This window comes from Lactuca serriola, chromosome 2, assembly GCF_051521515.1.
Source record: "Lactuca serriola cultivar US96UC23 chromosome 2, Lser_US96UC23_V15, whole genome shotgun sequence".
In the NCBI taxonomy this organism is placed as follows: Eukaryota; Viridiplantae; Streptophyta; class Magnoliopsida; order Asterales; family Asteraceae; genus Lactuca; species Lactuca serriola.
This window is the reverse complement of record NC_136409.1, coordinates 225456542-225528630: the sequence shown is the minus strand read 5'-3', so window position 1 is coordinate 225528630 and position 72089 is coordinate 225456542. Positions and strand designations below refer to the sequence as shown.

Genomic DNA, 72089 nt, shown 5'->3' with positions numbered 1-72089 from the left:
TGACATCCATTTGCCAAATCTCATAATCATGAAATGCGGCAATAGCTAGCATCACTCTAATAGATTTAATCTTCGCAACTGGTGAGAAGGTCTCATCATAGTCAACTCCAGGAGTTTGAGTAAAGCCCTTCGCAACCAATCGCGCTTTATATGTGTGCACGTTTCCATCCACGTCGGTCTTCTTCTTGAAGATCCATTTGCACCCAACGGTCTTACGTCCGGGCACATAATCAACCAAATTCCAAACTTGGTTATCATACATGGATTGGATCTCGCTATCCATTGCCTCTTTCCATTTCGCAGACTCCGGGCCTGCCATGGCTTCCTTATAGCTATTAGGTTCATCAAGATTTATTAGTGTACCATCACTAATATACGTGTCCCCTTCGGTAGTAATATGAAAACCATAAAACTGGGGTAGAACTCTAACTCTATCGGAACGTCTAAGAGGTAAGGATTCGTCAATCGATTCAACCGGAGTTTCCTCCTCGGGTTGAGTGCCAGCGGTAGAGGTTCCTTCATCTATCGACTCTTGAATCTCTTCAAGCTCGATTTGCCTCCCACTGTCTCCTTGGCTTATGAGTTCTCGCTCTCGGAAAACTCCTATCCTCGCAACGAAGACCACATTGTCCTTCGGTCTATAGAAGAGATATCCAAAGGATGTCTGCGGGTAGCCGATGAAAATACATCGCTCACTTCGAGGTTCAAGCTTGTCGTGAGTATCTCGTCTTACGAAAGCCTCGCAACCCCAAACCTTGATATGTGCCAACAAGGGAGCTTTCCCTGTCCACATCTCGTGAGGTGTTTTGGCAACCTTCTTGGTAGGGACTCGGTTAAGGATATGGGCGACAGTCTCTAAGGCATACCCCCAAAAAGAGATAGGTAGTGAAGCACGACTCATCATAGAGCGAACCATATCCAATAAGGTTCGATTACGCCTTTCTGCCACACCATTCAACTGCGGTGTCCTAGGAGGCGTTAATTGCGAAACTATTCCACACTCCTTGAGATAATCATGGAATTCAAGACTTAGGTACTCTCCTCCTCGATCGGATCGAAGCATCTTGATTTTCCTGCCCAATTGATTCTCCACTTCATTCTTGAACTCTTTGAACATTTAAAAGGTTTCTGATTTTTTCTTGATTAAGTAGATATACCCATATCTACTATAGTCATCGGTAAAAGTCACGTAGAAGCGGTTCCCATCCTTCGTGGTTTATCTAAACGGTCCACATACATCGGTATGTATTAGGTCCAATAGACCTTCGCCCCTTTCACATGTACTCGTGAAGGGTGATTTAGTCATCTTCCCAAGTAAATAAGACTCGCATGTGTCATCTTCCCTAAGGTCGAATGATTCCAACACTCCATCCTTTTGGAGTTGGGCTATGCGTTTCTTGTTGACATGTCCAAGACGACAATGCCACAAGGATGCTTTATCCATACTAGTGGAAGAATCAATATTTAAAACATCATTTCCTAAGTTATCAACAATCATAACAGTTTCATATATTCCATTACATGGTATAGCTTCAAAGTAAAAGACACCATTTAGATAAGCCAAAATAGAACCATTCTCATTATTAAAAGAAAATCTAAATCCTTGTCTGTATAAACCATGAAATGAAATGATGTTTCTTGCCATTTCTGGCGAATAGCAACAATTGTTCAAATCTAAAACCAAACTATTCCTAAGCACTAAAGAATACACTCCAATATTGGTTACAGGCGACGATCTTCTGTTCCCCATGATTAGATTGATCCTTCCTTGCTCCACATCCCTACTTCTTCTTAGTCCCTGCACATTAGAACAAATGTGATAACCACAACCGGTATCAAGGACCCAAGAAATAGCATGATTAGAATCGTTAGATTTAATTGCGTATATACCTGCGAAAGATGGCTTGATCTTTCCTTCTTTGATTGCTTGCAGGTACTCTGGGCAGCTTCTCTTCCAATGTCCTATCTTGTGGCAGTGGTGGCACTCTGCCTCCTTCGGGTTAGGACAGGGCTTAGCGGGATCAACTTTGGTCCCACTAGAAGAGGCACCATCTCGGGCCTTCACCTTGCGATGGTTCTTCGATGAAGCTTTCCTCTTCTTTCCCTTTCCTTGACCAATAGCTAAGACAGGAGCAGCGGGCAGATTGGGAGTAGGTGCAACAGACTTGTCCTTGAAGTTGCTCTCAGCGACTCTCAAGAGACCTTGGAGTTTGCTTAGGGTGACCTCCTCTTTGTTCATGTGGTAGGTCATCCTGAACTGGTTGTACATCGGAGGCAAAGAGTGAAGCACCATGTCGATCGCCAAGTCTTCCCCGAAGTCAACATTTAACTTGCGAAGGCGTTCGACATACCTTTGCATCTTTTGCAAGTGCACGGTAAGAGATTCTCCATGACCCATCTTCGCGGAAATCATGTTAGTGAAAATCTCATACCGCTCTTGTCTCGCGTTTTGGTGGTACCTCTCCAATAAGTCTTGGTGCATCTCGTACGGGTACATGTCCTCGTAGGACTTTTGGAATTCGGAGTTCATGGTAGCAATCATGATGCAATGTACCTTCGTTGCATCTCGCTCATGAGTTTCAAAGGCGGTGATTTCGGCTGGAGTAGCGATTTCGGTGTTGATTTTCTCGAGCTTCTCATCAAGGACATACTCCTTGTCCTCATAGCGAGCAATGCTGCGAATGTATCTTATCCATTCGCTAAAGTTCGTTCCATCGAAAGTGACCTTTTGGCAAAGGCTCATCAACGTGAAAGAACTAGCAGCAGCGTTGTTTGCGTTCGACATCTATAAGGACAAAGATAGATTAGAATATGAATCTCTAATTATCACCCAATAAGAAAAATTAGGGCTAGGATCCAACAATGACATTTACATATTAGAAAAGGGATGCCGTAATCTAACATGCAAATAAATTGAAGGTAAGTGAATGACGATTCACTAATTCTCCATCACAAAAACCTAAACTATTAGCCCTAAGTGTTTTTGAGAATTCCTAGGTTCGGATGAGATTCATTGAAACTATTCAATGGCATGTTTAAATCTCGATATGCCCCTCTTGTTTGTGACTGGGATACCGAGGATCACAAAGCGGGTGTGAATAACCATGCAAATTCACATGGTGCCTTCATTGTAACGATCACCTATTCGATGTGCCGGTAAACCACACACGCTCCATCGAACTATGATATACAATGAATCACCCTTTGCCACCTTCGCTTAGAACCAATTAGTGTGCCGGTAAACCACACACGCTCCACTAACTTCTTAGCAAGGTGCAAAGTGTAATTTCATGGGATTGCATCAATTCACTTTTCCTAAAGTAACTAAGATTGGGAAATTTTAAAATATGTGTAGTTACTTTATATTTCTTATTATACTTTTAATGAGAGGATGAGGTTTCCCTATCCTACCCGTTCGGCTAACGACCCTCCACCAATCAAGCAAGCGGTGGGTGTGAGTGTACACCCATTAAGCGCCATTTTATAGGCCGCAACCTTATACCCACCTTATAGATCGGCTTCGTGAATGAGGCCTACTAACGGTAAGACTAGCATTTAGTTATACATATATATATTATACTAGTAATATCATATTAGTATAGGGTTTTATTTTAAACCTTTTAAAATCTAGGGTTTTGAAATTTAAGTTGTCTAAATTAAAACTTTTAATCATAAATATAAATTTCAAAACTTGAGGGCAAGTTTTAAACATTTAAAACATGGAGGATCAAATAACAAATAATTCCAATTAACAATTAATATCCTAATTATCTATATTTGATTTATTCAAGATTTCTTTTAAGATAATTATCAAAATAATAATTAATTAATTATCATATAAGGAAATCAAATATTTTATTATATGATAAATATCTTTAATTAGATCAAGATTGCAGTTATATTTATCAGAAAAACGAATTAACATTGATCTAATTAGTTTATGGAAAGTTTAGATAAGATAATTACAAAGAAATCCCGAATCTGGCCATTCCTGACGCCTGGACTCGCCGAGTGCACAAGGGGACTCGCCGAGTCAGGCCTACTCGGCGAGTCCACTTTGGAACTCGCCGAGTCCATGACTCAGAAACCTAAAATCGAATTTTGCAGGTTTGTTTCAGTTAATCAAGCAACAATTTACAGAAAACCAAACTAGGCTCTGATACCACTGATGGGTTTTAGCCATAAGAACTTTCCTATGTGCGCATGCAAAACCCTAATGCTCGGATCTAGGCTTTCTAATTAAACATGCTTTGAATCCAAGACTTCTAATAACTATTTAGGCTAAATAACAACATTGAAACAGATCTAGAATCATACCTTTGAATTCCTTGTTGACCTTGTTGTCTTGGAGCTTCTAGAGTCACAAATGTCACTCCTCTAATGGCTTACAAACACCAATAGCAAGGAAAATGATTTAGGAGAGAGGAGAGGGAAGGAATTTCGACCAGAGGTTCCTTACTTTAGTTTAAGTGTCGAATTCCATCAGCCATAGGGTCTATTTATACTTGTAGACTCCTTAAGGATTACAGATAAGTCCCTATCAGATAATCTTCTCTTAAGGCTATCCAAATCCATTCCTAAGATAAGCCTTTGGACGATTTTAGCTATCCTATATCTTATAGAATTCATCCATAGCATATCCAAATGGATTTACAGTCTAAAGTTTAACTATCAAACAATTGACAGTTTATACCCCTTTATTTAATTAATCTCTTTAAGTCACCAAATTAATTCTAATTAATTCTATGACTTATATTAATCAAATAACAATATATTATTCATTATATTATTCCCATAATATATTAATAATATTTACTCTCTCTTATTAAATCATCCTATCAAGTTGCTATGGTGAAGGCAACCCAAAAGGACTATGCACAACCGGATCAAATACTTGACTAATATAGTTACAGCCTTAGACACTATTCCAACAAACATCCCACGCTAAACATTATGGTGTGTGCAATGCAGTCATCCTGAGCTCTTCCCTTTGCTACCGGAAGTACCTGAAACCAAAATTGAGAACTGTATGCACGAAGCTTAGTGAATTTTCCCCAAACTACCACATAACATAGACATAATCATGCTACTAGGAGATACGGGCCCCGCCCACACTCAATGAGTTACGGGACCCGCCCATACTCGGCTAACTAAGAGATATGGACCTCGCCCACACTCCGCTAACTATGAGATACGACCTTGCCCACACTCAACTAATTATGAGATACGAGCCTCGCACACACTCAACTATCTACGAGATACGAGCCTCACCCACACTAAACTATCTATAAGATACGGGCTTCACCCACACTTATTTATCTAGGAGATACGGTCCTCGCCCACACTCAGCTACTAAGCACACATACAAGTATCACACAGACAAAAAGTATAACCACATCTATCAATCAATTCCATATCCATACTCAAATAATTCAAACCAGGAGGAAACTCACCTCGAATGACGGATGATAGCAGAAACGTCTATGCCCGGAATCATCTCTACTCACTCCCTGAACCAAAACAACCCCTTATATATCATTCCATACTCATAAACCTTAAGGGTCAACTCTGGTCAAGTCAAAGTCAAGGTCAAAGTCAATGCTCCGAGTTGATTCAACTCGTCGAGTTTACCCTTTCAACTCGCTGAGTTCCCATGGATCAAAGTATCGTGAAATTGCGATCCAACTCGTTGAGTTTTCCTCCAACTCACCGAGTTCCTTCTTCTCAACAGAAACGGGACTTTTCCACTACAATTCGTCGAGTTCCCTTGTGGACTCATCGAGTTCCTTCAACAGAATCGGGAACATTCCAAACCAACTTGCTGAGTTCCCATATTGACTCGTCGAGTTTATCATTCTGTCAACCCTTCTTATTACATTAAGCCCTTATTCATCATATCTACACCCTAAACTCCGGATCCAAACTGGAAATACGCCTAGAAGGGTAAAGTTTCCAACTATACCCATTAAGGTCCTCTCCCAACACATAAAACTCAAACCCTAACCCAAAATGGCTTAGATCTAACTCCAAAAGCCATCAAAACTTCAAGATAGACCATGAGGTCATAGATCTGGACTCAAGGGATAAAATGATCACGTAAAGTCTTAAACTTTATCCACATGCATGGCCATAGAAGCTTCAAAAGACCAAAATGATGGACTAAAGGTTGCATGGGGCTTCCATGGCCATAAAGTTGGCACCTTTATGCCATGAAAACCCCTCAAGACCCTAGATCTAAAGTATTCCCCACTTGGGACATCCAAATCCCAAGAATCGTGTCATTTAGACCAAAACTAGCAAAATAACCCCAAAAGGATATCTAAGCAACTACAAGGAAAGGTTTAAGCTTTATACCAGCAAAATATCGTGGATGAGGTAAGGATTCTGGATCTATATGCCCCTTCTTGTGTCTCTAAGCTCTTCCTTCTTCTAATAGCTTCAAATACACACCAAAACACTCAAAAACAGCTCACAAACACTCATATGGCTTTAGGGTTTTCTAGATTTAGGGTTTAGGACTTGGAGGCTGGAAATGAGGCCAACATGGAAGGTTTAAGACATTTAAATATGGTGCAAACCCAAAAATTAGGGTTTTATCCCTGTCGGCCTACTCATCGAGTTGAGGCCTCCCAACTCGTCGAGTAGGTTACTTAAATCACGCGGTCCTGCTAATCTCTACTCAACAAGTTTGGGGCTTCCTACTCGACGAGTTGATCTGTAAGCACGAATAAATTATAAATTAAATGCATACCAGGAACCAGGCGTTACAATTCTCCCCTCTTGTCTCAGACTTCGTCCTCGAAGTCTGCTTCTTGAATGACTCTGGATAATGCTCTCTCATTTCCTCATCGGGCTCCTAAGTCCATTCTGACCCCTTGCTGTGCATCCATTGTACCTTTACTAACTGTACAACCTTGTTCCTCAAGGTTTTCATCTTCCGATATAGAATCGCAATGTAGTTCAGGCGGTCGTCCACCTGGATATCCTCCAAAGGCACAACTGCAGAATCGTCCACTAAGCACTTCCGCAGCTGAGAGACTTGAAAGGTACTATGAATCTGACTAAGCTCGGCTGGTAGATCCAATCAATTAGCAACTCGGTCCACCCGAGCCAAAATCCTAAACGAACCAATGTACTTGGGGCCCAACTTGCCCTGTTTCCTGAACCGAATGACACATTTGAAGGGATTTATACAAACAATCCTATGTGTGCATGCAATCCTAGAGTTAGATCTATGTTATCACTATTAGTTATACAACTTTATGAACACAAAAAGAAACTTGACATGCTAGTACTATTTTCGAAATCCACATAGAAGAATAGAATACATACCTTTTGTTGTTATATAGTAATAACTGATGGGTTTAAGTCATAAGACATCCTATGTGCTCATACAAACCCTAAAGCTTGGATCTAGGTTTCTCTATTGTACATACTTTGAATCCAAGACTATGAACCCTAATTCTAGCATATGGAAATCAGAATTCACATGTAATTAGGTTTAAGAACATACCCTGATTGTTATATAGCAATAACAATCCAATTCCTCCTTGAATTGACCTTGGAATGCTTAGAGTCACAAGTGTCACTCCTCTAATGGCTTACAAACACCATAAGCAAATGGAGAAGGTATAAAGAGAGAGGAGGGAGGTTAGAATTCGTCCTTAGATGCTCTAGGGATCAAGTACACGAATTCCAATGCCTTAGGGGTCTTTATATAGGGTTGGGATTAGGTTTTCAGTCCTTATCCTTATCTAGTTGCTTGTCCACCAAGCAACCATAAGATAACTCTTAGAAACCCTTATCCTAGTCAAATTCTAAGTGATTATCACCTCAAATTCGTTCACCATATATATAAGATAATCCTTACCTTATTTTGTAACTATCACATAATTACAATTCAGCCCCTCTAGTTTAATTAATTACACTTGATCACAAAATTAATTCTTAATTAATTATTGACCAATATTAATTAAACAAATATGATTTCTCCTTTAATATATTATTCTTATAACATATTAATAAATCATAATAACCTCTCTCTCTTTATTTATTTCTCCAATCAAGTTGCTTTGGTGAAGGCAACCCAAAAGGACCATGCACCATCGGGTCAAGTACATACCAAAATAGTTATGGACTTAGACACTAATCCAACAGTCTCCCACTTGGATAAGTCTAACAACTAGTCTGCGTATGACTTTGGATCCTGATCTGCAATCGTAGCTTTCCAAAGTCGCTGTCAACTCTGATCATATCAAATACGCGTGTCCTTAGATAAGGGATCATATATTCCTCTATTCTAGATATCATATGAGATATGATTTCAAATCATTCTCTTTGTACTATATCTCGATTCCCGATTTATGACGACTGACTAATTGAACAAATCAAATTAGCCCTAGCCCGGCCGAGCATTTACGTTTGTCATCACTAAACCATTGAGGGGCCCAAAGATATCGCTTTTATCCTATTTTGAATAAAAGGAATGGATAAACTTTGATACAATGCTCGCTTGCACTCACGCACCGAATCACACACAACAATATGTTTTATAACACCAAGTTACTGGTGCGTTTACATATTATCAATGTGCAACCGATTCGCAAGATACAACTCACACATCTTGGTTTCAAGAATATAAGATGTTATCGTCTCACCAATCACTCGTGATACAATCCATGGAGTGATCCAAGTGAGCGTGGGTCTAATCCAATGCTCAAATCACATTCATAAGCACTCATGAACGTTGCAGCAAACACTTGCTTATGTCTAATACTCTTTTAGACAATCCACACACCAATTCACGACAGTCTTCATTCATATCTACTTCCAACATATGAACGACTGTGGTCCGTTTGAATAATTCGATTATTCTTAATAAACTCAATTATTCTGAAAGTCAAAACATGCAAATGTGAAACACAAGAATAATACTAATCCCATATGGCCTCAACCCTTTGAGCATAAATAAAACACCTTTTATTTATCACCATATTGATTACTCATTATTTGTCGTTTCGGGTAATCAACTTCTTACTTGAATTCCAACACTTGTCCCATGCTCCTAGCATGCACACAATGTTTACCTATGGTTCTTACTTTGTGAATTAGATCACATTGAACACATTTCCAATCTTTCTCATTTCACAACTCCAAATCCTTTTCATAAGTGAAAGAATATCAAATTCTTGCTACTTATAGAATATGCTGGATTCTAACATTCTATGCAACTTATTCTTTCGTAATGTCATTGCACCAAAGTCACAAAGACTATTGCCAATGATATTACAAAGTCTTCTATCGGAGATTGTTACAAGACAATTCCATAGATGTGATGTCTCTCACTCAAAGTACTTTCTTTGAACATCCTTTTGCATAGAAGTTTCTAATCTAGTCATAGATTTCTCAATATTCAATTCCCAATATGGACACACTTCCATATGTTCCATATGACAACTCATTCTTAATAGAATCTTATCTATTCATAATGATGTCGATATGGTCCATCCAATATGGAAACATTTCCATATTTTCCAATACTATACTTCCAACTACTCACAAGCGACCAATCCTCGTCGAACTTTGGATTGTCCTTTGATAGTTGTTTAATTGTTTTAGTCAAAACCAATTCTTGTCCTTTTTCCCTCTAAATGCGCTAGACATTTGGAAAGTTTTAGAATGGTCAAACATTAAAGCATTTGCAATCGATCCTATACCCGAAGCGTATGGGACACGACGCATAATGTTTTATTTGCTATGTTCTCAAAATTCGAATTGTGAAGAGGGATGCCGTAATCATAATCGAAACTTTAAGAACACACTTTAGAATGGTCAAACATTAAAGCATTTGCAATCGATCCTATACCCGAAGCGTATGGGACACGACGCATAATTTTTATTTGCTATGTTCTCAAAATTCGAATTGTGAAGAGGGATGCCGTAATCATAATCGAAACTTTAAGAACACACTTTGTACCTTTGACTAAATTTTATTAACATTTCTCAACCTAAACCATTAGATTTGAAATGAAGCATAATATTCTCTCCCTTAATTATAGCAAAACAACTCTTCAACTATTGCGACTTTGCAAAGTATGACTCTTGTTTTCTATAATTAATATTGCTAACCTTGCAATACTTTCCTTAATAATCATGCAATCATAACTTTTATGCTCCCACTATCTTGATGATTATTATAAAACATAACACTTATGCTCCCACTAGCTTCGACATATATTCATAAACATCTTAACTTTCAGAAAAACAATGCTTATTGAATTTCTTAAGTTCATGTTTCTAATACTTAGTGCTTTGATAATCTTTTATCAAGGTATCTTGAACTTATACACATTTGCCTTCGATAGTTCATATGTGTGTCTAAACAATTAAGACTAATTGCCAAACCTCACAATTCAAATTATGGAAAGGGATGCCGTAACCATAATTGAATTCGAGAATGCAATTTTACAATCACTATCTTCTTAAAATCTGTCTTAGTGAAAGCATTTCCTCACAATCATTTTCATGAAGGAGGAAATCTTATGACACTTAGATTTAAACAGTGTATTTGTTCCTATCCATGTGAATTTGTCAAAACCAAGGTTTACGACAAATTCAAACTCTTATGGATCGAACTTTCTTGATCTCGATTTCTTGCCTTTATGGTAGCACAGCTGCCCACCATGTCTTCCAAGTAGTTAAGCAGCTCACCTTTTCCTATCAATGTACTTTCCATTGATCAAGGTCCTTGCCTTTTATGCATTCAAATGAGAACTCATAGGACTCACATGCATAATTAACTCGATTGGATTGGCACAGAATCAAAACAATGTCAACACGATAGGTTGTAAACCTCAACTCGTGTGCTAGTGATGATCGATAAGGTTTATTTGATTTGTTCTTGAAACCTTTCAAGACTATTAAGACTCCCACTGACTCCTTGACATATACAATTCTCTTGTCAAAACATTTCTTGACAAATATTCAAGAGTTAGTGTAGCTTTTATCAAAACTCTTCATAAATTGGTCCTAGTTGGTCTTTGTCTTATCCAAGACATCACAACTTTCCACATTTGATGAATGTTACAAACCTTCTTAATACTTTTCACTCAATGTCACAATCTTAACTTTAAGACTTGTTATTGGAACGAAGTATGATTGACTTATTGATTTAACCATTTCTTCAATTCTTGATTCCTCTTCTTAGACATACAATTGTACTAAGACTCAAGTGAGATATGGTTCTTAATCATTAAGACCTATCATAAAGCATAAAAGGTACTTTCCCATCTTCTTAGAATGGAGAAACTTTTATCTTTCTGCCTACTTGATTCTTCTTATTCGTTCTGCTATTGATCTAAACCCTTTAATCAATTTAGAATTACACTTAATCATGTAAGTATAATCATATTTACTAAACCTTTAGTAAATCATGACGAATATCATTGTTACTCTTATGGTGGACTTGATCAACACGTAACTTTGTGTATTCGATCTCCAAGTCCTTCACTTGACACTTTGTCAATGAATTAGTCTAATTTCCAAATATGAAATTTCTCATTCATCGTGCAACCAAGTTGCATGATTCCAAATTTCTGTCCAATTGAAACTTGGGCGATGAGAAACTCTCCCTATTTGGTAAATTCTCGACTTTTCCATAAACACTATAAATGAGAATCATATCCATTTGTTGTAGAAATATGCAAACACCAATTTTCATAACGATTTTATTGCAAGGAAATAAACAAATAAATAAGTCAAACGAAAAAAAATTTATTTATAAAAGCATCGGAAAACATTTGTCCTTACAATGCAAAATCCATTGAAAACTATGTATTTCAAAAGAAAATTTCTAACAACTCTATCATAACTATCTAAAATCAAAATCTAATCTTCAAGTCCATGCGATCAAGATCCATTCCTTGTGATTAGATTCATCTTGCTCTTTCACCAAGCTTCCTTTCTTTTCACCGATCCTGTAAAACATTCAAATGCAATCTTATTACATTATGTATTAAGAATTAATGAATAGGAACTTAATGGAGTTAGATAGTGGATTTTACCTGAAGTGCAGCCATACTCTTTGACTCTCCCATCTTCTGGACTCTTCAGGCTCTTTGGGCAGACTTGTATCCAACACCCTCTCTTTTGGCAGCAAACGCAGGTCGGTTCTCCTAGAACGTCCTCGGAAGCATGGTTGGTTGACTTTTCCAACAAATACGCTCCATTGCTTCGCCAAATCATTTCTGATTCAGCAGCAATGAGCATGTAAGTTAGGTCAATGAGGTTGTCGTCATGATTCATCATATAATACTTTCTTTTGAACTCATTATATGATTCAGGAAGTGACTGCAAAACCCAATTCACAGCCAACTCATCTGGGAATGACACACCCAACATTTTCAACCTATCAATGTGTGATTTCATTCCTAGAACGTAGGCACACACGAGTTTACCATCTTCATGTTTCATTTCCAATAGGGCTTTAGTGATATTGAACCTTTCAATTCTTCGATCTTGTGGGTTGGGGAGAACAATAGAAGGAGGAGGAGGAAGTGAAGCATGATTTCTTGTTCCTCGATTGAATCGTGGAATACCATCTTCATGTGGAAAGCTTGTTCCACGGGATTTGGGAAAACCATAGTTGTCGAACTTTGACATCTACAATACGGGAGAAAACGAATTCAAGTTAGTTGATAGATTGAGTCCTTAGTAAATCACCCAAATGAGATACTAAGGCTAGGACCCAACACAATATTCTACAACTCGGGAGAGGGATGCCGTAACCCTAATTGCAGAATATTTGAAGGTAAGTGAATGACGATTCACTAATTTCCACCACGAAAAACGAAAAAGAATTTAAGTTTTAAATCTATGAAAACTCCTAGATGCTTTGAGATTCATTGAACTTTCAATGGCATGTTTAAATCTCGATATGCCCCTCTTGTTTGTGACTGGGATGCCGAGGATCACAAAGCGGGTGTGAATAACCATGCAAACTTACATGGTGCCCTCACATGTTACGGTCGCCTATTTGATGTGCCGGTAAACCACACACGCTCCACCGAACTATGACAAACATTGAGTCACCCTTTGCTACCTTTGCTTAGACCCATTTAGTGTGCCGGTTAACCACACACGCTCCACTAACGTCTTCGCAAGGGCACAAAGTGTAATTTCATGGAATTGCATCAATTCACTTTTGCCTAAGTAACTAAGATTGGGAATTTTGAAAAACATTTAGTTACTTTTATAATTCATTATACTTATAATGGAAGGTTTCGTCCTATCCTACCCGTTCGGCTAACGACCCTCCACTAGTCAAGAGTACGGTGGGTAAGAGTGGATACCCATTCAATCGCCATTTTATAGGCAATTTCCTTAAACACCCCTTATAGACTAGCTTCGTGAATGAGGCCTACTAACGGTAAGACTGACTTTTACTTATACATATATATAATGTTAGACTTTTAATGTTATATATAGTATAGGGTGTATTTTATGCTTTTAAAATACTAGGTGGTCTAATTTAACAATTATGCTTTTAATTCAATTAAATTGTAAACCTAAACTTTTATGGATTTATTAAACCTCTTTTAATTATACACCTTAATTAATTAATAAAACCATAAGGGTGTGATTTGAACTTTTTCAAAACTATACTAGAGTTTTAGAATTTAACATTCCTAATTAAACTTTTAATCAACTTTTAAATTCCAAAACTTGAGGGCAAGTTTTGAAACATTTCAACACATTAGGTTTTCGAATTTAAATATACATCAAAATTAAACTATTTAATCAAAATTTAAATTCCAAAACTTGAGGGCAAGTTTTGAAACCTTTTTCAAAACATTAGTGTTTTAACTATTTAAATTTCAAAACTACAAAACTTTTGGGTTCAAATTTAAACTATAAAACCTAAAGGGCAAAATATGAAACTTTTCACAACAACAAGGATCAAATAACAAATAATTCAAATTAACATTTAATCACATAATTATCCATATTTGATGATTTCTTGCAAAATAATTTATCAATTTACTTAAAATAATTAATAAATTATCTTATAAGGAAACAATTATCCTATTAATTGATAAATATCTTCAATTAGATTAAAATTATAGTCAAATATATCATATAATCGGATTAATATTAATCTAACATGATAAGGTAATTATCCCAATGCAAAAACAGCAAGAAATCCCGAGATAAGCACTGTCTGACGCACCGACTCGCCGAGTCACCCTCTGGAACTCGCCGAGTAGGGCTGACTCGCCGAGTCCAAGAGTGACTCGCCGAGTCAGGTTGAACAGTGAGGCCAAAACACGATTTTCAGTTACATCAAGCATCAATACAATAGAAACCAATCATGGCTCTGATACCACTGATGGGTTTAAGTCATAAGACATCCTATGTGCTCATACAAACCCTAAAGCTTGGATCTAGGTTTCTCTATTGTACATACTTTGAATCCAAGACTATGAACCCTAATTCTAGCATATGGAAATCAGAATTCACATGTAATTAGGTTTAAGAACATACCCTGATTGTTATATAGCAATAACAATCCAATTCCTCCTTGAATTGACCTTGGAATGCTTAGAGTCACAAGTGTCACTCCTCTAATGGCTTACAAACACCATAAGCAAATGGAGAAGGTATAAAGAGAGAGGAGGGAGGTTAGAATTCGTCCTTAGATGCTCTAGGGATCAAGTACACGAATTCCAATGCCTTAGGGGTCTTTATATAGGGTTGGGATTAGGTTTTCAGTCCTTATCCTTATCTAGTTGCTTGTCCACCAAGCAACCATAAGATAACTCTTAGAAACCCTTATCCTAGTCAAATTCTAAGTGATTATCACCTCAAATTCGTTCACCATATATATAAGATAATCCTTACCTTATTTTGTAACTATCACATAATTACAATTCAGCCCCTCTAGTTTAATTAATTACACTTGATCACAAAATTAATTCTTAATTAATTATTGACCAATATTAATTAAACAAATATGATTTCTCCTTTAATATATTATTCTTATAACATATTAATAAATCATAATAACCTCTCTCTCTTTATTTATTTCTCCAATCAAGTTGCTTTGGTGAAGGCAACCCAAAAGGACCATGCACCATCGGGTCAAGTACATACCAAAATAGTTATGGACTTAGACACTAATCCAACAATAACAACTAGTTCCTTGAATCTCCATAGCTTTGAAAGCAAGTACCACACGTGTAGTACCTCTAATGGCTCACAAACACCAAGAGCAAGAGGATGACTTAAGAAAAGAGGAGAGGCACCCAAAAACGTCTAGAAACCCTAAGGAAACTCTTGGCCACGTTTTTGGTGCTCTAGGGATCCTTAAATAGTGAGGCTATTACGGTTATCAAACAAGGAAACCCTAATTCGACTGCTTAGGCCCTAAGCAGCCCATGGACTCCCTTCTTAGAGGCCTTGGACGATTTCTAATGGGTTTCCCCATAAAATTCATCCACCCCTCTAATATGGAGTCCATTAGCCCAATATTCAATTATCACACAATGGAAATTTCTAGTCCCCTTTATTTAATTAATGTCTTGTAGCCACAAAATTAATTCTTATTAATTATTGACAATTATTAATTAAACGATATTATTTCTCTTTTAATATATTATTCATATAATATATTAATAAATCATAATTAATCCTCTTTCTCCATAAATCATCCTATCAAGTTGTTTCGGTGAAGGCAACCCAAAAGGACCATGCACAATCGGGTCAAGTACATACCAAAATAGTTATGGACTTAAACACTAATCCAACAACCTTTCCATGGTGACACCTTCAGGAGAACCATGTCGTCCACCTGAAACTCCAAGTCTGACTGGAGTTTGTCGGCGTAGCTTTTCTGTTGACTCTGAGCAGTCTGGAGCCTGCTGGATCTTCTCCGTGGTCTTGAGTACCACCTCAGTACCCCCATGACACTCTGACTGACCTCACCCTAAAAGATTGGGGTCCTACAATTCCTCCCATAGAGCATCTCAAAGGGAGGTTGATCTATAATGGCGTGATAACTGTTATTATACGAAAATTCAATTAACGAAACATACATATCCAAACTACCGCCGAAATCCAATACATATGCGCACAACATATCCTCGAGTTTCTGGATCGTCCTCTCACTCTGCCCATCAGTCTGATAAACATATCATAACATAAACTTGTATGGGTAATTTGGGAGTACTTACTTGAGCTTAGTCGATTGCATGCACCACACCCTTTTCTCTTTTCAAAGTTCTTTTCTCTAATTCTTTTCTTTTCTCAAAATCGTTTTTATAAATTGGTTTTTCTTTTGAAAACTTTATACCACTTCCTTAGTTTGAGTTCAGACACAGCCAAAAGTGTGTCCGAATCCCTCAAACCAAGGCTTTAATACCAACTTGAAACATCCCAAAAATACGGACCAAAAATTTTGTTTTCAAATCAATATTAAAACCATAAATCATCTATAATCATAAATAAAATCGTGAATCATGTATCATAAAGTATCATAATATCTGTCACATATCAAAATATCAGAGTAAAACTCTCAGGCTAAAGATTGTGGTGTGTGCCATGCGATCATCCCGAGCCCTTCCATTTGCTAGTGGAAGTACTTGAAACAAAACTGAAAATCGTAAGCACAAAGCTTAGTTAGCTCCCCCAAACTACCACATACCATACACATATAACATGCAATTAAGAGTACAGGCTCCGCTCACACTCATGGAGATGTGGGCCCCGCCCACACTCTGCTAACTAGGAGATACTGGCCCCGCCTACACTCCGTTGATTCTGAGATACGGGCCCCACCCGCACTCAACTACTTTGAGATACGGGCCCCACCCACACTCGACTACTATGAGATACGGGCCCCACCCACACTCAACTACTAGACAAAGATACAAGTATTACATAGACAACAAGTATAACTAAATGTATCTATCAGACATATATCCATGATCAAACTCAGCTATAAGATACAGGCCCCGCCCATACTCGACTAAAATGAGATACGAGCCTCTCCCACACTCATCTACTAACATATCATGCTACGGGACGGCCTTGGTGCCTTAGACCCGTTCCTACTGAAGGGAAAACTCATCTCATATGACTGACGCTGAAAACCAAAGTGAGGAATCCCTGTCTGTTGCTCCGGCGACTCTCCAGCTATAAATTCCATAATAAAACTTAATCAAAAACTAGTAACTCTTCATAGGGTAAAATGACCATTTTACCCCTGGTCAAAGTCAACACTCTGGTCAAACTCAACATTCTTGGTTGTTCAACTCGTCGAGTCAACCTTTCGACTTGCCGAGTTCTATCGAGTTATTCAGTCACGACTTGGCTCATCCACTCTTCGGGTCCCTCTACAAACTTGTCGAGTTCTACTAACTAAAATCGGGACAACATGACACGACTCGTTGAGCTCCCTTATGGACTCAATGATTCCTTCTGTCTGTTTGGACAAATTAACGGATTAAGCCCCTATCATCTAGATCCAAGGTTCTTAGTTCGTTTGCCCACTGGAAAGCCTTTCTAAGGGTAAAGTATCCAACTTTACCCTTCCATAACTCTTCTAAAAGGGTTTAGACAAAACCCCAATTCCTATAAGACATGGATCTTGTCCAAAAGGCCATAAAGTCTCAAATCCACGCATACAAACCTAGATCTAGGGTCTTAATATATGTTAGACCTATAAAGTTAAGAGCTTTCCTTCCATGCATAGATGTTTAGGGTTAAAAAGACCATAAACTTCCTCATATGCTTGCATGGGGCTTCCATGGTCATAAAGTTTTCAACTTTATGCCATGGAACCCTCCCTAGATCCTAGATCTGAGATATGAGCCACTTGGGACGTCCCAACTCCAAGGACCAAGGTTCTTGAACCAAAACTTTCATAAAATGGAAACAAATAGATCTAAGAGAAAAATGATCAAGTTGGAAACTTTATTACCATAAAATGTAGCAAATGGAGTGTAGTTCCTGGATCTACTCCTTCCCTCTTGAGTCTTCTATCTTCTACTTCTTCCACAAGCTTCAAAAGGCACAAAATAACACTCAAAATGGCAAGAAATAGCTCAAGATCACTTATGGTGGATTAGGGTTTTGGAGGCGATGGAGGCTGGAATGGAGGCCAGATATGATGCTTAAATAGGGTGAAAACACTAAAGATTAGGGTTCCATCCATCCTGTCCTACTCGTCGAGTCAGGGATGCAACTCATCTCACTAAAACCCCTACGTACAAACTGCCTTCTACTCGACGAGTCAGGGCTACCAACTCGTCGAGTCCTTCTTTCAAAATAAATAGATAAATACTTAATTAAGCGCGTACCAGGAAACCGAACGTTACAGTGGAGCTTCGAATAATCAAATTATTCAGGAAGTAAAACATGTAAAATGAAGCACAAGAATAAATAATTGACAAAGGCAGTAAACAAACTCATAAATAATCTCTATTATTTAATCACCAAAATCAATTACATTTATTCTATTACAAGTTTCAAACTATCATCTAACTATTGAAACTAATGTCATCTCTCAAACTAATGCTCCTAGCATGTTGACTATGTTTAACCCTACTTAGAGCCTTTATGAAAGGATATGCAGGATTATCTTCTGATGAAAATCTCTTTACTATGAGATGACCTTCTTCAACTCTATGTCTGATATAATGGTACTTTCTGTTGATATGCCTTGACTTACCATGATCTCTTGGTTCTTTGGTCAAAGCAACTACTCCTTCATTATCACAAAAAAGTTTCATTGGCTCATGAATGGTCGGAACTACTTCGAGATCACCGATGAAATTCTTCAAAAAAATCCGCTTCTTTTGATGCTTCACTTGCTACTATGTACTTTGATTCACAAGTATAATTAGTCACTGTGTCCTTTGTTCTTCACAGATACTTGAGAATGTTCTTTACTGCTGTTCAATGAGCTCTGCTAGGATTTCCCTGAAAGTGACTAATCATGCTTAAAGCAAAAGACACGTCAAGGCGAGTTCCTGTCATAGTGTACATGATTGATCCTACTACCGAAGCATTTGGGACTCGACTCGATTCCGCTATCTCTTCATATGTACTAGGGCTTTGAGTCATACTCAAATTGGCATTACTGTGAATAAGTAGCTCTCTTTTCTTGAAATTTTCCATATAGAAATATTTTAGTACCCTATCCAAGTATGTACTTTGACTAAGACCAATTAGTCTTTTCTTTCTTATCCCAAGAATATAGGTTGCCTCTCCTAGATCCTTAATAGCAAAACACTTTCCAAGCCAAGACTTTACTTCCTGCAAAATTGGAATGTTGTTTCCTATAAGAAGTATGTCATCAACATACAACACTAGAAAGGTTACTATACACCCACTAGCTTTGACATACACACATGAATCATATTCACTTAGAGAAACCAAATTCTTTGACTTTCTCATGGAAGCAAAGATTCTAACCACGAGATGCTTGTTTCAATCTATAAATGGATTTCTCAAGCTTACACAATCTATTAGGAAACATTGCATCTACAAAACCCTCTGGCTTACTCATATAAACATCTTCAGCTAACTTCCCGTTAAGGAAAATGGTTTTGACATCCATCTGTCATATTTCATAATCTTGAAAGGCAACTATAACAAGCATTATCCTAATAGACTTTATCTTGGCTACTGGTGAGAAGGTCTCATCATAGTCAATCCATGGGGTTTAAGTAAAGCCCTGTGCAACCAGTCGTGCCTTAAAAGTGTGTACCTTTCCATCCATGCAGCTCTTATTCTTGAAGATCCATTTACAGGCAACTATCTTTTAACCAAGTTCTTGCTAAACCCAATTCCAAACTTGGTTATCATATATGGACTTGATCTCGCTATCCATTGCCTCTTTCCACTTGGCACCTTCAGGGCCTGCCATCACTTCCTTGTAGTTAGTTTGTTTATCCAAATTTACCAGTATATGATCATTGACAAACGTGTCACCATATGTATTTATATGGAAACCATAAAGCTTAGGTGGCATGCTAACTCTACTAGATCGAAGAAGAGATAATGATTTGTCAGTTGGTCCAACAAAAGTCTCACCCTCTGGTTGAGCACTAGTATCTTCTAAGGTTACTTCATTGGTTGACTCTTCAAGGTCAATTGCACTCCTACTATCCTCTTTCATATGAGCTATCTCTTGCGAAAGAATCCTCTTTGTGCTACAAAGACCATGTTCTCATTAGGCCTATAGAACAAATATCCAAAAGACTTTTGTGGGTATCCAGTGAAAATACACCTCTAACTTCTAGGTTATAGCTTGTCATGAGTCTCTAGTCTAACAAAAGCTTCATAATCTCAGACCTTGATATGCGCTAACGAGGGAACTTTCCAGGTCCACATCTTGTGAGGTGTTTTGGCAACCTTCTTAGTAGGGACAAGTTTGAGGATATGGGTGTTTGTCTCTAAGGTATACCCCCAGAAAGAAATAGGAAGAGAAACTCAACTCATCAAGGAACAAACCATGTCTAACAAGGTCCGATCATGCCTCTCAACCACACCATTAATTTATGGTGTCCTAGTTTGATTCAATTGTGAAACAATTCCATAATCCTTGAGATAGTCGTGGAAATCGATACTATGATACTCTCCGCCTCTGTCGGATCGGAGCATCTTGTCTTCCTTCTTAATTGATTCTCGACTTCATGTTTAAACTCTTCAAACTTTTCAAAGGTTTCTGATTTATGCTTGATTAAGTAGATATTACCATATCTGCTATAATCATCTATAAATGTCACTTAAAATTGATTACCATCCCTTATGGTGGATCTGAAGGGTCCACACACATCTGTCTGTATGACATCCAACAAACCCTCACCTCTTTCACAAGATCCAGTGAAAGGTGATTTTGTCATTTTCCCAAAATACAAGAATCACATTCATCATCTGGCCTTAGGTCAAATGATTCCAACACTCCATCTTTTTAGAGTTGGGCGATGCGTTTCTTGTTAACAGAAGCGGATCCAAGGGGATCCCGGGGTAGCCCGGGATACCCCGCAATTTTTTTTCGGTAGTGTAATTTTTGTTTACGTATCCCTCAAAAAAAATTCGGTATAGTGTATATATACGCATCCCTCCACTTATAAACACAAACAAACAGTTGCTCTGCTGGTTAAGGCGTTGGCTTATTGAAGTAAAGGTATCAAGATTAATTCTTGTTTCTTACATATTCTTTGTTTACTTTTGTTTTATTTTCCCAGCTATTCTATCCCACATCGCTAAACACATGTTAACTCAACCAATTTTTTCTATTATATAAACCTGTTATCCTCATGCTTTATTTGATATCTACTTTGAGTCCCACGTCGATTCAAGTATCAAAATATACTTCAACTTCATGTTTATATAACAAGACTTGAGGTTAGCTAAGGATTCGATTAAGATTTGGGTTTAAAACTGAAACCGAACCGGGGAAACCCAAGCACCCCGGGAAAAAAATTGGGTTACCCTAAAAAAAATTGGGATACCCCTTTACTTCGATCCTGGGTCCGCCACTGCTTGTTAATGTGCCAAATACGAAAATAACACAAGCATGTCATGTCTAAACCATTAGATGAATCAATATGAAATACACCATTACCTAAGCTATAAAAAAAATCACAGATTCATACACACCATTACAAGGTAAAGCTTCAAACATAAAATTCCATTTTTATAAACCAAAATCTATCCATTCATGTCACTAAACGAATATTGAAAACCTTGTCTAAAAATTGCATGAAAAGAAATAATGTTTCGTGTCATTTCTGACGAATAGCAATAATTAATTAAATCTAATATAATATCACTACTAAGCATAAGACTATAAGTTCCAATCTTGGCAACAGGAGAAGATTGTGTATTTCCCATGATTAGATTCATTCTTCCATGCTCCATCTCTTCACTTTCTCTTAGTCCCTATAAATCAGAACAAATGTAAGAACCAAATCTTGTATCAAGGACCCAAGAACGAGTACGTTGTGAGTTATTAGTTTGAATAATGTAAATACCTGCTTACGATGGCTTCACTTTGCCATCATTGATGTCCTGCAAGTACTTGGGGCAGCTTCTTTTCCAATGGTTCTTATCATTAAAATAGAAGAAAATGGCCTATTTGGGATCACTAACAAAAGGAATATCAGAACTGGGATTTGCTTTTGGGTCATTGCTAGATGGCCCAACATGGGCCTTGCCTTTCCAGTTCTACTTAGGAGAACTTTCCTTTTCTTTCTTTTCTTTTTTCCAATGGCAAGGACAAGAGCATTAGTAGAGTTAAGAGTTTGATTCTTCTTCATTCTTGACCTAGCTATTCGCAACAGGTTGTGGAGTTGGGTCTATGTGCTCTCTATGTTGTTCAAATGATAAGCCAGAATGAACTAATCATAACAAGGAGGCAAGGAGTTAAGGACCATGTTAATGGCCAAATCCTCTTAGAAGTTCACATTTATCCTTTCAAGGCGCTCCACGTATCTTTTCATTCTTTGCATATGGTTGCAGATAAACTCTCATTCCTTTCAATTTTCAATCCATTAGAGCTTTGACGACCTCATACTTTTATGTACGGTCTCTTTTGTGAAACTTTTCCACAAGATCAAAGTTCATCTTGAATGGCCAGTAGTCCTCATAGAACTCTTGCAACTCAGGAATCATGGCGGCAACCATGATGTAAGCAACCTTAGTCGCGTCGTCATAGTGTTTCTTATAGAAGGCTATTTCTTCAGGAGTAGCAATGACCTCATTGATCTTAACGAGTTGTTTCTTAATGACATACTCTTTGCCCTCGTATCGAAGAGCCATATTGATGTTTTGCATGTTCCTTTTAGATAACCTTAATCCTCTTGTTTCCTCCCTAAGGCATTCTAAGTTTCCTTAGAGCCCAAGATTACCTCTATAACCTCCTCTAGAAACCATCCCCTCTATGGAAGATTCTATAATTGGTCAATATTCAATTTTTGAAGATTGTCACCATTTGTTCTTCTACTTTTAATTAATCCAATTAATTCCAATTAAGTTCTGATTAATTTTTAATCAAACAATACTATTTCTAATTAATATACTATTCTCATAATATATTAATAAATCATTTATTTTGATTTCTAATTAATTTATTAATCATATAATAAATTAATAAATCAGTCTCTCTCACCAAGAAAACATTCCAGTTAATTACTAGGTTTGAGGGCTACCCAAAAGGTCTTTGCAAATAATTCAAGATTATATTAATTTAGTTATTGGCTTAGACACTTAATCCAACACTTGAGACGATCGAAGTCAGACATTAGAGTATATACTTGGGCCTCTTTCACACGTTCATCTTCTACATCTCGTGCCTTGATCGCTTCCCAAAGGGTTTTCACAGTTGCTTTCTCGCCAAGTTGCATGATCAAAGTTTTTGGAATAGATTGATATAACAAACTCACACTAGATCATTCTTTTCGGTGTTAGAGGTCATAGTGCCTAGATCGATCGTCTCTCATGCCTTGTGGATTCGCATTACAACCTTCATACGCATAGCCCAGACGACGTAGTTCGTGGAGATAAACATGGAACACTGAACATAAGTCGTTCTGCCTTCTTTCCCACTCGAATGATGTACTTCACCAGTCATGGCTTATCAATGTTTGGTGGTTATCCTTGAAGCTCTAATACCGATTAAAGAACTAAAATCAAAACTTGGAAGAAAAGATAACCAGAATAACTCTCTGATTTTTATTGAGAAAATAACTCAAAACTCAAATTATAATTTGTTTCTATGTATTATCTTTAACTCGGTAATATATAACTCCTAATACACTAAGGAAACTTGTAGAGAAAGGAAACTCCTATGACTTCTACATTCATAGAAATTCGAATAATAACTTCAACAATATAGTGTTGTTATTTTCGTATTAGATGCTATCAATGGGGTTTATAATTTATTATCTATGGCATAAGCATCCACACTAGATTCCCCTCAAAGAAGTTTATATCGTTTTAAATACTTAGATTATGTTATTATCATATTAACAACATGATTTTGTATGTATAAACCTTTCAAAAACTTTTATTTTCCATTTTAAATACTTAGATTATGTTTAATAACATATATTATGAGTCTAATGAAACACAAAATACATTGTTCATACTTAGCAAAATATATAGACTTAAATTTGGTAACTAAGGTGTAATGAAGGTCGAGAAAGGTCTATTAGCATTGACGGATCTAAGGCTTTGAGAGGGGGGCACATGCCCCCCAGTGACTAAACAAAATTACATATGAATACCTTACTAATTCTAAAGTTTACTTAAAAAGTTTTTTATGTTTTTGAAAAGATTAAAAAGTGCCCCAACAAAAGTAATGTTGGAATTGCCGGTGTCTATTAGCCATTTTTTATGTGGATAACACAATTTTATTGGTATTTGGTAGAATAAACATTTTCAAACTTGATCCTTTTCCTCTTGAGACACTTGGACTATGTTTAGCATTATAATTACGAGTCAAATAATTACTTAAAGTCGGAGTTTTACAGAGCACTTTGCTAAATCAAATATATGTTAATTTCAATGAAACAATTTTGATGATGCTTTGATGGTGATTCAATTTCATGGATATGTTCGCAAAAATGTGCTAGAGACGATAGTTTACAAACATATGATGTTTTTTTATAGAAATAGAGCCGACTTAAGCTGATTTAAAGCCCGAGCAAAAAAAAAATCAGGTCTTTTTTTTTTGTCTCTGTCTGCGATGACTTAATACAAAAAGCTTTTTTATTTTTAAAATAATATAAGTAGATATATAAAAATAGGCCCCCGAAATTTGGAGGCACTGGACCATCGTCTATGTTGTCCTACCCTCTGATATAGTGATGATAAAGTTGGTGGACGGTTTGTCTTTTTTCATGAATTCACATAATATAAAATCTTCAGACGTTTGAATTATAACTATTCAAGGAAATTGGTAAGGAAAAAGGCTAGTCGACACATTTGCGGTCACAATGAGAAATCAGTTAAAATCAATTCTTAGTATGAAATTGAAGTACACAAGGTATTGCTACTTTTTTAGCTGTCACACGTTGTTCACCCGTTTATTTGTTCCAGTGTAAATTCATTGTTACAATATATATTGGATCCTAATTTGTTTAGACTAAAAGAGTCTTGTCCAGTTGTCCTTTTGCTCGAGTGAGGATGTTTTGCTTGTGGAATAACTTGTTTCAGAAAACGTAATCTATTGTGGACACATCTTTCCTGAAAGATTGAAAAAAAAAAGTTACGTAAATTAACTATGTAGAAAATTAGGCGAAAGCCCTAATATTTGTATATTTTCAACCTTTTTACGCAAAGGGTCAACCTTTTTTTTAATGTAAAGTTATATCATCGTTCCATTTAATAGCACCCTATTTTTTATTTATCTTAAAATTTCTATAGTACAATGATTAAAGCTAATTTTGATGGACATTTCTATAGTACGATGATATAACTTTACATTAAAAAAAAAGTAGGCTGCAATTAAACGAAAGTATGTTGCTATAGATGAGAAGTAGGCTGCCATTTAAGTCTTATTAGGAAAAAAAGAACCGAGTAGGTTAAATTTGAAATTACAGGGGCCATTCATGTAAAAATAGATATAATAAGAATATATTTGGTAGTTGAATACAGGTAGGCAGATTGACATATGTGAAATGAAATATCTTTATAAAAAATACTGTCAACATTTATGCTTAACTGTTTGTATACAAATTACAATAATAACAGTCATTGTATTTGTTTTAATCACATATATGGACTAAAATATCAATTATGTAATCAGTGAACCAATCTTTAAGGAGTGGTAGATCTAATAGGGGAAGTTAATACTATAGACGGAAGCTTAATAAGAAGTTAATTTTAAAATTGAACTGTAAAAATAACAGGAAAAAAAAAGGCAATGTCCATCAAAATTAGCTTTAATCAGGAGGCTGTTTTTCTACAGCTGCAGTAACCTCTACATATTCTACAGCTGCTGTTTTTCAATCAATACGTTGCCTATGTTAAAGATTCAGTCAAGTCAACTGTGGGTTTTTAATATTAAGAAACAGAAAAAAATCAGAAATCGCTAAGTGGAAAATAAGCAAATAAAAAAACCAAGAAAAAGCCGTGTGGCAAATTGAAGGAGAGTAAGAAACGTGGCAAAAAAATTTCAATATACAACACATAAAAAGGTTTTGGTGAAAACAAAGGGGGGAATACAAACTTAAAGAAGAAATTGAAATATAAACAAAAAGACTTTCGGAGGTAAAAATAATTAAATTCAATGTTCAACACCGATGTTTGCAAACTTTAATGATTGATGTAATAATTATGTATGACATTTAATTACAAAAAAACTTTAGAAAATCAATTGTCATCATCAGAAAAATGGTATTCTCACCCACAACTAAAAGTTGTGTCCAATGGTGTCCTAAGATTAAATTGATTTATCATCATTTGATGACATGACATGAAACATAAGTCAGAAAAAATAAATAAATAAATAAACAAGACTCAGAAAGCATGTTTTCACATCTCTTGAAATTGAATTTCTCAGTCCAAGTGTTGGAATGTTTACATTTTGCTTCATCATCGTCTAATTAAGTGTCTTTAAAATCACAACTTGTGATCAAATTCATCATATGAAAACAAAAAGTAGGCATATATGGGATGAATCTTGGTTTGATTTAAAAAACGCTGGAATACCAAATATGTTGACAGAAAACTGGAAACTAACAACTAACAACAAAATATGCATAAAAAAGTGCAAATGGAAATGAGAGACTGCTCAGTAAGTGATTCATCGACACGCAAAATTCTCAGAATCCTGCATTCCGGTCTGTTGAGCTTGAATTTTACTTGGTCATCGTTGCAATCTATATGTGAACCTACTAAGTCTCTAAAGGATTCAACAAATTGTAATCCATATGTGCAAATTGTAAAAATTCATGAAGTCGTGAAAATAAGACTTAAATGAATGAGATTGTAGACTATTCGACCAAGTATCAAAAATCACCATAAAATTCAAAACTTTTATCGGATTAATTTAATCATAGAAGTGGGGAAGAAGCTACTCAGATGGCATGATATTTAATTAGGTTCGATTCTGCCAGCAGAGTTACCTCATACTAATTCAGAAGAGGGAGCTTTGTATCCTCATTGTAATCCCCTTCTATTCCCACATAAAAATAAAAGCCAAATCATGCATTAAAAAGCAGTAGATATAAACACAAAGACAATGAAAAAATCAATCAATTGAAAGAGAAAATCACTCAGTTCAGCGGGAATATCGACACGCAAGCAAATCTCTCAGGAGAGATAAGCCTGCATTCCGGTCTGTTGAGCTTGAATTTTGCAAGTCGTCATTGCGATCTCTCTCTACTACGATGTAACCCCATTAAAAATAAAGTAGAACAATTCAAAGCAAACAGTGTGAGCATAACCGCATAAATAGATTTGATTGAAAGAAAAGATGGTGGCTGGCTGTTGTTGTTGTGTAAGTGTAGAGAGGGGGGTTAAATAGGGTTGAAATTAGGGTTTCGTTTGGCTTGCGGAAATCGGCACTATGGTTTTTGTTACCGTTAAGGCGTTAACCACATGTTAAGTTCATTTGATGGTAAGGAAAGATATTAGTATAACGTGGAAGATCTATATCTTAAATGCATTAATTATATATATATATATATATATATATATATATATATATATATATATATATATATATATATATATATATATATATATACTAGTTTATAACATGTGGAAACCAAAATTATTAATTAATTATTTTAAATAAATTATTAAGTACGAGATATTTTTATTAGTTATATGAAATTATAATCGTTGATTCAAATAAATATATAAAACTAATTTTTAATATATATTAGACATTTTTTATTTGTGAATTAATGAAAACAATAATATAAAATTTAAAATTTAAAATAGAGAATAAATACATTAGCAAATAACATCAAATTAATTAAGAGGTATAATAAATTTAAAATGAAGAACTAATAGATTGACAAGTGGCATCATATTAATTAAGAGGTCTAATATAGTGACACATGGTAAAATAACTACTGTTTTATTATTATTATTATTATTATTATTATTATTATTATTATTATTATATATACTAGTTGTGAGACCCGTATATTATACGGGTTGGATAAAACAAAAAAATAAATATGAATGTTTAGACAAAAATTTATTTAACCTTGAAATTTAAAATTTAATATTTGAATTTAATAGGAAATATATTTAATATAATCTATGAATAGTAATTGTAATTTATTGAATATTTTCAATTAAGGAATTATTAAATGAGGTGTAATGTTATAAGTTAATTAAGAAAAGATAAAATATGAGAAAATGACACATGGAAAAACCTTTATTCAAAAATACCATAAAATGATATGCAAAAAAATCTTTATTTATTAGAGTAGATTCATTTAGTTTTTTTTTCCATAAACATGCAAATGGTTCATTCTCATGCCCCCCCTCCCCCCCCCCCCCACCCCCACATACACACACATATATATCTATATATATTATCATCAACTTATTTAATTATTAACTGAAGTTATGAAATCCGTATTATTTATTTTTCTTTACATTGGTATGACAAATGTTTCTCTAGTAACTTCAACAACTAACACACAAGAAAAGGTGTGTTTTTTTAGCTATTGGACTATTTATATCTACAATGGGATCAACGATTCTTTTACTGTGCACGTACAATCAGCTGATGACGATCTTGGAAATCGAACACTGCCATTCAATGGTTCTACAGATTGGGGTTTCTGCATGGGTATCACCTTTAAGACTCGATTTTATGCTCACTTCTACTGGAATTCCAAAACAGCTTTCTTTGATGTTTTTGATTATACTACAAGCAGTCATTATTGTAGCGAAAGAAAGATTTTCAAAAAACAAAGATGTGTTTGGTTAGTTAGAGATGATGGGTTCTATTTATCCTCACAACTTAGTCCGTTTCCGATAGGATGGACTAAGTTGCATGAATGGTCATGAGTAAATTATGTGTTTAATTCGTATAATATTTGAACCAAGATTTTTAATTTTAGTTTCATGGAATATGAAGATTACTTTACAGGTTCAGGATTCTTTGGAACTCACAAGATTTGTAAAATCTAAGCCCAATAACTTTTTTGTTTTATTTTTTAAAACTGCTTTGAGACAAAATTTATTTATTTATTTATTTATTTTTTACTTTAAAGGCACTTAATTCATTGAAAAAAAACTAATTTTCAGTGCTTAATAAGCCATTTAATGGTTGATAAAGTCAAAAAGATTAGATGACTCAAAGTATTTTTTGTTAAAAAGTTCTCAGATTTTCACAAAACTTTGAGTTCTCAACGGATGTCATGTGTGTGTGTGTATATATATATATATATATATATATATATATATATATATATATATATATATATATATATAGTTTACCCGTGCAAAACGACATATGTGAATAATTCTTCAGATTATAGTTTCTAGATGTGAGTAGTTTAAATGTAAAAACTTACACAATTAGAAAAAGAAAACAAAACCATACAATCAATCAAACTTCAAGAATTATTGATTATAGAATAAATTTATATGTTGCTTTAAATCATAATAATTATCCAAACATCCTCCCTTGGTCCAAAAAATAAAATCAGCAAAATCAAAAACTTTAACTTTTGAAAATGGCAATGTATTTTGATCACGCACTCACATGTTCCTTTTGATTAAACAAAAACATAAATATATATAACTTGTATTATGCGCGTTATGATTAATGGGCTGTAAATTGAGCTGTTGAATGAAATGGCACATTTTATTTGTTGCATTTTCTTATATATATATATATATATATATATATATATATATATATATATATATATATATATATATATATATATATATATAATGGGCTATAAGAGAAAAAAGTTTTGTTGAAAAACTCATTTGTCAAAATTAAGACATTTGGCTATATTCAACACTAGGTGGGAAACTCGTGTGCTACACAGGTTGATTAAAAAAGTTATATATGAAAATATAAACTTTAAATATTTTTTTAAAGAAGACATTAAATTTCAAAGTGTAAACATTATGTATTTTTTAAAATAAAATTTCAAAATATATATACAAACAAAATGATGAATAAATAAATAATCCAACCTATATTAATAAAACAAACTATAGAAAAACAATTATATTTAGACCATATAACATTTTTTTTAGTTTTTCAATAAAAAGCAACAAAGTTTGATTTTTTTTATATAGACTATTTTGTCTAAAATGACAAAAAACTTTAAGAGAAACATGTCAAATTTGAATTATATATATTGAAGTAAACATATTAAAATTTGAAATATAAGGAAACAAATTAATAACGCATTAAATATTTTCTATAACCTAAAAATTAGATAGTTAATTAAGAAAATTAAAAATTACCATAAAATGACAAGTGAAAATTAATTTGTAATAATTAACCACAAAATTACATGTGTCCAAATGCATAAAAATTTGACAAGTGGCAAAAAATTCTTTATTTATTAGGGAGGATATATATATATATATATATATATATATATATATATATATATATATATATAGAGAGAGAGAGAGAGAGAGAGAGAGAGAGAGAGATCAAAATATCTAAAAATTTTGAATTTATAAGAAAAAAATAATAATTTATTATGATATAAATGTTTTTATCTTTTAAATTTAAACAAATAATTTAAATAAAGAAAATAAACTAATGAGTTTTAATTTTGAAAATTTTTAAAATTAAAAGTTAAGTTTATTAGTGAAATTAATATTCATTTATTACTACATTTATTGTAATTATTATATTAAAATATTATGTGAAATTTATTAAAATAAAAAAACTCATAAAATGACATATGAAAAAAAAAATTAATTCAGAATAACCACAAAATAACATTTGATAAATTGAATGAGAATATAACAATTGAAAAAAAAAAACTTTCATTTATTAGAAATTATACTTTTAGGGGAAATCGACTAATCGACTAAAGTAACTAATATTAAATTATAATATTAATAAAAAAGTAACTGATATTAAATTATAATATTAATAAAAAAGTAACTATTTTCTTTCAAATAAATGTAACAATATATAACACTCGCAATTTGAAAGTATATTCCATACTGAAAAGTGTATTACGAAATATATTTTGGAATGTAAGAGTTTTTAGAGTACTATTTCAGAGTAAAATGTTAAGTGTTTTTTATTGTATTTTTGCTCCCATTTGAAAAAAAAAATCTTCATATCCACATCACAATTAGCATTCAATTACTAAAAATGAATTCGAATGATTAACATTTTAAAGGACATGTTCGTAATGGACGGAGTTAGAACGAATTGGCTGATTAACACAGTATATTGCTCCAGACTATACATATTATGTCGTAAATTTTATGACAAATGATATAAAAATCCTTTAGTTTGGTAGAAATATGCAGATTTCCTCTTTTGTGTATTAAGTACATTAAAGCTAGACATTTGCAACTTTTTTTTCTTCAGTTTTACCCTTTTTCTTATTTTTGGTTCATTAAAGTTCGTACATTTGACATAAATGTTTGGTTTTATCATTTTTTTTTCTAGTTCATTAAATCTCTTAAGTTTTATGTTGAAGGTCATTGTATATGTATTGTGGTATATATTATCTTGAGGAACTCACTAAACATCGGCTTACATATAACGCTCGTGGGTCCGCGCTAGTCAATTTAGAGACGTTAAGCGTTAAAAATGACTTTTTGATAGAAGATTATTTAGAATGAATAATCTTAACTAAGTTGTAGTATATGTTACAAGGATTCTGTACATATAAAGAACACCGAAATCCGAGTTATAACTAAGAAGTTATGACCTGTCGAAGTTTCGTGACAGAAACGGCACGACATAGCGTGACGTAAATAGTGAATTTACGTTAGAGTGATATTAGGCCTTATCTATCTAAATGAAATTCATATAATACGTTAAACCGAGAGTGTGCATAAAAAGAACGTCTAAATCTGACTTCGTATGAGGAAGTTATGATTTTTCGAAATTTCAGCATTAGCAGTATGCAACCCGAAACTCGAGATTGAGGTCGAGTGATATTTAGCCAAAACTTTCTAAATGATAATTGAAGATCTCATCAATAGTAGTCCAACGATAAAAAAGACAGACGAAAACGGAGTTCAGATGAAGGAGTTATGAATTTCGAACGGAGTTTTCCTGTCCTGGTCTACTAAAAAGAATATATTAATAATATATTAAAATTAAAGTCAAAATTAGCCGATGAATTCTAAATGAAAGTTGTAGATCTTGTTTTTACCTACGTGTGGATATAAAGAACGTCGAAAACGGAGTTCGTATGCGAAAGTTATGAATTTCTGAAGTTCGGGGCGAAACCCCAAAACTGTCAGAGTTCACGACGTAAATACAGTGTTCACGACTTGAACTCAGTATTTATGACTTCTGGAGCCTGACAGACGCAACTTGCGATGACGCATGCAGTGACGACTGAACTCACGAAGTGAATATTTGAGATTCACGACGTGAATCCATAAAATGAGCCCTATAAATAGAATTCAAGGGGCAGCCGAGTTTGGTTGCTCAATCTCTTCTCTCCCACTCCCGATACTCTCTCTAAGCCCTATTTTACCCCCCGAAGCCCCGGTATCATCCCGAGACATGAAGCAAGTCCTGAAGTTCTGAAGATCCCGAGAAGAAAAGAGTTTCCGAGCCGAAGCTCTGCCCGCAAGAGGCCCGGTGTGTGAAGAGATCACAGTTTCACCGAAGAATACTACTTCTACAAGCCGTAGTGCTACCCGATCATCTTCTGATCAAGTGAACGTATAGTCACTTTCATCTTACACATAGATATGAAGTATTTTATAAAATATGTGCTATGTGTATATATATATTGGTGTTTATATCTGTGAGTGTGTAGTTCCTTTCTTCTACCGCATAGATATGAAGTATTTGCTATGAAATACTGTTATATGTTTATACATTGTTTGTTTATTTGAGATGAGTGTGGAATGAATGTTTTATACATATTTTTGAATGATTTAAACTATATATGTATTTTATATCTACAAATATGTTGGGTAGAACATGGGTAGTCGAAATAGTTGGTGTGTGATGAAGGATGAGATGAAAGGTGATCCTTGGCATCTATGGATTTAGTACCGTATAGATGAACGCTGGTAGCTATGGATTTAGTATTGTTAGATAGACGATGATAGTTATGGACCTAGTACCTATACTGGTAGTTGTGGATTTAGTACCCGATGAAAGAATCCCGGTAGCTATTGTCTTAGTGCCAAATAAAGAATCCCGACAGCTACTGTCTTAGTGCCAAATAAAGAATCACGGCTGTTGTTGTCTTAGTGCCAAATAAAGAATGATGGAAGCTATTGTCTTAGTGCCAAATAAAGAATTCTGGCAGCTACTGTCTTAGTGCCAAATAAAGAATCCCAACAGCTATTGTCTTAGTGCCAAATAAAGAATCTCGGCAGCTACTGTCATAGTTCCAAATAAAGAAACCCTGGCAGCTATTGTCTTAGTGCCAAATAAAGAATCCCGACAACTACTATCTTAGTGCCAAATAAAGAACCATGGCAGCTATTGTCTTAGTGCCAAATAAAGAACCCCGGTGACTATTGTCTTAGTGCCAAATAAAGAACCTTGACAGCTATTGTCTTAGTACCTAATACGGAGTGAACGAATAGATGATTCTTAGGGTAGACCCTTAAGAGTAAGGAAGATAATGGGGGTGGATAATTGGGTTGATTGTTTGATGATTAAATATATTAGTTATATTATTGTGGGTTGAAAACCCTATATGCTCACCAGGCTCCCAAGCATGACCCACTCAGTTTTCTTTGCATTACAGGTAATGACACAAGAGTATAAGTTGGTTGACTTGACGAGAGATTTTGGAATGTAGATCAGTAGTTACAAATAATTGTTGTAAGGTATATTTTATATTGTTTATGCTTTTGGTCTGTATCGGAACATGACATCCCGGGATTTTGTTATTTAATGAAAATACATCTCTTTAAAGAAATGCTTTGATAAATTCTTATCATATTTTGTTTTGGGAACAAATTCCGCAACCGTTTTCTTTAAACGAATACTCTGATTTATAAAACAAAGCATAAAAAAATCGGTATTTTATGTCCGTAAAAATGGGGATGTCACAATACAGTTGTTGAATAACTATTTTTTAAGTTGCTCTTCTGATCGTGGAAAGGATACAACATGACTATACCCGCATCAAATAAATTAATAAATGTTTTTCAGATTTCCGCTAAAACTCTCTTTAATAAATGTATGACGATGATTTTTGTAATACAAATGGGTTGTAGAATTTATGTTCTATATGTCATAAAAATGAAAATTTTTATGTTGAAATTCGGGGACGTTACATAAAGTCTAGATCTTGTAAGTTTGTGGCATTGTTATGGATACAGTTGGAAACTTTATCCATCTTGACATCATGTTATTTTAGATATGAAATTTAGAGGCTTGGACTTAATAGATTAAGTTGTTAAAAGTGCATTCTTGGACATTTTGGACTTAAAGTTTGGATCTTGTTTGTTTTGGAAAGGCTTAATGGATAAAGTTGAAAACTTTATCCATTTGGACCATATGGGAGTTCAGATCTGTAAATTAGGGGATTGACTAACGGGACCTGAGTGCGACTTATTCTTCTAGGCACAATGAGCTTTTTAGGGTTTTCTGGATATGAACTTGTTGAGTGCATTTAATCGACTCTTTTGTCCCACAGTAAGCGTTGGGTTCTCTTAGAAAGCGTCGTGCGCTATTTGAACATATGTTGACTTTTGTCTAACTTCGAATTTAGGTCAAACTTTAGGGTTTGGGATCATATACTAATGTTTGAACTTTTCTTTAAGATTAGGTGGTTGTTGATCCAATCTTCTATTTTTGTAAGTTGTGGTGATTCTTGTCTGATAGCGAGGTGAGTTTTCTCACAATAATTTGTACTGTAGTATGCAGCCTCGTGTGTATGATATTTTTATGTTATGGTGATTTGTTACTCTGGTAGATCTGTTATGATTACATGTGTTTGTTGGTTATTGATAGCTTATTTTATTTCCTTATTTTTATTAGTTTATTTAAGATTTTTAGATCTTTTTATCATTAATGCATTGTATTTTATTTATTTTTCTTTAGTATGGATCGTACCGGATGCTTGTTATGTTGCATGAGATATTTTGTAGGTTTTTCGGTGCTTGTTGCGGTTGCGGGCTGATTGGAGATAGGCTTAGTGGGCTCCCGAGGCATTATTGGGCTTGGCGGAATCAAAGAGGAAGAATTGGGCTTTGAAAGTTATTGGCTTGGATTATTTGGGCTTGTGAAGATGGATCATAAAATTCTAATTTTGGGCTTGGAGTATCCATTTGGTGGCTAAATGATGATTGGTGCAATTCAAATTACATGGACAAGGGGGGGGGACCAAAGGAATCTTTGGTAGTGGAAGGGTGGAGTGGCTTGGTGGACCAATAGTATTACAGCAACATTTGCGTGGGTGGAATTTTCGTCGCGCGGGTACCCGCGCAACTGCCCAGTTTGGGCATTTTGGTCATTTGGCATGCCATAACCCTTGGGGATCAGATCTAGAAGCTCATTCACGATTTTCCACCATTGGAGACCTGCAAGAGGCGATTTTGGGAGCTAGAAATCATTTCCTTTCATCTTTCCAAATCTTAGGTAGTTTCTTTATGCAATTAGATTATTGTTCTTGTTACTTTGTTGCCATGAGTGGCTAATACTCTTATTTGGTTAACTTTAGCTGAAAACCAATGAATGCTTGTGGGTTTTGAAGGATTTATGTTGATTATCAATTTATTCCATGTTTATGATTCTAGTTTGCAATTCTTATGCTTAATTGATTGCTTTGATCATGAGCTTAGTGTTTGATTGAGCAATGGTTGATTTATTTCATTGATTTTGCATTGGATCATTGAATTTATCTAGAACAAAGGCTTTATGATGGTAGAAGCCATCTCTGGCTTATGAATCATAACTCCTTTATGGTTGTGTAAGCATTTGACATCCTCTAGGAATTGGGGATTCCTTCATTCTTAAGGCTAATTGATTTCTTGGGATTAATTGCTTCAATTGACCCTTGATCTCAATTAAGAAGGTGTGTTGTGGGCTTCCCCAACCTCCATACTACCTATGAGGAATCTTGGCATATCATGCTTCATGATTGCTATAACCAATTTGGGATGAAGGATAAGCTTTGCATTAGATCCTAATGATAAACACACAAATGTTCATTGTGTTGAATTGCTTTAGTTAACCAATTATTTCCAACCTTTGAGCATCTCATCAACTTGCTTAATTGCAAGGTTCTTAGTTATTTAAATATTTTAGTTTTCAAGTAATCAAACAACCCCCCCTTTTTGTTTAATTGTAGTTAGTTAGATTAATTTCACTAGTTCTATTGAATTGCATTGGTAATTAAATACAACCATTTCCCCGAGGATCGATGCCCCTCTTTGCCATTATATTACGTTTATTTAGCAATCAAAGGGTGTAATTTGCTTGGTGGGCTTGACATCCCATCAGTTATTATTTTTTTGTTTGCATATTTCAACATATTATGGTTAGTTTGAGGTGGTTCATGTGTACTATAGGCCTTGCAAGGCAGTCCAATCAGACCGAAAGCTCATGTGTAACATCCCAAAAATTTAAGCGGATTTAAAACTTTTAAAACCATTAAGTCATTACAATTTGTTTTCAAAATAGTTTAGACATCAGAATATCCCCAGAATCAATCATGAAAATATGAGGAGGTGTACGGTCACGTCTTCGCCTTCCCGCAATCATCCGAAATACCTAAAACAATAATCAATAAATGTAAGCACGAAGGCTTAGTGAGTTACCCCCAAAATACCAACACGATACATATATAACCATATCATATAAACATATAAGCAAACATCATGCATAATGAGCCATCAGTCTGACTGGACCGACTCCCGATCCTCAGTCTATCTGGACCACTCTCCGATCCCTCGCTACGTCTAGACCGCCCTCCTCTGCGCCTTCAGTCTATCCGGACCGCTTGTTGGGCCTTCGACTTGACTAAAATTGTCCGGTCTGGGCCTATAGTCTACCCGGTCCGCCCAGGGTGACTTGGCCTACTGCACACAGCAGGACCTGCCTCAACCCTTTCCCAATCCAGCAAACATGTGCACATACATATAAATAAGTAAATATGCAGATCTAATCGATCACTAATCATGGCAATCATCCTATAACCAGGATATTGATCTAATCGATCACTAACATAACAATCATCCTATAACCAGGATACTGATCTAACTGATCTCTAACATAGCAACCATCCTAACTACCAGGATGTAAATCAATAAACATATCATGCAATAAACCCGGATGCAAATCCGATAAAGGCCGGCATTGGTGCCTTCAACCCTGTTAGTATAGTGAGGACAACTCAATTGGCACTGCTGAAGTCCCGCGGATGAAATTCTAGCTGCTGGTTATACCCATAACAACAATCTCCTTACAACCAATACCCTAACTACCAACCTTATTCACCACCAATCTACAATCCCCAACAATACCCATATCCACCTTACCAACAACATCCCAATTACTTGCAACAAAATCCCAACAACCCCAATCCACCCGTTCCCCCTCAAGAGTTGACACTTAGACAAATGATGGAAACGGATGTTACTCATACACCTCTTGCTATTGTTTATCCCACAAACTGCCGAGGAATTGAATTGAAGTCAAGTTTCATACATCAACTTACCAAGTGCCATGGTTTGGATAGAGAAGATCCTCAAAGGCATTTGAAGTCCTTTCACATGATATGTGTTAGCATGTTGCCCGAAAATGTGACATTGGATGATTTCAAGCTAACCGCCTTCCCACTCACCTTGGAAGACAAAACTAGAGAGTGGTTATTCAACTTACCACCGGGATCTATCCACACATGGGAAGAGTTACTCAAGGCCTTCAATAGCAAATTCTATCCCACCTCCCGCATTTCAAGTCAAAGAAGTGACATTTTGGGGATTCGTCAAGGGGAAAATGAAACATTTCATGATTTTTGGGAGCGTTTCAACAATTTGTGTACAAGTTGTCCTCAACACAATATACCTGAACAACTACTTCTTCAACAATTTTACGAGGGTATGAATGAAAAAGATCGGAGGATGATTGATGCTTCAAGTGGTGGTGACATCTTCAACAAAACCCCTCACGAGATCCGATTACTTTTTGGTACCATTTCTCAAAATCAAAGGAATTTTGGGACTCGAAATGACATGAAGAGATATTCTACACAAGTGGTTGGTGAAGTTAGCAACACTCAACACTTGGAATCCAAGCTCTTGGATTTGACTAATGTGTTAAGTCAAATGGTGGTGGGAAGTGGTCAACAATTGATGGTATGTGGTATTTGTGCAATGACGGGCCATTATACGGATAAGTGTCCCACACTTGGAAGTGAACCGGAAGATGTGAATGCAATGGGAGGATATCAAGGTCAACCAAGACCCGCGGGATTTCAAACAATTTCAACCCAAATTGGAGGAATAACCCAAACAACCCATACCCACCAAAGCAAAATCCACCAAACATTTTGATGAGACCTCAACATCCACAATACCCCTCCCAAAAACCTCCATATCCACAAACTTCTTTTAACCCCCCAAATTATCAACAACCTCCACAAACAAGGACAATCAAGTGGTAACCATCAAATGAGCCTTCAAGAACTTGTCACTTCTCTTGCTCAAAGTCAAACCCAATTTCAACAAGAGACCAAGAATACTTTCTCCAACATTCAAGCACAAATTGGAGACTTGGCAACTGTTATCAACAAGATAGAACAAAGGGGTAGACTTCCATCTCAAATCGAGAAGAACCCCAATGTGAGTGCAATAAATTTGAGAAGTGGCAAAACACTTGGAGAAAGCAACCCTAAAAGAGTTTCAAGAGAAGAAGAAGATGAGGTTATTGTTGTTGAGCCTTCGAAGGTTGAAGCTACTCCAAAGGAACCGGTTGTGCCAAACGTTGATCAACCTGACTCTTCCAACAAACCCATCAAACCATTGGTCATACCACCTCCTTTCCCTTCCCGGTTAGCCTTTTCCAAGAAGATAGAGGAAGAAAATGAATTATTTGAAACTTTTCGCAAGGTCCAAATCAACATTCCACTATTGAATGCTATTAAGCAAATTCCAAGTTATGCAAAATTCCTCAAGGATTTATGCACCAAGAAGAGAAAACTCAAGGCAAATGAAAAGATTCAAGTCAATGCAAATGTGTCTGCGGTTATCCAAAAGAAGTTACCTCCCAAATGCAAGGATCCGGGAATATTTTCTATCCCTTGTACCATTGGTGATTTGCATGTCGAAAGTGCCATGCTAGATCTTGGAGCCTCGATCAATGTGATGCCATATTCGGTTTTTCAATCTCTCAATGTTGGACCTTTGGAAGAAACTGGAGTAATCATTCAATTAGCAGATAAGTCAAGTGTGTCTCCAAGAGGAGTGTTGGAGGATGTGTTAGTACAAGTTAATCAACTTGTTTTTCCGGCGGATTTTTATGTCATTGATCTTGAAGAGAAGACTCCTTCCAAATCATCTATGATCCTCCTTGGAAGACCTTTCATGCATACCGCTCACACAATCATTGATGTCCATAAAGGAAAGATAACTATGGAGTTTGATGGAGAAACCATTCACTTCAACGTCTTTGAAGGAATGAGGTACCCTAGTAACATTTCTCCATTGTATCAGGTTGATGTGATTGAGCCAATAAACAGGATAAGCCCTAATGTATGCACAGACAAGATAATCATGGAAGATGATTGTAATCCTAAGAGGGAACCTCAAAGAAGATTGGATCCTCCAATGATGGAAGTGGTCAAGAAGAAGATAATTAAAAGGTTCAAAAGGTGCAAAGAGAAGAAAAAGGCATTTCATGACAAGCACATAACCCAAAAACACTTTATTCCGGGTCAAAAAGTTCTTCTTTATCATTCACGCTTAAAGCTATTCCCGGGAAAATTGCGATCTCGATGGCATGGACCTTTTATTGTTATAAAAGTGTTTGTTCCTAGTGTGGTTGAAATCAAGAGTTTGGAAACAAACCAAATCTTCAAAGTGAATGGGCACCATTTGAAACTATTTTATGAAGGCTTTGACATGGGAGAATTCGACAATGTAACAATGGAAACACCGATTTATGAAGGTTGACGGAAGTGGGGCTATGTCTTGGTAAAGACGTTAAATAAATGCATTGTGAATAAATAATCTCCGCTTGAAGTTTTGGGTGTTTCTAAACTTGAAGTTGGCCTAAAAATAAGCATATAGAAGTCTTCTAGTGATTTTGGTGAAGTTTGAAAAATTCCAAAAATTTGACATTTGCGCGGGTGCCCGCGCAGACTTTGCGCGACCGACCCCAGCCGCGCAGGTCCCGAGTTCCAAATTACACCAACATGGGGTGCTCTCTGATTGTTGCGCGCGGGTGCCCGCACAGCCGTTGCGCGATCGGCTCCCAACCGCGCAGATTCCAAGTTCCAAATTATCCCAACATGGGATGTATTCTGACATGTGCACGCGGCTGCCCCCCACCTGTGTAAAGTTTGCGAGGGTACCCGCGCAAATATGTCATTTCATAAGAAAATTTCAAGCCATTTATATGCGTCCTTTGCGCGACCAAGCTTTAATACATGTGTATTTAGGCGGCCAAGAACTCCATCCAAGCATCATTATGCGACCCATGTGTTGCTTCCATACCGTCCTCGCGGGCCTCCTCCACCTTGATCCCGGTATGATCCTTCCTTACTCTCATCCTAAGCATTGAGAACAATGCTTAATTTTAAGCTTGGGGTGAGGTATTTCTTATCTTTTTTTTTATTGCATTTAGGTTGTATATTGTTGCATTTAGAGTAAGTCATTTAGGTCACTCATAAAAATTGCATAAAAAATTCAAAAATATTGCATATTTTCTTTCTTTCTTTTATAATTTTCATACTTTTTAGATGCATTCTAGTTTAAGTTCATGCATTTTTGTTCTCTCTTGTCTTCTCATCCCTACAGGTACCAAGCGCCGAGTCATAAATATTGAATCATAGATTGGTCCCGAGTCTTGATATGGAATTCCTTGTATTTGATGAATGGGACACGTTGTGAGCCTCACAGACCACTTTGAGACCGCTTGTGTGGGGGTCAGATGCAGGTAGCTTGATTGGGTCTAGGTGCGGAGGGATGTGGTTGGTCATGCCAATGTGTGCGAGCAAAGACTAGCCCGGTAAAGTATTTTGAAGATATTGAAGATTTGCATCTTGGTTTTGGAGGGAGTACCCCTTAGTACTCCCGAGTCTCGTCCGAGCCTTGCTTAGTTAGATTTTCACCGCCTTTTTAGGATAGGTTATCATTTTTCTAGGGGTCTAGAGTAGATAGTTAGATAGATTTTGTTTATCACACCTTTCATTGAGGTGCTTGATGAACTTTGAAGTGGGTCCCCTAATTCACATCTTTTGGGACCAAGGTTTTTCGGTAACACCCATTTTTGAGTCATTCCCCACCTTTTTTAGTTGATCTTGGCACATTGTCAATGATCATTAGGTGTTCATATTAGCCTCTATCTATCACTCAATTTTCACTATTGGAGTCCTATGTTACTTGGTGAAACTCCTTAGACCTTCCAAGAAGCAACTCAAAGAATGAAGAAATTTGAAAAAGTGAAGAAAATAAGAGCCTATTAAAGATGATTCAAGAAAAGCAACAAAAACAAAGAAGAAAAATGAAGAAAAAGAGCAACACAAAAAGAAGAACAAGATTCCAAGTTCAAGACCTATGTTATATATCTAGTTTGCAAAAAAAAAAAAAAAAGATGTCAAGCAGCAAATGTGATTGAAGACCCAATAACAGAAGTTCAAGATTGAAGATTTAGGTTGTTAGGTTTAGATTTAGGTTAAGTAGAGTTTTTATTATTTTATTTTATTTTTGATTTTTGGTGAGAAAAGGCCCCGACGATGAGACGGTAGACTGTAAAGGACAGTACAAGGGAGAAGCCTCTGAAACCGGATGTTTGCCCGGAGGCCGTGCTGTAAAACCCTATTTCGTTATTATACACTTTGGTCTGACAAATGTAGGAATCATAGTGTGTGAAGAGGCGCCTTTCCTTCGTGCACTATGGTCTACATTGGTGATTTAAAGTGCCCCCACTGGGCGCATCTCTGTTTCCTTTGTCTTGCACACCACGATCGCATCCAGCCGTGATCTATTCGCCCATCAAGTGGTTGAGAATGTGGTTTATGGCTCTAAAGCGGGGAACATTTTGAAGATGCATAGGGTCCATGAAGGACTAATTCTGACCATGTTGACTGATGTTGACCAAGTTCTATGGTATCTTTCTTTTTTCCTTTTTAGATAGTTCATCCCGAGCTCATTTTTAGTCTTGTTCTAACTTGAGGACAAGTTAGGTTTAAGCTTGGGGTGATTTGATAGCTTATTTTATTTCCTTATTTTTATTAGTTTATTTTAGATTTTTAGATCTTTTTATCATTAATGCATTGTATTTTATTTATTTTTCTTTAGTATGGATCGTACCGGATGCTTGTTATGTTGCATGAGATATTTTGTAGGTTTTTCGGTGCTTGTTGCGGTTGCGGGCTGATTGGAGACGGGCTTAGTGGGCTCCCGAGGCATTATTGGGCTTGGCGGAATCAAAGAGGAAGAATTGGGCTTTGAAAGTTATTGGCTTAGATTATTTGGGCTTGTGAAGATGGATCATAAAATTCTAATTTTGGGCTTGGAGTATCCATTTGGTGGCTAAATGATGATTGGTGCAATTCAAATTACATGGACAAGGGGGGGACCAAAGGAATCTTTGGTAGTGGAAGGGTGGAGTGGCTTGGTGGACCAATAGTATTACAGCAACATTTGCGTGGGTGGAATTTTCGTCGCGCGGGTACCCGCGCAACTGCCCAGTTTGGGCATTTTGGTCATTTGGCATGCCATAACCCTTGGGGATCAGATCTAGAAGCTCATTCACGATTTTCCACCATTGGAGACCTGCAAGAGGCGATTTTGGGAGCTAGAAATCATTTCCTTTCATCTTTCCAAATCTTAGGTAGTTTCTTTATGCAATTAGATTATTGTTCTTGTTACTTTGTTGCCATGAGTGGCTAATACTCTTATTTGGTTAACTTTAGCTGAAAACCAATGAATGCTTGTGGGTTTTGAAGGATTTATGTTGATTATCAATTTATTCCATGTTTATGATTCTAGTTTGCAATTCTTATGCTTAATTGATTGCTTTGATCATGAGCTTAGTGTTTGATTGAGCAATGGTTGATTTATTTCATTGATTTTGCATTGGATCATTGAATTTATCTAGAACAAAGGCTTTATGATGGTAGAAGCCATCTCTAGCTTATGAATCATAACTCCTTTATGGTTGTGTAAGCATTTGACATCCTCTAGGAATTGGGGATTCCTTCATTCTTAAGGCTAATTGATTTCTTGGGATTAATTGCTTCAATTGACCCTTGATCTCAATTAAGAAGGTGTGTTGTGGGCTTCCCCAACCTCCATACTACCTATGAGGAATCTTGGCATATCATGCTTCATGATTGCTATAACCAATTTGGGATGAAGGATAAGCTTTGCATTAGATCCTAATGATAAACACACAAATGTTCATTGTGTTGAATTGCTTTAGTTAACCAATTATTTCCAACCTTTGAGCATCTCATCAACTTGCTTAATTGCAAGGTTCTTAGTTATTTAAATATTTTAGTTTTCAAGTAATCAAACAACCCCCCCTTTTTGTTTAATTGTAGTTAGTTAGATTAATTTCACTAGTTCTATTGAATTGCATTGGTAATTAAATACAACCATTTCCCCGAGGATCGATGCCCCTCTTTGCCATTATATTACGTTTATTTAGCAATCAAAGGGTGTAATTTGCTTGGTGGGCTTGACATCCCATCAGTTATTATTTTTTTGTTTGCATATTTCAACATATTATGGTTAGGTTGAGGTGGTTCATGTGTACTATAGGCCTTGCAAGGCAGTCCAGTCAAACCGAAAGCTCATGTGTAACATCCCAAAAATTTAAGCGAATTTAAAACTTTTAAAACCATTAGGTCATTACAATTTGTTTTCAAAATAGTTTAGACATCAGAATATCCCCAGAATCAATCATGAAAATATAAGGAGGTGTACGGTCACGTCTTCGCCTTCCCGCAATCATCCGAAATACCTAAAACAATAATCAATAAATGTAAGCACGAAGGCTTAGTGAGTTACCCCCAAAATACCAACACGATACATATATAACCATATCATATAAACATATAAGCAAACATCATGCATAATGAGCCATCAGTCTGACTGGACCGACTCCCGATCCTCAGTCTATCTGGACCACTCTCTGATCCCTCGCTACGTCTAGACCGCCCTCCTATGGGCCTTCAGCCTATCCGGACCGCTCGTTGGGCCTTCGACCTGACTAAAATTGTCCGGCCTGGGCCTATAGTCTACCTGGTCCGCCCAGGGTGACTTGGCCTACTGCACACAGCAGGACCTGCCTCAACCCTTTCCCAAGCCAGCAAACATGTGCACATACATATAAATAAGTAAATATGTAGATCTAATCGATCACTAATCATGGCAATCATCCTATAACCAGGATATTGATCTAACCGATCACTAACATAACAATCATCCTATAACCAGGATACTGATCTAACTGATCTCTAACATAGCAACCATCCTAACTACCAGGATGTAAATCAATAAACATATCATGCAATAAAACCGGATGCAAATCCGATAAAGGCCGGCATTGGTGCCTTCAACCCTGTTAGTATAGTGAGGACAACTCAACTGGCACTGCTGAAGTCCCGCGGATGAAATTCTAGCTGTTGGTTGTAAAATTCCCAAACTGCCAATATCAAATAATACCTAATTAATAATTGGGTTCTAAGCTCAAGGTCCAACTTACACCCCAAAGGCCCAAAAGTCAAGTAATGGGGCCAAAGCCCAACATATGACCCAATTTTCCAAATTGGGCCCAAACCTCTACATGGTCTTACCTTAAGGCCCATCCAGTTATTCTAGTCCAAACTCTTGGTATTCCCATGGCCCAATATCACATAATCAGCAAGGTCCAATTATGGCCCACTTATGGCCTAATTTTCGAAATTGGGCCCAAGTCCTTCACGTGGGCCTTATCCTAAAGCAATCTAATTATTTTGGTCCGTTTACTTGTTCTTGGATAGCCCATCAATAGTCCAATCACCAAAGCCCAATAGGAAGGCCCAACTCAAGGCCCAAGTGAAAATAGGGTTTTCACATGAAATGACGATTAGGGTTAAGTGTTCGTACTTAACCCATTAATGACTTAATCCATTTAGTCCAATATTGACTTAGGTTAATTTGCACATGATTATTAATTATTATTTTAGGTTTAATAAATAGTTCTCGTGCGGTCCCGATCAATCCCAAAATTAGGGTTTCATGACGTTAGGGTTTTCTAAACCCTAATTAGGGTTTCCAACCCAGTACTAGCCAATTAGTCACATGTTTGGGCTTTTAGGTCAATTAGGGCTTCATTGGGGCCATCAGGGTTTTATTGGGTCCACTAGGGTTTCATTGGGCCCATTTCATCTAAGCATCCCCAAACGAGTCAAAACGCAAACGAGGCACACCGTCACCCAACACGGCGGCTGGTGGCGGCAGCTACCACCTCACGGTGGTGGTTATAAGCTTATTATTATTATTATTCTGGCTGATTACAAAACATTACAACACAATCGAAAAAACACACACACATATACTAATAAAACACACACGCACAACCACTCTGTGGCGACTGGCGGTGGTCGAGGGTGCTAGCCACCACCTCACAGTGGTAGTGGTGGCCCTTTTGTGTTTCCGGCTAAGACATCAACCCACACACGATACACACACGAAATTAACACAATACAACATCATACACACTTGCCATGGTTGTCCTTGAGGCGGCAGCCATGGTGGTCTTTACTGGGTTTTCCGACAGCAACAATAACATAACGGCAGTCATGATGTTTGGCAGCCGCCCACGCCGGCGTTTCTTCCCTGCTACATCCACACGACGCATCCGCTTCACGAGTCCTCGAGCTCAACCACCATTTCACGATGGTGGAAGATCATCTCTCTCGAAAGTTTGATCTTCAATGAATATGGGCAACGGCGGCTATGTCTTCACCATTTCAGCGCAACAGGGCAGCAATCCCGGTGGTTTTTCGACCACACACGACGTCCAACAACGTAGTGATGGCGGTGTTTTGATGGCAGAATCGGCAGGATACATGGTGGCGGTGGTGAGGATTTGTGATGGCGGCTGGAGAAAGAGAAGAAGGAGAATAGCAACTTTCGGTGGGTGTGAAAAAAAATTCCCGCTTGAACATGATCACATTCATGATGATGAAGAAGAAGACGATGATATTGATGGGGATGTCGGGGATCCTTTCTTTACGAAGGTTATACCGAAAAAGGGAAAACAAAAATTTGCTTTGGTAAGATTTGGGGTAATAAGTAATCATAAATTCATCATATATAATGATAATAACTTTTGTTTGCATCAGCGGTTTCCGTTGGAATTTACACGATTGATCAGATTGACTGCAGGAAGAACAATGAGCATGAAGAATCTGGAAGGAAAAGAGTGGCCAGTAAGGTTACTTTCAGAGGGGGGTCATTATACAAGGTATTATTTGTCGAAGGGGTGGAGTGAATTCCTTTCTTTAAATTCTGGAACTCATTGTTGATTTCCAGAAGATCCTGCTCAGAGCAGTACTGCAATTTCAGTTGTACCACAAAATCTTCCCAAGACATCTTACTAGCTTCACCCTTGGGCATCGAATCAGCTAGTAACTTCCACCAGCTCAACACACCAGACTTTAATAGAGGAATTGCAAGTGCGGTCTTTTGTTTGTTGCTGCACTCGCAACTTTCAAACATCGTCTCCATTTCAGAGATCCAATTCATGACTTCCACCGGTGTCAGACTTCCAGATAGACACGGCGGTTTAGATGCCATGAAATCTTTGTATTTGCATCCGCGTCCATCAACTCCTCCATCCTGATTGTTTTGTCTAACTATCGGTGGGTTGGCTTGACCAAGAGTCCCACTGTAGTTCTTGCCTACTAATTGCCCTTCATTCAATACGGGCTGTTCAACAGGCATCATAGTCTCTTCCCTATGGTGTTGTAGTAATCGCCTTGTCTCCTCTATTTGGCGATCTAACATCATCTGTATCATTGCTTGTACCCCATCCATCGTCATTGGCTCAGGTGAAGCTCCTACAACAGGTACTTGCTCAACTACTTGAGGTTGAGGCTGTTGATCCCTGTTTCCGTTTGCATTTGCAGCTCCACTACGAGCTCTGGCCATTACAATCTATATAACGAATAAGGTGAATTTAGGTCTTTATCCTTGTTATACATGTTAATTCCCTTATCACTCCGAAACGTTTACATGTTAATTCTAATCTCGTAATCATACGCTTAGAATCCTACACACATAAGGTTTCCAGATCCGGTCGGCAACAAACCATAGATCTGAACAAATAATGACACACATGGCAAACACATATCATTTAACACATAAGGGCATTTTAGGCATCTTCCCTAAAATAAACTAGTGCTCATGTCTAAAATATGGTAGACACTCATCTCACAATCATCACTTAGCATTCTAAGTTCAAGTCTAAAAATTCTACAATTTCTTAGTTCGCTTAAACTAATGCTCTGATACCAACTGTGACATCCCCTAATTTCTCGGCCAGAAAAGACCGATTTAATTTATGCTTTTTAAAATAAAATCAGAGAAATCTTTTTAAAAGATGTTGCGGAATTGGTCCCCAAACAACATATGATAAAAGTTTATCAAAACCCTTCATTAATAAGGTATATATTTTCCATATATATATATATATATATATATATATATATATATATATATATATATATATATATATCAAAACCTTGGGATGTCATGTTCCGATACAGATCAAAAGCATAAACAAGACATTATAAGCCTTTCAACAGTTATTTACAACTACTGGCCTATAATCCAAAAATATCTCGTTGTCCTCCGACTATGCTCGGGGTCCACTACCTATAACATAAAAAGCTGAGTGGGTCAGGCTTGGGAGCCTGGTGAGCATATAGGGTTTTCAACCCACAATAATAATAAACTTACTAAGTTCATCAATCAACAATAACCCTGATTACTCGTTCCCGTTATCCTCACTTTACGTCCCTAAACACTTATCACAAGGGACTTAGCTTAAAGAATATCATCGGGATGGACACTACTGCTAAGGGGTTTCCTCAGCCATACATGTCCTAAAGGCAACCATGAGGGGGATGGAGTACAGCGAATGAACACTCTCAGTTCATTAACACCTACAGGTTGCGGACCTGCTAATGTTTCCCACTGGATTGTCTAGAAAGTCCGTGGTCGTCATCCAAACTCCGGTAGATGACTGGATCTCAAAACACATCAAGGCCTCTCATCAATTTTATTTTATCACACATCACTATCTATCCATGTTCTACCCAACATATTTGTAGATAAAAATACTTATACAGTTTAAAACTTGTATAAAACATCAACTCAACAGTCGCCTCAAATAAACAATTAATATATTTACACATAACATGTATTATAAGGTAAATACTTTATATCTATGTGTAAAATGAAAGTGACTATACACTCACATGATTTGATGATAATCGGGCAACAATTCGTTTCCTAAAACGATCGTTTCTAATAAAACCGGGAGTTTTATTGAGAAACCGGGCTTTGCAAAAGTCGGGCTTCGAAATCGAAAAGATAAATTTTCCGGGCTTCTCGGGCACTTCGTGGCGTATTTCGGGGTTTACAATCGATACCGCGGCTTTGGGGGATGTTAATATGAAGAAAATATGAAGAAAGGGGCTAAATATGGCAAAACTCCAAAAGTAACCGAGAGGCTTCGCAGGTACCCTTCTATTTATAGGGTCCGAAGTCCTGATCCAACGGCTGAGAGGCTCCTGATCCGACGGCTGAGAGGTCTCGCAGGGGGTGGCTCGCACGAGGGTAGCATGTGCGAAGGGGCTGCTGGCTTCTTGTGATTGGTCCGAAGCATGTGTCCGAAGTCGGTTCCGATGCGCAGGTGGTCAGCACGTGCGAGGGCCTCAGTGGTACTTGCTGATTGGACCGCAGAGTCGTGACCCATGTGTGAGGCTCGGAGCTAGGCGGTGCGAGGTTCGGTCCATATGCGAGCCTCGGATTGGACCTCCCTTCGGTCAAATTAGAATCCGACGCGTGGCTTCGCATGACTCAGCAGCTCGGTGACTCAGCAGGACACATGGCACTCTTTTAGCGAAGGTGACGTGGCCAAAGTCCACGTGTGCGAAATTCCTCGGTTTTGGGGATTTTTCTCGTTTTTCGCGCCAAAACTTCTAAAATCCATAACTTTCGCATACGAGCTCCGTTTTTGACGTTCTTTATATGCACGCGTAGCTAAAATTACACTCTACAACTTCCGTTTAGACATCATTGGCTAATTTTGACTTTAAATTTTATATTATTATTTTTAACAGACCGGGACAAGAAATCCGTTAAAAATTCATAACTTCTTCATCCGACGTCCGTTTTCGTCAGACTTTTTACCGTTGTGCTACTAATGACGAGACCTTCGATTCTCGTTTTGGTTGTGTCGGCTAAAAATCGCTCGATCTAAAATTCGAGTTTTTAGCTGTCTATTGCTATGCTAAAACTTCGAAAAATCATAACTTCCTCATACGAAGTCAGATTTAGGCGTTCTGTTTATCGAACTTCTCGGTTTAACAAATACTACGATGTTCGTTTAGATTACCAAGGCTAAAAAGTAGTTTATCAAAAACTTACTTTTTACGACATTCAGCACCGTGCCGGTTTTGTCGCGAAACTTCGACAGGTCATAACTTATTCGTTATAACTCGGATTTTGGTATTCTTTATATCCCCGAAATCCTTGTTTCGACCACTATAACTTTATGTAAAGATATCGGGCTTATCTCACACTTTAATTTTGACGCTTATTTTTATTCTTAATTAATAAAACGCTAATAATTAAGCATAAAACACATAATTCACATAATATTCACATAATTCATTTTCATTTCTTCAAAATGAGTTACAAAGGTTAACCTAGACTATTTACTCAATATAAATGCCTAGGCTAGAAACACGAGTGTTACAAAGAGGGAATGAGAGAGAGGTAATCTAATAAAGCGTAAAGAGAAAACTGAACCGACTAATTTGCTGCAACGAACCGTCTCTCCTTTAAGTACCCGGGTAAACGGGTAAACATATTTTTTAACATAATTTTTCGTTTAATTTAATTGTTTTTGGGTGTACTAATAGTTAGATTGTAATAAATCTACATGAATTGTGTTAATCCTATTCCATTTCATGATGATACGAAAGAGAAACACATTTAAACATGTATTCCATTTGGTCTTATATTTTACAAACTTGTTCTTATTGGAAGATGTTTTATTTTTCTTAATGGGTTAAAACTTAAAACCCATGGATATATGGATTGAACAAAGGAGCCAGAAAATTGTCAAAATTAACTCCAAAACCAGAAAAATCGAACCGACTAAAAAACCAACCATATTGGGTTCTAAAAACCAGAAATCAACCATTTATGGGTTCGGCTCGGTTTGAGTCCCAAACCGATCTAAACTTACCCATGCACAATCATATCATTTAAATTAAATGCGTTAAAAATATCAACCCAACCTGCTTGGGTTGGGCTAAAGGGTTGGATCAAATTTTCCCGGCTCTATTGATATGTGCAATCTTAAAAGTTAAATCGCGAACGAAGCAAAACATTACTACACGCAAAAAAGTAAGAAGTTGACATAAACTATATAATATTAAGAAGACACAATTATGTACTCTTGAAATATTTGAAAAGTGTTCTAAATGTTTTTCAATGATTTTTTGTATCAGAAAAACCAATTCAATGGTCTACAATTACTAGCACACAATAATAGTAATTACTTTAAACTTAACTATTTAGGTTGTGACCCGTGACACTATCTAGCCACTGTGGTCATGAAGGTTCGTTTGTAGTGATTTTAGGATATGAGACATATTTTCATATTTACAGTGGGAGATTAGCCAGTACTCAAAAGTTGACTCGGAGCCCTTATTAGGGAAGTTCCCTCTAAAAAAAATGGTTATATTGTGAGACATTTTGCCTTGTTGCCCGTTTGCCTTCAATCGATATGTATTGAACTATATTTTTCTAATTAAAAAAATGTTATTATTTAAAAAAAATTATGAGACATTTTTATTTTATATGTCACATTGAATAACTTCATTTTTATTCCACGTAAAAAATAAGTATAAAAAATGTAGTTATCAATAAAATATCCAACATTATCCGTTAAATAATCGAAATAAAATGAAAAATCCATTGTTGGATTTTTGTATTGAGGTCCACAGAATTATTCCACCATCATCATGTATCCAATAAAAGAAATATGGAATCATGCGATATGACAACATCTCCATGGATTTTAAAATATGTGGTTTCATCCACTAAATTTGTATTAGGTTCCAAATTTACAAGTCACTAGATGCAAACTTTGGGACATCAATGGATTAATCAAATATTCAGAAGTACAGGGGTCCGTTGGTCATTTTTATAGAACTGGAAGGGCCATTATGTAGTTTATATAAAGAAAATAATTAAAGAAAAGAGATAGTGCCCACACACGTGGCAATAAACACACCTTCTTCCATTGAAGATCCGCTGCTCCGGCTATACTACATAAATTGTTCCTCCCTCACGATGCTCTATTGTCGCTACCTGAAACCCAACTACACACACTACTGTGTGAGAGAGACAACGATAATTCATATAGGGAGTTATAGAAACAGATAAAGGGAAGTGGAGGAGGGCGACTGATAATTGGAGGAGATGGTATGTTCGGCTCGACTACTGGATGCTTCATATCCCCTAACGCCGTCGGTTTCCTCTTATACCCCGGCCGCGTATCATAACTCGAGATACTTATGTCGAAACCTAAAATCTACTGTCAGATGGCGATCGAAGGCATCGTCCGATCCAGATGCTTCTATGTTTTCAGCTGCTGCTTCGATTGATGCTGATTCAGCGGAAAAAAACGCGGCAGGGTAATCATCTATTCTTTCCTTAAATATTAATGGTGCGTTTCGGCCAGAATGACACAATTCTGTTTGTGGATTTAGTTGTTGATTGCAGCTTATGCTATGTGGTTGCCTTGTTCTCTCAAATTCGTTACCTTACAGGCGTAATAAATTGTGTACACTACGTAATATTGCTTTGAATCATATGGTTTAATTTACTGATGCAGGTTCTGTATAATCGAAGGACCTGAAACAGTCCAGGACTTTGATAAAATGGATATACAAGAAATTCAAGATAATATTAGAAGTCGTCGGAATAAAATATTTTTACACATGGAGGAGGTGAGCAAGTTTTTCGGAATATTCATCTGTAATATTGCGTGAGTTATCTAATTGCGTTATGCTCTAGTTTTGTAAGATGATTGATGCTCACTTGAACATTGGTGGGAATTGGGATGGTATACTTTTCTCAGGTCCGCCGGCTAAGGATACAACAGAGAATAAAAAGTGCCGAACTTGGAATCTCAGATGAAGAACAAGATGGCGAGCTTCCCAACTTTCCTTCCTTCATCCCCTTCTTGCCTCCTCTGGTATATAACTTTCTCTTATTTCATTGACTATCCGCGCCAGATAATGATATCCTAATGCATTTAGAATACAGGAAACTTGGTTATCGATTTCATCTTAGTTTTCTGTTTTCTTCATGTGGCAACTAAGAGTTTTCTATCTTTTCAGACCTCAGCAAATCTCAAACAATACTATGCCAGCTGTTTTTCTCTAATTTCTGGAATTATTATTTTTGGAGGTCTCCTTGCACCTACAGTAAGTTTCTTTTCCATATATACGACAAAAAAATCAACACATGTACTATGCAGTTTTTCTTTAAAACTTTATGAATTTTGATCTCAGTTGGAGCTGAAATTGGGAATAGGAGGGACATCATATGCAGATTTCATTTCTAGCATGCATCTTCCTATGCAGTTGAGGTATAAATTAATAAAATTATGCAATTTGTTACAATTAAATCTGGTTGTTTATCATTTTGATGCACAAATTCAGTGATGTTGATCCGATTGTGGCATCATTCTCTGGAGGAGCAGTTGGTGTGATTTCAGCTTTGATGGTGGTTGAAATAAACAATGTAAAACAACAAGAGCATAAAAGATGCAAGTATTGTCTAGGAACAGGTTAATAACAACAAATAAGCAAGCATGTTTGAATCTGATTTGTTATAACAAGTTAACAAGTGAAGTTTATTGATGAGATGTGATGCAGGGTATCTGGCTTGTGCTAGGTGTGCTAGCACAGGGGCAATTGTTCTGATTGATCCGGTTGCATCTGCTAACGGTGGAAATCAACCGCTATCACCACCTAAAACAGAAAGATGTTCCAACTGCTCGGGTGCAGGAAAAGTAAGTTGAATGTTGTGAAATTTGTTTTTTTGGAATGTAAGGGTAAAATGGTCATATGATTGTTTATTTTTTTTTACTTGATTTCATTTTGCAGGTTATGTGCCCAACTTGTCTTTGTACGGGAATGGCTATGGCGAGTGAGCATGATCCACGCATTGACCCGTTTGATTAAATTCAAATCGGATTTCACCTCCACCTGTAACATAGTAATTTGATAGTTCTTACTTTACATAAGGCAGATGAAATCCTTCCTTGTGGTCAGTAGTTTGTATTTGTGTTGTACAACTCTTTAAATACATTCTTGCATGAGTTTTATACTTTATTATATATATATACTACTGTTGTATTTTTATTTTGAATTACAAGGCTCAAGTGTATACATTCTGCAAATGATTCCCTCCTCGTTCTAGTAGAGTCGGGTCAGTTTAAAGTGATGCTGTGATTTGCACCAATCACTCTGTGGGTCTCTTTCCCGTTTTATAAAAAGTTAATTTATCTCTTATTATAATATATATGTCAAATCAAACATTCAATTTTCAAGAAGAAAGTATAAAAGAGTATAAGACACTGTCAAACACGAGATAAGAAATATGGAGTAGACTTTGACTTTTCAAGTAAACGCTAACAGAGTGCATGATGCCAATTATGTCCACGTAAACTCATATTCAACTTTTGCTAGTTGAGAAGGCCGGCTTAGAAGTTTGGTCAAAGAAAAATGAAAGCATAAGAATCTGTTAACATAAAGTGACTATTATTATCATCTTCATTCTTCATCATCAATCAATATGAGTATTGGTTTTTCATTTCCACATTTCTCTTCCTTACTTGTAGTTGTGGCTTTATTTCCTTTATGCACGTTGTCAAGTAATGATGTGTTATGCAAGGATGATGAGAGACAAGCCCTTCTAGAGTTCAAACATGGACTCATAGATGAAGCAGATCGACTTGCTTCATGGGTTGGTGAGAAGACCGATTGCTGCACTTGGACTGGGATTGTTTGTGACAACTCTACTGGTCATGTACAAAAGATTCATCTTTCTAATAATCATTGTTATACTGATGAATATAGCACAGCCAAAGAATACGAAGAATGCTTCAATCAAAGACTAAGAGGGAATTTAAGCTCATCCCTGCTGCATCTGAAGCAACTCAAACATCTGGACTTGAGCAGCAATAATTTCGGAGGAATCCAAATTCCTAGCTTTATGGGTTCTTTTAAAAACATGAGATATCTTAACCTGTCGCACTCTAGATTTGGTGGAAGTATCCCCCCTCAACTAGGGAATCTATCTGAATTGCGCATCCTCTCTCTTGGAAGTTTTCACAATGCTATATTTGAGCGTGAGTTAACTAGCATGAGTAATAATATGCATTGGTTGTCAAGCCTCCATAGGTTGCATCACCTGGATATGAGTGGTGTAGATCTAAGCAAAGCAACTGATTGGCTTCAGGTGATCAACACCCTCCCTTCTTTGGTTGAACTACATTTGTCTCATAGTAGTCTCTCACATACACATATAGATATATATCCCGATGTTGCCAGTCTTAATCTCACATCCCTAGCTCACCTCGATCTTTCAGATAACTATTTCATTAACAGTTCCCTACCACAGTGGATTTTCAGTATAACTACTCTAGTTTCACTGGATCTAAGTTGGTGTGGTTTTCATCATTTCTATAATCCTAGCAGTATTATTGATCTCTTCAGTAATTTGACTTCTGTTGAGTCGCTTCACGTCCCAGATAACCCTTTCATGAACTCTTGGTTAGTACTGAAAGGGTTGTCTAGTCATGTAGGTCGTAATCTGATTTCGTTGGATATTAGATTTTGTGGCGTTTCTAGTTCAGTTCTTGATGATGCCCTTCACAACTTGACTTCCCTTCTTAGCCTTGATTTGTCAGAAAATGAACTAACCAAAACAATCACCAAGTCGTTGGCTAACCTTTGCAATTTGAGACATGTCAATCTGGGAGGTAACCATTTTTCTAATACTAGTTTAACAAGCGTTCTGGAAAGTTTTTTTGAGTGCAAGCTACCAAGGTTGGAGTCATTATCTGTTGGGTCCTCTGGACTTTCTGGTCAACTGCCATATGAAATCGGACGACTGACATATCTTGTGGATCTCCAACTTGGAGGAAACAGGTTTGTCGGTATGATTCCAGATTCAATCGGGCGATTATCTAGTCTCAGGTCATTAAATCTTCAAAACAATCTTATTTCTGGTCCGATTCCGTACTCAATTGGAAGATTATCATCACTGGAGATGTTAGATCTTTCAGATAATCAACTGAATGGAAGCCTTCCTAATGGCCTCGGTCAACTTTCAAAGTTGGTTCTTTTAGCTTTTTCTAACAATCGGTTGACTGGTTCGGTGACAAAATCTCACTTTGCAAAACTAGCAAGACTGAAAATCCTGCTTGGAGCAGGCAACAACTTAACCCTAAGATCACACCTTGCAAACTGGATTCCATCTTTCCGGTTGAGAATGTTGTCTCTAAGTTGTTGGGATCTAGGGCCTCAATTTCCATCATGGCTTCAAGTGTACATGGATTTAGTATATGTGGATATAAGCAACACCAGAATTTCATCAACCATCCCTGATTCATTTTGGAGATCATTGCCCGATCTATTCTATCTGGATATGTCCCAAAATCATATCCAAGGAATATTTCCCGCTCGTATGATCCCAGCATCAATCCAAGTACTCGATGTGAGTTCTAATGAGTTTGGCGGGTTGTTACCTCAACTCTCAAATGGAAATGCTTCATCTGCATTGATCCTGGATCTATCAAATAACTCCTTTTCAGGGTCTTTACGTCATTTGTTGTGTCCTAACAGTGAGAAAGTGGTAGCTGTTCTTAATCTGGCAAATAATCGTCTATCAGGTATCATTCCTGATTGTTGGCACAAATGGCCGAGTTTGTCATTCTTAAACTTGGAGAACAACAATCTGTCTGGTAGGATTCCAATACGTTTGGGATCTTTATCTTCACTAGGATCATTGAACATGTGCAACAACAAACTCTCTGGAAGATTGCATATGAAGAACTTGACAAACTTGCAAATCCTTCAACTTGCTGGGAATGAACTTGTTGGAACAATTCCGGCATGGTTCGGGAGAGAACTTCCCAACTTGAGAATACTCGACCTCCGATCAAACAATTTTTATGGAGATATAACTCATCAGCTCTGTAATCTTACCTCAATTCAGATCTTGGACCTTGGAGATAACAATCTATCAGGAAATATTCCGAGGTGCTTCAAAAATTTCGGTTTTCTAACTGGGAAAGAAGCCAACTCAAAAGATCAGTTTAATTTCTCACCATTTCAAGATATGGATGCTTTGGGTAGTGCTTCATTGGTGATAAAGGGACGAGAGGACACATACAGCACGATTCTTGGATTAGTGATGGTTCTGGACCTTTCTAGTAACAACTTCTCCGGGCAAATCCCCAGTGAGCTAATGGACCTCAAGGCGTTACGCTCATTGAATTTATCAAGAAATCAGTTGACAGGAAGAATCCCAGACAAGATTGGAGACTTGAAATTACTTGAATCCTTTGATGTATCTCTCAACTCGCTTTCTGGGGAGCTTCCTTTGAGCTTGTCAAGCTTAAGTTTCTTGAGCAACTTCAATGTGTCCTTCAACAATCTGACTGGAAGAGTCCCATCATCCACACAGCTTCAGGGTTTCAGTGAGTCCAGCTTCTTGGGCAACAAACTTTGTGGAGATCCATTCACCAAAACATGTGCAGTTGAAGCAGTCGCCAGAGACCAAGAAGAAGACAAGAATGGGTCACATGGAGCAGATTGGGGATTGATTATTAGCATAGTTTCTGGATTGATTGCTGGTTTTTGGGCTGTGTTGACTCCACTCATACTCAGCACCACATGGAGGATTGCATATTTTGGTTTCTTGAATAAACTGAGGTATATGAGTTGTGATGTTATTCGTATCTACTGCTGTACCATGTTTCGTAAGTAATGAAGAATGTAATAAATTTGTAATATGTTTCAGTTTTAGTTTGAAAAATAGCAACTTGTATCTTCTTAACAAGCCTGGATCAAGTTTTCTAACAGTTTACCCATAACAGCAACACACTCAACAAATATATTGAACAATATCAAGAAACATACACTTAATTAATGACTAATGGAAACATTATACAGCTTTACTAACATATCATATATTTATATATAATTGTCAGAAAGAGCTTCCAAGGCGAAGCTCGGTTGGTTCCAAGGTGGCGTGTTTGGGTTTTGAGATAAAGATGCCACAAACCTTATGCCATACTTTATTCAGGAACCCGAAATATGTGATTCTCCATATTCTATTCACTGCCAATGGTCCAACCACCACCCAGAATCCAAAGAAGAATCCAACCACCAAACACACTACCAACACCCAATCAACTTCATTTCCTTCATCCCTGTTTTCTTCGTCCTTTGTCCCATCAACATGAGCTAATGATCCACATAGATTCTCAAGAGGAGGCCCACAGAGCCTGTTGCCAATGAAGCTGGACTGATTGAAGCTCTGAATCTGAGTGCTTGTTGGGATTCTTCCTGTCAAGCTGTTGTAAGATACGTTTAACCAATTCAAGAAAGTCAAACTCGAGATTCTCCAAGGAATTCCTCCCTGAAGCAAGTTGGAAGACAAATCCAAAGATTCAAGCAATCGCATGCCTCCAACATTCTCTGGAATCCTTCCTGTCAACTGATTTCCAGAAAGATTCAAATAACGCAATCCCACAAGGTCCATCAACTCATCAGGAATGTTCCCAGAAAATCTGTTTCTTGAAAGATCTAGGGTTGTCACCAAATAAAGAATTGTGCTATATGAACTCTCTCTTCCCTTCGTCACCAAAGATGCACTTCCTAGAACTTGATTTTGGTCGAATTCGTCATAAAGAATGATAGAGGTTGAGCTTTCTTTTCCAGACATTATGGTGAAGTCGTTGAAACATGTTGGTATGCTCCCCGAAAGATTGTTGTCAGCAAGGTCTAAGATTTGAACTGAAGTGAGATGACAGAGTTCATTAGGAAACTTTCCATCCAACATGTTTGAACGAAGGCTTAGAAGTTTCAACCTTGTAGCTTTCCCCCACTTTGGGGTGAGTGTAATTCCAGTGAGTTTGTTGTCAGCAAGATCAATGATTAACAAGCTCTTTGAACTCATCACAGACACAGGTATCTTTCCAGAAAGATTGTTCCTGCGTATGTTTAATGATCTAAGAAAAGGTACTTCTCCCATAGATCTTGGGATTCCACCCGATAATCTATTGTTTTCCAAATTTAAGACATATAAAGAATCCCAGTTCACCCAGCAATTTGGAATAACACCTGAAAGGTTATTGTTTGCAAGATTAAGAACTTTTAGCTGTCTTGATTCCTGGATCTTTGGACACAAGAATTGCTGTAGAGACCCTGAAAGATGATTCGTTGAAAGATCAAGAAAATCGATGTCGGGTCTGTTGAAGGAGCTAGGTAATGGACCACTGAATGAGTTGTCGCTTAGATCTACTACTGCATTTGTAGCAAGGAATTCAAGATCTTGTGTCAACTTTCCTTGGATTCTGTTGTGGGAGATGTTTAAGAATCCTATGCCTGAAAATGTACTCCAAAACCAATCTGGCATGACGTCTGAAATGTTTGTATTTGATATATCTAACTCGGTCAAGTTTCTCTGAAACTGAAGCCATGAAGGAAAATGAGGGCCTAAATTCCAAGACCCAATTCTCAACACATCTAGTTGGAAAGAGGGAACCCAATCTTCATCAACATTTGGTTGCAACTGCAGTGTCAACTTGTTATTCTCACCCCTTAAAGTTTTCAATGCTGTAAGATTTGTCAACTGATTTGAGTTGACTGAACCATTCAACAGATTGTTATACACATTCAAAAAAGTCAATCTCGAAAGGTTACCTAAGCTTTCAGGAAGACTTCCGATTAATAGGTTGTTTGAAAGGTCTAACCTATCCAAAAACGAAAGTTTTCCTATTGAATTTGGGATTTGACCAGTGATTGAGTTGGCGTTAAGTATTAACGTCTTCAGATTTGGCAATGTTCCTACAGACTCTGGGATTTGACCGGTTAGAAAGTTGAATCCAAGATCAAAGGTGATCAGATTCTTTAGAACTCCAAGTTTTTCAGGTATATAGCCAACAAGGTAATTACCCCAGAATCCTATAGACTCAAGCTTAGATGATTTACATTCGCACAAGTTTTGAAGAAGCTCGGTTATACTTCCGTACAAATGGTTAGACTGAAGAGCTATGGACCTTAAGTTACACAGATTAACCAATGAATTAGGTAACGACTCATTGATTTTATTGTTTGACAAGTCAAGGCTAACAAGAGAACTCATGTTCTGAAGGTCATGGAGGATTGGACGTGTCAGATAGCAACTACTGATATCTAGCGAAACAAGATTTGTTAGGCTCGATACCCCCTTCAGCAGTGACGAATGGTTCATAGCATCATTACCAGAAACATGAAGAACCCTAAGGAATGTCAATTTCTGAAAACCAACACCGAATCCAACTGGGACCAGATTATGGAAGAAACAGTTGGTGAGATCGAGGGAAACTAGGCTAGTTAAGTTGAAAATCCAGAGAGGCATAAAACTGGTATCGAAGGTATTGTAGGAAAGATCGAGGATGGAAAGTGATGTAAAATTAACAGTATTTATGTTACGAGGGATTTGTGGAAGTGAGCAGGAAGACAAACGTAATTCTAACAAAGAAGGAAGAGTGTTCATCACCTGTAGCCACTCATCTTCACTGCTGAGATCATATCCTGTCAAATCAAGGTGCTGCAACATACGAAGAGGAGACAGCCACTTTAGATTCTTTAAAGGAAAATTGCTCTGCCATAACCCGAATCTGAGATCAAGAACACGCAACATGGTCAGATTCCCTAGATTGTGAGGGATCTGTCCATCGAATTGAGACATTGAGAGATTAAGATATCTGAGACTCCTCATGGACGCAATGAAACCAGGAATTGGGATCCCTCCAAAATCATTGCAGCTTAAGTCCAAATAGTTAAGCTGCTTCAACGACAGCAAGGAAGGATTTATATTCCCACCCAACATCTGTTTCGATGCTGCATCGAGTTCAGCATCAGTGTCATAAGAACCGTGACAATGACCATGGAGCCCATCAGCAGGCCCACCAAGGCGAATCTCTTGAACATGACCCGTAATGTTATTGCAAACCACACCAGCCCATTTGCAGCAGTCGTTGTTGTAGCCGATACTCCAAGAAGAGAGCCTGTTGGCAGCATCTATCAGATCAGTTTTGAACTGCAGAAGAGCTACTCTCTCACTCTGGATGCATAGAACATGATCCGAGTCTTCATTGCATAGGTAACAACAGCATAGTGCTAAGACAATCAAAAATTGAAGGAGACGAGAAGAAGAAGCAGAAGAAAGAAGTAAGAAAGATTTCATATCAGTATGCATGCAATGGAAATATTCAATCGCTGACTTATGGTAAGTGAATGCATGTAGTTCAGTTAGATGGTTATATATACATTCAAATTCAGCGAAGGAAGAGAATTAATTAGCCGTGAATCTTTTTTCAAGTCTTGCATCCACACTGATTGTGTATTCTCCATCTCAAACTCCGTACGTACCCCACTTGAGGAAGTGACATAAAGTTAGTCTACGAGGTCGACTAGGTAGTCCTATATATGACCAAAAATGAAAAATGGGTCCTCCATCTCATTTCATGATTATGCATGCATAGTTGCATACTGATGAACTCGTATCATGGGATGGTCCACGAAGTCATTCTCCATCTTATCTGTTTGTTGTTGTTGGAGAGCGAGGGCATGTAGTACTACTTACTCTGTAGGAGGTTGATGGACAAAAAAGTTTTGAATTAAAATTAGGAATCAACATTCCACTGTGGAAGACTTTTGCAAATGGACAAAAGGTTTGACAAGCAGCAGGAGTCGACGGGTGGATGACAAAGTCTAAGGTATCATCGGATACTTTTATACTTTTGGCCTAACAGGTCCACTACAATTAATTTGTTTCCACAAGAAAATATATGGTTTTTTTTTTTTTATTCTTTTAGAATGTGACATGTAATTTTTTATTTGAGATTTATTTATTTTTTACAAGAAATATAAGGAGTTTTTGCTAATAATTAGAATCTGTCAATTGCATTTTGAGGATTAGAAATCCGATTCAATTGAAACTTGTCACGTACACATTTTGTTCAATTGAATCAGAGGTAAGGGCGGAAGATGCAACCTTGTCCCGTTTGGCCTCGTAGACATTCCCTACTTCAAATTCCTTAAAAATTAATCAAAACTCCATAATAATTTGATTTTTTTTTATTATGCCCACCCCTAGATCTCTTGGCCAAAAAATTCTAAAATTCTACCATACCATGGATTTAGAAAACTTGTGGAGCATCATTTCCACTAAAAAGGAAACTTCCCTTCCACTACCACTACCTCCAATTTGACCATAGAGGAGACTTTTTGGTTCTTCAACCCACAAAAACGAATTTTCTAAAAGCGGGATCCATATATTGATTATATTCCCACAACCCCACCAAATTTCAACAAATTAAATTTAATCAAACATTTAATGATTATAAACTCTAATATACTCCTATATTATTACAGTCATTATAAAGCGACCTGCTTTATTTATTAAAAGAGTAAATTACACGAATGGTCCCTATGGTTTATGGTAATTTGCACGTTTGGTCCCTAACTTATTTTTTTAACTCGGACGGTCCTTACTCTTTTTTTTTGTTATGCCCTTGGTCCCTATAGCTGTTTTTGTTACACGTTTGGTCTCTGTCTTACCTAAAAAATGTATTATTTAAATAGAGAAAAAATGACAGGATAGGTAAGGTAAGGTGAAGGGTTGAGGTTGGGGTGTGTTTGTTTAAATAAATTAAGAAAAATCAAAGGAAAAATAGTCTTTTTACGTAAGACAGGGACCAAGCGCGTAACAAAAACAAACAATAAGGACCTTCCGAGTTAAAAAAATAAGTTAGGGACCAAATAGGCAAATTATCCTAAACCATAGGGACCATTCGTGTAATTTACTCTTATTAAAAAAACTCGTTGAGGCAAAAAAAAAAAAAAAGTTCTACCGATCAAACATCTCAAATATTTGTTATGTTCAAACATGATCTATACGTTACCGTAACATAGAATGAAATTAAAAAGAAATATGCTTCAAACTTGTAAAATCATTGAGGTAGAAATAAAGCACATGTAAATAAAAAGAAAACAAAACACAAATGATGGTGTGGAAATCCTTTGTCTGGAAAACCACAAGGTACACAAGTATCTTTAAATATTATTAAAAGAGAAACTTTATGACATCATCTTAAATAATCTGGACTCTTGATTGTATTTCAATCTTATTTTTTCCACCATTTGATCAAATTGTTGACATCATCTTCCTCATATGGATGTATTTAATTCCAATAAATGATTTCCAATCGTCCAACAATAACTTACATTCGTTGAAATTGAATGTATTTAATTCCAATAAAAGTTTTCCATATTTAAAATCTTGAATTTCCGATTATGAAGAATTTAATATGGTCAATTTTAAAAGCATAATACTAACAAACATTTCAATCAAGGCATTAATATCAACCATTAATATAAATCCGTTTATATTAGTAAACCATTAATATAAAATATATTTTTATTAGGAAATCATTAATACCGAAAAATCATATTCAAATTATCACATACATATACGATTTATCCTTGAATCTGCGGCTCACACTTATTTCCAATCGTTTCTTTTCTTCAAACATTCTCCTACAATATCATTATTATTGCTTATAACTTACATCATAATTCTCTGCTTCAAACATTCGCTCTTGTGCACTAGAAGGTCAGTACCTTCTTTCGCTTTTTATATTTTTTTCGATTATTTTTTTTTGTTCCTATATCAAATATATGTATTCATATATTTCGATTTTCTTTGTCACAAATTAAGTGAAATCAGTTGACTATTTTTGTGAAACTTTTCAAATAAACAGGAAAATATATCACATACCTTTAACAAAACAGAAGTTAACTATCTTGGGAATTGACATTAATTATGAAAATGTTACTTTTATATATTAGAGATGATTATGAGTTTTTTTTTTAAAATTTTTATGTCATAAGAATCTGGTTAATTTTGGCATTATTTTAAAATATCATTGAAATTATTATTTTTTGTATATCATATCAACCTACTTTTTTATCTCTATATAGTAACAATAAAATTTATAAATTTACACAACAAATATACATATTTCGAATTTTGTAATATTATTATACCTTACAAAATACAACTCCCTCCAAAATAATTTTCGCCAGTAATTTTATCCATAATTTCACCAAATTTAAATTTATATTTTCTTTATATAAACTTTTTTAATGATCCTGATTTTTTTCCTCCAAAATTATATCAAGCATTTACGTCTTAGATAATGTTGCCCCATTATAATTATTACTTTCCAAAAATATATCCGTTTAATGAGGAATTTGATATAATGAAGGAAGTAAATGTTAATTAAAATAAGATATATTCCATAATTATTACACAGGTTTATTAAAAAAAATTAATATCAAGGTGTAAACATTAAGCATTTTTAAAGTGAAATTTAAGAATACATACAAACGATGATGTTGTACAATGAAATATAAAATTGAATAGACTGAAAAAAACTATTAAGGCAGTCAATCTTGAAAATAATATAGTTATGAAAAATTATAAAGTAAGATAAAAATTATAACATATTAGGAGATTTGTAAAAAGTACAATTAGTAAAAGCGTTACGGTTATTAGAAAAAATAAGACCCTTAAGATTAGTAAAAATACAATATATAAACTAAATTATCACAATAGTAATGAAATGTCATTATTTGATATTTCATATAATTGAAAAATATACCAAATTACATTGATGATATACTAAAATTATTCAAAGTTGCACCAAAACTAATACAAAGTTTTTGCGAACACCAAATAAATAAGAACAAACATAAAAACTAGCATTTATATTGATAATCAATTTAAAATAAACCAATCATGATTTACGAAAGAATCTCCATTGATGATATACTAAAATTAAATTCATATAACATTTAACTTTCTATAAATTATATTATATAATTTTATTTGAATAAATGAAATAGTTGTCAATATTTAATGCAGTGGAAAAAACGGTATATTGGTTGTCAATATATATTTAAATTAGGTAACATTATTATGGAAGGAACGTCTAATTAAAATGCTTATAATTATATAACAATATCATAATTATATGAGACGAGAAAGGCCGTTCAACTAATAAAACAAAAAATATTGTCTACAAAGAGATCATTCAATGGTTATAGATATTTATCGTTTTCAATGTATTTTCTACACATTTCAATAATACCAATAACCATATATATATATATATATATATATATATATATATATATATATTTGTAATCATTATGCAATATTTGTAGACGATTATATGTTTTTTTTATACGTTTCCCGCGTTTAACGCGGGCTATAATCTAGTATATATTAAAATCAATGATGGATAGGAGAGAAGTTACAAATGATGGGGATAGATAGATTTTAGGTTGCATAAATGAAAAATGTCATATCTATAGATGATTATATGTTTTTTTACTATCTATTGTGTGCTTGTAGGATTGCTAAAGGTTTAATTAATGTTCATTATATCTTTAACATGTAATATGCATTAATTATTTTCTTAAAATAACTAAAATGATTGGTCCAAAATCAAACTTACATGTACACAATAGATAGTTAGAACAAAATAACCTAACCATATATATATATATATATATATATATATATATATATATATATATATATATATATCCCTATTCTAATAAATGAATAGGTTTATTCTCATATTGACAAGTGTCATTATATTATAATTCCTCATTAATATTATATGTCCTGTATCATGCCACTTGTCAACATATTTGTAGCACCTGGTTCCTGGTACGTAAAATTTATCTAAGTATTTTACATTTTTAGATTTGGACTCGGCGAGTTGTAGGCCCGACTCGCCGAGTGGAGACGGGTTTGGGAGCACCCTATTTAAACCCTCTTATCCGCCCCCAAGCTCGCCCCCTTCACCCTCAAAGCTCTCTACTTCGTTCAAGCCTTGTTCCTTGTGAGATTGAAGCATTTTTGTGTGTTTTCTGGAAGATTTGGAGAGGGAAGGATAGTAGATCAAGAAGAGAAGAAGGAGGCCAGGCATCTTTGTGTTATCTTAGTGATTTCCTTGAGGTATAACTCAGTTTCCCTCTGTTTTCATGCTTATTGTCCCTTGTAGCTCCATGAAAGTCCTTCTTGAGCCTTTCCCCAAGCTTGTTTGTGTATTAGGGTTTGTAATAAGTTGTTTAGCCTCTAGATCTAGGCATGATTGAGCTCTAGGAGCTTGGATCTACTGCCTTTATGGAGCCATATTGCATGAAAGCCCTAGATCTACTCTTTTAGTGTATTTTGAGCCCTAAAACCTTCATTGGTGTTTATTTACACGTAAAGTTGGAAACTTTACGTGTTAACCAGTCCCTGGAAACCCAGATCTATGTATGGTATGAGTTGGATTCAAGTAGAATCGTGTGTATAGTATTTGCATGTGGCAGACTCGGCGAATCGTTCATCTGACTCGGCGAGTCGAGTCGCGAGTCCCCGAGTTTTCCCCTCTTCGTGTTTACGGAGTGAAGTAATGAGTCATGGGGTGTGACTCAGTGAGTCGGAAGCCAAACTCACCCATGAAGAAACTCGGCGAGTCAATGCCCTGACTCGGCGAGTCCAAGGCAATCTTCTTGCCTCAAGAACAGACTCGGCGAGTTGTTCATACAACTCGGCGAGTCCCAGCATAGAGTGTTCTTCGAATGAAGACGAACTCGACGAGTTGTTCATACAACTCGGCGAGTAGGATGAAGGATGTTTGGACACCAGTTTAGAAGGAAAACTCGTCGAGTCAATGCTAAACTCGACGAGTAGAGTCGGGTCAATGGTCAGACAAAAGGATAGGGACTCGGCGAGTTGGCAGGCCAACTCGGCGAGTTGGGTCAACTGAAAGTTGATTTTGACTTTGACCCTTGGCTTAGTTAGGGGTAAATGGTCATTTTACCCTGAGGTCGATTAGCAACATTTGACTGAGTGTTTTGTGGGGATTATAGCCGGAGGATTTCCGGGGCAGCAGCAGCAGGAGACAGTCAGTTCCCACGCAGATCAGCAGCTACTTTGAGGTGAGTTACCTTCCAGTAGCGGTGGGTCTATGACCACAATGCCGACCCACCAGTAGGGTTGTATGATAGATGTTTGTCTCTGTGATATTCATCTAGGTTGCTACTACATGTGATATGTTATTGTGCTAGTATGATATGATGTTATGTGCTAGTGACAGTAGGGGGGAGATAGTCCCCCAGAACACCGGTCGATAGGGCCGAAGGGGCGGTTATGCCCGGCCATGCTACATAGTTTGAGATATATGTGTTATGTGGTAGTGGTAGGGGTGAAATAGTCCTCAGTATCCGGTCGAGAGGACCGAAGGGGAGGCAAGCTCCTAGATATACTGGTCAGTATCCGGTCGAGAGGACCGAAGGGGAGACCAGCACCCAGATATGCTAGTCAGTGTCCAGTCGAGAGGACCGAAGGGGAGGCAAGCTCCCAGATATACTGATCAGTATCCGGTCGATAGGACCGAAGGGGTAGGTCGGGCACCCAGATATGCCCGACAATATTTGTATGTTATGTGATTGTATGGTATGTGGTATGTTAGGGGAACTCACTAAGTTTCGTGCTTACAGTTTTCAGTTTTGATTTCAGGTACCTCTTCTTCGAAGGGGAAGGAGCTGGCGCGATAGTGGCCCATCACACACACGCCTTGTATTCCGCACTATGAGACCCTCCTGGAAATTTGTACTCTGACTTTATTATGTTTTTATGAAATGTTTTTCAAGACATATGATAACTTTTATGAAATGATATGATCAGTGAACATTTTATTTTTAAGGTTCGCTAAGAATATGTTTTAAAAATAAAATTTTTGGCTCGTATTTTTGGGATGTTACAATATTAATTATCCATTTTAAATTTTAAATTTTAATTTTTTTTACTTTAATTATATTAAATTAATAACATTAGATTAAAAAAAAATTAAATTAATACAGATTATAAGGTGATATAACTTTACGTATTTATTTAAATCAACGATTATAATTTTATATAACTAAAAAAAATATCTCTTGAGTAATAATTTATTTAAAATAATTGATTAATAATTTTGATTTTTTAATATGAAAGATTAATTAATTTTATAACCGTGGTTCTTACAGGTAGGGCTGACAATTTTCGACACGACACGAAATAAATGGGTTTGGGTTGAGTTTTTCAACCCACCAACCCGCTAACCCGCCAACCCGTTTATTAAACGGGTCATATATGGGTTTCTCAAAAAATAAACGAGTTGACCCGCCAACCCGTTATATTCTTAATAAAAAAATTATTTTATTTTTAAATGTATTTATGTATCAAGTATTAATATTTAATAAATATTACAAAAATATATCATTTATTCATAGACCATTTGATTGTTTTGACATTATGACTCGTGGTGAATAGTCTAATGTCATAAGTCGTAACCTATAAGGCTAAATTTGTAACATGTTTCTATGAATGTTTTTAATTTTCATTTGGATGTTTAAGACTTAAATATGTAAAATTCGGACCCATGAACCCAAATCTGACCCACGAACCCGCCAACTTGTGAACTCGTTTAAATAAATGGGTTGGTGGGTCATATATGGGTTTATGTTCCAAACCTGCCAACCCGTGACCTGTATATTTAAATGGGTCGTGTTTGGGTTGGCATATTTTGACCCGCCAACCCGCGACACGCCAACCCGAACACGACACGATTGCCAGGCCTACTTACGGGTTATAAACTAATATATATATATATATATATATATATATATATATATATATATAATAGTCGTTTACCCACGCCAAGCGACGAGTGCGAATCAATTGGTTTGATTATAAAAGTCACAATTGAAGCATAGCATAGCAGATTTTTCTGAATAAGCAATTGAAACATAGAAAGTTTATTGAGATGCAATGATTTTCATACATGACTGATATTCCGTCAACATGTAAACCATTTCTTCATAACTTCCGTTGTTAATTTAAACAACATTAAAACATTCAGATTCCTTATTAGTCATTAATCTAAAATCTTTCTCTAATTTGTTTTTTAATTAATGCATTTAAAGATTAAACTATTCATCAGCTTACATTATATAACAATAGTGATAATTGTAAAAAAAAATTAAAATTTATTTTTATTTTATGGATAAGCTGCAGACTTATAGTAAAAAGATCTTGAATTATGGCTCATATGAAAATGATGACAAAAGTCATATTGCCACCAAGTTTACTAACATTATAGTTAAAATATACAAGTATCATGGCTAAAACAAAAAAAATAAAGAATGCAACTAATAATTTTACAAATAAGAACATAGCTAAAACAAAAGATAATCAATTCACAAAAAAAACACAAAAAAAAAACAAGAATGCAACTAATAGTCGTAGGTAAAATCTTCAACAGATGGGACAAAAAAAATGAAAAAATACATCTGAAAATAAATAAATAGAACCAGAAACTAACAATTTGATGGAAACCAAAATAAATCAATTTGACCATCAAATGTCAAATAAAGGGTCTACTGATACTTGTTGCTTTCAGGGAACTATTGCTTCAAATCTGGTCTCAACTTTGACATATTTTCCCCTGATGCCACTCCCCCTGACATATTTGACAAATGTTATACTTGAGCTATTGTCCAATCAACTCTCTTGTAATGGTACCACAATTTCATATATCTCAAATTATAAAATTGTTTGAGTCATATTATGCTACATACACGATTATAACTCAGTAAAGTAGGCAATATATGTTGATCTGTTTATTGTATCATTCACACATATCCACACTAACACATAACCATACACACACGTATATAATTATAGCATTGTACTTTCAAAGTACAATGCTTAAATAAGGAAAAAAAGGTTCATAGAAATAAAAGTAAGAAGCGATATTATAGAAAAATGTTACCCTTTTTTAACCGTTTCATAAAACAAATTTTATTGTTATTCGGTTATAAAAAGGGGAAAATATAGAAAAAGCACAATAGATGTTCTCTATTACCGGGTTTAGCCACTTAACTCTTTTTCTTTGAATGCTTTTTTTCACATTAAAAAAAAAAGAAACTTTTTTCCCAATACATGAAAGCATAAATTTGTTTTACCCTTTCATTGTAAGAAATAGAAAATATTAGTTATTGTTGTCCGTTTTAAGCAATAAAAACAAAAGATTTAATAGCCATTAAGGAGATTTATACCTCTGCATATTGAATAAGGTTATGTATAGTTCTTGTTGTCATTGGTTGTTCCTAACCTGTTATCACAACAACTGCATTATAAGAATATTCATGCATATTTTTCATACAATTCCACAAAAAAATCAAACAAAAATTAAATATAAGTGAAGCAAAGTCCAAGTAAAAGCTATACCTTAGCTCACATCATTAATGAATAGTAAATCAAGAAAAGCAATCTCTATCCTAGGATGAATAGCAAATTAACCGGATCACCTTATATCTATCTCAATGTGTGTTCCTACGAAATAGGAATAGTTAGTCTGATGTGATATCCCTCCCCCCTCTCTTGAGTTTTTTAATTTTCATCCTTACACATACTCTTTCATTAAACTTATGGGTGTTGTAAGTTGTAACCCATATCATATCATATATGCAAATAAACACACATAAAGAACTGTCCCACAAAGGAGTCTCATCTTGATTAAGCACCTACATGTCCAGGTGATATTATTAGCTCATAAATATTTTTCAAATTCTTATTATAATATAGAACGGAAAAATCATAAAGAGCTAACAATGAGAACACATAGAGAATTAGAAGTTGAAGTTACAACAGTGCTTAATTTTTCGTTTACAAAGAAGTAAAAGTATCATTTTTCAAAATTATAAAAAATGACAAAATAAAATAAAAGTTCAATGACATGGAGATGACATAACAAGCGAAGCAGGGGAAGAAAGGTGTGGTGATGATGGTGGTTGGACATTTTAACAAAGTTCAAGCTAGATCCTTAGATCAGATATCATTCAAATTCAAATTTGAATTAAATTGTGGTTGGGCATTTTAACAAACACCTTAGTTGCTTATCAGAAAAAGCACTATATCGTTTCCTTTTGTTAATTCAAACTTTCATAGTTCACTGGACAAACATCATCAATTGAGATTGTGAGTTCATATCATACAAGAAGTCGTAATAAAAAAGCTAATGAAAATAAGACACTGATGGATCCATGAAATCTGGAATCAAAGGAGTGACAACCTATCAAAAGGTTGGTTTTGACCATTCCAAGTGCTACCTGTATCGACAAAGGCTACATAGTAAATACATAATCTTAGAACATGAATATGAAACATAGTGTATCATAGTATTGCATGCCTATTACTTACCTTCTTTGAGGGCTCATGGATTTCCAATGATATATTCTTCAACAAATCAACAACTTCTATAACAGGATAAGTTGAATAAGTTAAAGAGATACACTTCGTTTGCCAATTAATTATGAAGTATAAACATTTGATAGAGAATAGTAAATCCACATACACAAACAAATAAATCATATCACTAAAGCCCTAATGTTACCCCACATTTACACGGTGGTCATCTTCATATATGATTTTCATTGAGTTAAAATCATCTGATACATAAAACCAATTCTCTGTTGAATAGGATACCCAAAAATTGCATAAATTTATAACATGGAAGTACAAAAATGATGGTTTTTGTAGAAAACATACCTTGTAACTGCGAGAGAGATCAAACCTACCGATGCTGATGAATAAAAACCCTAAACTGGGAAATCCTAATTGAAGAGAACACGGGAATAATAAAAGGCGAGAAGAGATGGTGTACGAGTCAAGCATGAAATCAGAAATTTTGTAACGACCCAATTTTCATGACCAAAAATTTCGTTTTTAAAAACATTACTTTAGAAAATATTAAAAGCTAAAAACATTGTCTGATCAACTTATAACACAAGTGAACCATGTCTAAAAGCCAATTCATACATTCAATCAAAATATCAGAGTACAAATCCCAGTGAAGCTCGTAAATGCGGAAATCGGAGAGTGTGTGTGTGACGTGCTGCTACCGCGCCGGCTCCTTTCCCCTAGCTAAGGAGGTACCTGAAACCAAAACTGAAAACTGTAAGCACAAAGCTTAGTGAGTTCCCCCATCGTACCACATACCATACAAACACGTAACATACATACTGCCAGGCTATTCTGGGGTG

At 36.0% G+C, this 72089-nt stretch overlaps 4 protein-coding genes, 1 long non-coding RNA gene and 5 other non-coding genes across 10 annotated transcripts; 3 read left to right on the top strand and 7 right to left on the bottom strand.

Annotated features, from left to right (window-relative positions):
- Window positions 1-25012: 25012 nt before the first annotated feature.
- On the bottom strand, window positions 25013-27617 carry LOC145088715 (uncharacterized). Its single transcript, XR_013701200.1, has 2 exons — window positions 27138-27617; window positions 25013-25254 (listed from the first exon to the last, which is right to left on the bottom strand). It is a non-coding gene; the product is annotated as an uncharacterized LOC145088715 (long non-coding RNA).
- On the bottom strand, window positions 26389-26480 carry LOC145090976 (small nucleolar RNA snoR31/Z110/Z27). The gene has a single exon (XR_013701895.1). It is a non-coding gene; the product is annotated as a small nucleolar RNA snoR31/Z110/Z27 (small nucleolar RNA).
- On the bottom strand, window positions 26524-26614 carry LOC145090988 (small nucleolar RNA snoR31). Its single transcript, XR_013701906.1, has one exon. It is a non-coding gene; the product is annotated as a small nucleolar RNA snoR31 (small nucleolar RNA).
- LOC145090982 (small nucleolar RNA Z107/R87) lies at window positions 26798-26892 on the bottom strand. Its single transcript, XR_013701900.1, has one exon. It is a non-coding gene; the product is annotated as a small nucleolar RNA Z107/R87 (small nucleolar RNA).
- LOC145091067 (small nucleolar RNA R30/Z108) lies at window positions 27086-27185 on the bottom strand. The gene has a single exon (XR_013701955.1). It is a non-coding gene; the product is annotated as a small nucleolar RNA R30/Z108 (small nucleolar RNA).
- Window positions 27282-27388, bottom strand: LOC145090981 (small nucleolar RNA Z107/R87). Its single transcript, XR_013701899.1, has one exon. It is a non-coding gene; the product is annotated as a small nucleolar RNA Z107/R87 (small nucleolar RNA).
- Window positions 27618-38802: 11185 nt separating the features above from the next.
- LOC145090129 (uncharacterized) lies at window positions 38803-40302 on the top strand. The gene is made up of 2 exons (XM_079028469.1): window positions 38803-39577; window positions 39668-40302. Exons 1-2 carry the CDS (start codon window positions 38803-38805, stop codon window positions 40300-40302), a joined length of 1410 nt encoding a protein of 469 aa, XP_078884595.1.
- Window positions 40303-51929: 11627 nt separating this feature from the next.
- LOC145088714 (orange protein) lies at window positions 51930-54027 on the top strand. The gene is made up of 8 exons (XM_079027107.1): window positions 51930-52283; window positions 52484-52598; window positions 52730-52846; window positions 52992-53078; window positions 53166-53242; window positions 53316-53443; window positions 53532-53668; window positions 53763-54027. Exons 1-8 carry the CDS (start codon window positions 52069-52071, stop codon window positions 53838-53840), a joined length of 954 nt encoding a protein of 317 aa, XP_078883233.1. The 5' UTR covers window positions 51930-52068; the 3' UTR covers window positions 53841-54027.
- Window positions 54028-54453: 426 nt separating this feature from the next.
- Window positions 54454-57760, top strand: LOC145090128 (receptor-like protein EIX1). Its single transcript, XM_079028467.1, has 2 exons — window positions 54454-57599; window positions 57688-57760. Exons 1-2 carry the CDS (start codon window positions 54454-54456, stop codon window positions 57758-57760), a joined length of 3219 nt encoding a protein of 1072 aa, XP_078884593.1.
- On the bottom strand, window positions 57758-61215 carry LOC145088713 (receptor-like protein EIX2). Its single transcript, XM_079027106.1, has one exon. The coding sequence runs from the start codon at window positions 61132-61134 to the stop codon at window positions 57874-57876; it is 3261 nt and encodes a 1086-aa protein (XP_078883232.1). The 5' UTR covers window positions 61135-61215; the 3' UTR covers window positions 57758-57873.
- Window positions 61216-72089: the final 10874 nt, after the last annotated feature.

Coding starts and splice junctions, on each gene's coding strand:
- LOC145088713 (XM_079027106.1), bottom strand. CDS start 61,134: ATGCATACTGATATGAAATCTTTCTTACTTCTTTCTTCTGCTTCTTCT.
- LOC145090129 (XM_079028469.1), top strand. CDS start 38,803: ATGAGCCTTCAAGAACTTGTCACTTCTCTTGCTCAAAGTCAAACCCAA. Junction 39,578..39,667: donor TCAATTAGCAGATAAGTCAA/GTGTGTCTCCAA, acceptor TTGATCTTGAAG/AGAAGACTCCTTCCAAATCA.
- LOC145090128 (XM_079028467.1), top strand. CDS start 54,454: ATGAGTATTGGTTTTTCATTTCCACATTTCTCTTCCTTACTTGTAGTT. Junction 57,600..57,687: donor GGTTTCTTGAATAAACTGAG/GTATATGAGTTG, acceptor AATATGTTTCAG/TTTTAGTTTGAAAAATAGCA.
- LOC145088714 (XM_079027107.1), top strand. CDS start 52,069: ATGGTATGTTCGGCTCGACTACTGGATGCTTCATATCCCCTAACGCCG. Junction 52,847..52,991: donor TCCCCTTCTTGCCTCCTCTG/GTATATAACTTT, acceptor CTATCTTTTCAG/ACCTCAGCAAATCTCAAACA. Junction 53,669..53,762: donor ACTGCTCGGGTGCAGGAAAA/GTAAGTTGAATG, acceptor TTCATTTTGCAG/GTTATGTGCCCAACTTGTCT.